Source organism: Teleopsis dalmanni, chromosome 1 (genome assembly GCF_002237135.1).
Source record: "Teleopsis dalmanni isolate 2A chromosome 1, ASM223713v2, whole genome shotgun sequence".
In the NCBI taxonomy this organism is placed as follows: Eukaryota; Metazoa; Arthropoda; class Insecta; order Diptera; family Diopsidae; genus Teleopsis; species Teleopsis dalmanni.
Window position 1 is genome coordinate 87341189 of NC_051846.1, and position 72089 is coordinate 87413277.

Consider the following 72089-nt stretch of genomic DNA (forward strand, 5'->3'; position numbering starts at 1 on the left):
TATGTAATTTGCTTGCATTATGTGCATGTATGCAGATTTGCTCTTTGGAAAATATAACATTTGAGAGATTGCAACAGTGATGTCAATATCTCGCTTAGCACCTATGGTACACAACATTAGGGGTATTCAGGATGTCTGTGCATCGTTGCATGTGCAAAATTATTTGATTTTACAAAAACAATTCCCTTGTAAATAATTCTGCACTTGATTTGCAAGACAATAGGGGTATTCACTCTCTCTTGCAAACTCATTGCAAGGTGCACGAAATGCACAGATTGTACAAGAATGCAAATAACAACAACAAAATACACGCACAAAATTTCGTGCAATTGCGTGCAATCTTCCAATGCTGAAACCTATGTATATTTGCTTGCAACAAACCAGAAATGGCGGAAATCAGCTGTTTTGTCATTTGTTGCTTCTCATTTTTAAATTTGAATTGACTGTTAGTAAAATTTCGAGATATGTTAATCTATGGCTATGCTATATACATGCGTTTCGTTCAATAATTTAAATCGATGTGACCATTAATTAAGTTTTCACAAATATAATATTATATACATATACATTTGTGAATTAATTTATCTATTTATCAATTTCAGCGAAACTCACGAAAATTTGTTCACATTTTGAACTATTGAATAAAGTGTTTGGACGCATGTCTAATTTTGTACGGAAACATTGCCATAGCCACCAACTAGTTCTGCGCTAGGCAACGAAGTTTTTTTTATTGAATCGTCTGCAGACAACACATCATCCAGCTCTGCACCGAAAGTCGTGCGTTCTGCTGTGCAAAGCCCCACTACCCTCCTCGATAAAAAATATAACAAATAACAATAATAAATTAAGAATTAGTTATATTTTTATTATACTAATTATTTTTATATTTTATTATTATTACATATATCTCCAACAACAAATAATGTAGCGACTTTACGAATAGCCGCATTTTCGCCTGATGAACCCAAACGATATAAAACAATAGCAATCCTTAATAGTTTATTAGTGAGACTATTAAGGAAAATACGTTCCAATTTACTCTAAGCATCTGACAAAAACGGCCTTCATCAAATTCTTGAAGAATGGTAGATCTCCATTGAATAGATTTTGGTACGGGTTGGTGATTTCTGTGATGGTTTACTAAAGTAAACAAAAGGTCTTCATTTAATTGCTCCATCACTTTCCAGTAATTTGCATCATCTAACAAATAGAAACTATATAGTAGTGAAAACTACATTAACAACATGTTAATACCTTCAATCAGAATATTAAAAGCACTATTTTCAATAAAAAAATCTATATATTTTTCTATTTCACTTGTTCGCGGCATTGTTATACTTTTATTTTTCTTTGCTCAATTTGATACGGCTGCAAAAACAGCTGATTCATTTTGATGATGCAATTCTGCAATAGAGGTGTTCTCGCAGTCTTGCAGTTTTTGTATAGCATTCTTGCATTTCGTGCTCCTTGCAATGAGTTTACAAGAGAGAGTGAATACCCCTAATATTCAAGACCATATTTTCAACACCAATTACCTCTTGCATATTTGATTTTCAAGACTCTATTGTGAATGATACTACTTTTTTTATTATTCGCTGGGCAATACTTTAGCGAAACGGTCGTTTTTTTTTATTTTGTCATTTTTTAATTTTATGATTTTATGCAATTGTTTGATTTTGTATTTATTTTACGTCCAACATGTCGGGGCTGCTGACCAAAAATATTCGGAGATGTAGCAACAAAAAGTGGACCAACAATGAGGTAAATCTCATTCTAGATTTCCTTGAGGAAACTGAAGGTTAAGACAAAGTTACAGGAAAACAAGTGAGAGGTGTAACTCAACAGGCGCAGGTCTTGAAGAAATTGATACCTGTACAACTGTTAAAGTTGTAAATATAAAGCAGAGTACATATAAAAATGTCAGAATTACAATCGAGGAAACGTTTGGCGAAGTACGAGCTAGATGTGAAATATAGAAATCATGTTCTGGAAATCTAATTTTTTTGTGTTATTACATTATCAATTACTATATGTATATATATGATAAATATTATTATTATTAAGTATTCTCTCCTTTTTTTATTTTCTTGATAATTTATTACAAATATTTATTTTTAACCATTAAATATTAATGAAAATACTTCTTGCCGTTTCATTTTATCATTTCTGCTAAATGATGCTGATATTTCCGGCACAATCTCATTTTCAGTTGTGGTATTTTTGGAGCAATACTTATAGCTGTTTATGTTATGGAGATGCATCTTTAGTTATTTAAGACTTTCAAATTTTTTCCTTAAAATATGCCAAAGCAGTGCTCAACACATATTCGGTATGTGCTTTGTCGCAAATTGAAAGCAATTCCTAAGTATCTACTCATCTGATGCGCATTATATCTGTTTGGAGTTAATACATATTCTGATACATATTCATCATGAGTATCAATTTCTGAAATTCGTATGAATATATATGTACTGCTTTATTAAACATATAAATGCACGAATCTAAACTACCCATTAATTCCGCAACAGCAAAATCCATCTCAGTATTCAATATATTCTACTTTTCACTTTTTTTGGCATTGTTAAATACGTAAACAAAAATCAGCTGTTTTAAATATTTTCAAGACTAATATGCACAAAGTGTGTTCACGATTATTTGAGTTTGCAACGATGCACATTCAACGATGCACAGACATCCTGAATACCCCTATTATGTTTTTTGCCACACTTTTAAGCAATTCTTTTTGTAATTTAAATATCTTTTAAACAATTTTTCTGTAAATTTTAAAAAATAATCGATATGTGGAATTGATAACTTTTTGGAAATTTCATTATAATAGTTATATTAAAATGAATAAAATTTATACTAATACTATGTTCAGACAACCAAACTTCCTTAATTTCCTTAAAATGAAATTAATTTAATTTTATAAGTATTCACACTGCCCCAAAGTAAGGAAATCATATAATCATATGATATTTTGAAAGTTGATTATTATAACTATAAAGGATCAATTCTTTTATTAGCTTTAGTGGATTTCAGGTATGTGAATTATTATTTTTCACTCTATTTTAAATTAATAAAAGTTACAGTTCTGTCTCGGTATTCAAATTTAAAAATTCACACCACTTTCAAAACATATCCCAGTTTTATTAAAGTCAACTGTCATTGATATTTATTTTAAAAAAAATGTCACTTTTTCGTTATCTCAACTTTAGTGCCTATTATGAATTGTCTATCGCTGAGACAGTAGAAAAATTTCTACTGCTGATAGACAAAATCAAATTTTGGTATTATGAATTGCAAACCGATGCAAGTTTTTCTATCAGCGGTAGACAAATTTCTCTACTGCATTTGAGCAGTAGTAGTTTGTCGATCGTATAAAATAAATGCTGTTAAAACGCTTTATATAGTCAATTTAACATATAAATTTAATACAACTTAAATATTACTAATTTAATAGTTAGTAATAATTCATTATATTTAATATAATATAATATATATTTAATATGTTTGATTTCAAGTGTAGTGTTATATGTATATTGAGAATAATGATTGTTGCATTTTTGTTTTGTTTTGTTATATATTTATGTGTATTTATTCAAATATTTTCAGCATACGCAAGCATTTTTCAAATTTCTTAGATATATTTTTCAACGAATAATGTATTTACATAAAATTGAGATATAATAAAATTAACAAATTTTGTTGTAGGGAAAAATTGAGGAGCAATAAAAAGCAGATAGCAAAACTTGTTGCAAATGTTGGAAAAAATATTGTTGCAAATATGGAAAAAAGAAAGACATTTGCAACAAGACACATTCCAGACCAATGTGGGACAAAATTACGATTGAGCTTAATAGTCTAGGCGCCTAAAAAATATTGAAAACATTTAGTAAAGGGAGGCAAGAGTATTGTGATCAAAAACTTACTGTAATACAAGAAAAATTAAAATTGGCTATGGAAAACACCGACAAAAGATATAAATGTCGGTCCTTTAAGCTTCAACTGCTTAAAAAAGATATGAATATTACTAATTTAATGTAATGTAATATACATATAATGTAAATATAACTACATATTATAAAAATATTAAAATTAATATATATATAAACATATTTATTTTTAGAATATTAAAGTTTAAGTTTAATATATTACTTTAGTTTATTAATGTAATGTAATATTAAATAATAATTTCGTATTAAGAAAATATATTTTTATTTATTTTAAAAAGAATTTGAATTCAATTTTAATGTTTCTTAGTGAACACAATACAAACAAAATAAGTTCAATTAAAGCTGGGCGCTCTAAAACCCTTACATCATTCACAAAAGTGCAAATGTTTGTCTATCAAATTTCATAATACCAAATTTGCCTACCAATCGATTCGGTAGACAAATGTCTATTGTCTATCGGTAGACATTTCATAATAGCCGCCTTTATCTTTTGTTTAAATTTTATCTTACACATAGTTGCATTTGAAATGTCCCTTAATTTCACCTTTGTTTTAATGAAATTAAGGCCACTTTCCTTAATTTTGTTCTAATCTCAAAACTGAATTTTGTATGGACTTCATTTTACTGAAACGAAGATGAAATTAAGATTTTTGCGAAATTAGGTGTATCTGAACATAGTATAATACTTCAATCAACGAGAAACCACTGCAATAAAAAGAGATTTATAATTATTGTATACTTTCACACGTTTTTTACTCAATTTTTAGTTTCAAATTCATTTTTATTAACACTGCTTATTTTTCTTTATAAGTTATTTCGCTCTCAATTTCAACTATTATTATAATTAAAGTATGTGACCAATTTTGTGCAATTTGGCGTACATATGTATTTCTGTCAAAAAATCGCAACTGTTACAAAACTACTCTTTTCATTTCATTATTCATAGTAAATTATTTATTTTTTTCCAGTCTTAATAATGGGCTGTTGATCCGCATATGCCAAAAGAATATTAAAATTTTAATTGATGTTACTGCATTTTAAATAACACTAACAACTGTTTTCAACAATTTGTTCAAAATATATAATTTATAGTTCACAATGAAGTTGCAAGGGTCTCGTAAATTGTTCTTTGTTCGGCAATGTGTTTATTGGGAATATTCTATAGAAAAGAGTCTATTCTAAGAGTATGTTTTTTGGTGAGCATTTTCATTAACCAATTTTATTCCCATGAGATTTGTTGGTTGATTCGCCACATCAGTTCTACTGCCCAGGGAACTTGGAAAGGATAGTGTTTAAGAAGGTGGCGTAATCGGATCGGGCTACTAATATATTTCGCTGCACCAATTTGTTCGGTGTATATGCAATATACGGTTAATTGCATTGTAGAAAATGTTAATTTGTGTCTAAAACAAATATGAAGGTTATAAAATCTGGATTAACATTTTGCACTTTAGTCCTCGTATGGTGTATTAATTTGTGTAATGCCTTGGACGTATCTTCTTTAAAAAGTTATTCGGTAACAACACTTATTAATGCAAAATGGGGACAGGTTCCACTCTACTTAGAAATATCTGAATATTTAGCAGATGATAATGGTGGTTTGTTTTGGGATTTTATTAAAGGAATTACAGACTTAGATACACCTCTAAATGAATACGGTGCGTATTATAACTTATATTAACAAATTCTATTACTAAATTGTTACTTATAGGTACTGATTCGAAGCAATATCTTTCGGCTCTTAATGTTGTGCGATCATTTTTAGGCTCGTTGCAGATGCCTTTACTAAAATTAATTCTATCATTACATAGCCTTACTCCGAGAATAAATGTACACTTACAGATTAGTTCAGAGGCTCAACAAAAAGGAAAGTGTAATACCATTGCTTTTGCGCAAATTGGAACAGAATATGCGTGCAATGTCATTGAACTTCAGCAAAAGTTGCATCTTCAAAGAAAATCCTTAGATACGAAAATAGAAACGTACAGTTTTGATCATTCATTTCCGGGTTCAGAAAATAACACTCGCACTGTTGTTCTTTATGGTGATATTGGATCGCACGAATTTGCAAAATTTCATAAAGTTCTCTCTCAAGAGGCATTTTCCGGTAAATGTCATTATATTGTAAGGCACCATATGACTAATTTACCGAATCGACGAATTCGTTTATCCGGTTATGGTGTAGAATTACATTTAAAATCAACAGAATATAAGAGCCAAGACGATGCACCAAAAAATAATGAAGATGATATAGCTAAATCCGATGACAACGCCATAGATGTAGAAATTCAAGGTTTTGATTTTAAAATTCTAAAAGCACGTTTTCCTTCATTGACACATTCATTGAATCAATTTCGGTATAGTTTATTAGAGGATACGCAAGAAATAGCTCAACTTAAGGCTTGGGAGTTTCAAGATTTAGGTTTGCAAGCAACCGCTGCTATAGCAGAAATCGAAGGAGAGGAAGCATTACAAATTTTACAATTCACTGCAAATAATTTTCCTATGCAAGCGCGTTCGTTATTAAATTATAAAGTTTCAGAAAGTTTGCGTGAAGAAATAAAATGGAACACCGAAATATTCGGTCGCAGTTTGAATATAGTACCTCCAGATGGAGCAATATTTGTTAATGGTCTATATTATGATGCAGATACTATGGATTTAGGTGCCTTTGTTGAAACCCTTCGTACTGAAATTCAGGTTCTGGAAAGTCTTCATCAGAATAATATCCACGGAAGAATTGCATCTGCATTATTAGCACTTGACTTTTCTAATAATGGTAAACATAATTTTGCTATAGATATTCGTGATACAGCAATTATGTGGATAAATGATATAGAAAATGATCCACACTATCGACGATGGCCTGCAAGTGTAATGGATCTTATGCGTCCAACTTTTCCAGGAATGTTACGTAATATACGTAAAAATGTGTTTCATTTAGTTCTTGTGGTCGACCCGCTATCGCCACATGGGCGAAGTCTTATTAAATTGGTCGAAAGTTTTGTAATCCATTCAGCTCCAGTAAGATTGGGATTAGTCTTTGATACTCGTCAGTCCAGTAATGACAATTCAGAAGATTACATTGCTGTTATATGCTCCTTTAACTATATTTCTCAGAAAAAAGATTATCGAGCGTCACTTAGTTTCTTAACAGATATTTATTCTCGTGTTAAAAGCAACGAAAAAGTAACTTTGAAACACATTCGTAGTCAATTAAAAAAATCGTTTCCTAGTCTATCGAACAACAAAATTGATGATATCATTAGCGAGGACTCTGATTACGATTACGGACGTAAATTATCGACTGAATTTGTAGAAAGATTAGGTTTTGAAGATAGTCCACAGGCGTTGCTTAATGGTGTACCAATGCAAGAAAGTTTACTATCTTCTGACAATGATTTTGAAGAGGCAATATTTACGGAAATTATGCAACAAACATCCGTTTTACAAAAAGCAGTATACCGCGGTGATCTTACCGATTCGGAGCCAATAATAGATTATTTAATGAATCAAGCGAATGTTATGCCCCGTCTTAATCAACGTATTCTTAACACTGAAAGTGAAAAATTTGTGGATCTCACTGGTAATGCATACCATAATTTAAACAACGTTCGTGAATTGGCACAATTATCAAATCGAGATATGACAGCGACTCTTTTAAATAATTTAAAATATTTTACCAGTAAACATGCCACCGAAAACATAGGAGCCAGTGAATTACAATTTTTAACTGTTTGGGTGTTTGGTGATTTGGAACAGAAGCTGGGAAGAAATCTGTTAATAAATGCATTGGAATATCTAAAAACCGCAAATAGTATGCGTGTTGCCTTCATTCCAAATATTGAAGATCAAACTTTCAAGCCAAATAACTTAAATTACTTAGTTTGGGCTGCTATGCATTCGCTTCCTTATAATGAGGCTACGGATACTGTATTATCGTGGCTCAAACTCAAAAATGATATTCAAGATATCCCAGCCAGTACAGTTGAATATTTGTCATCCACGGAGCTTCACATAAAAATGCTAAGAGTTTATTCACAACGTGTTTTAGGACTTCGAAAGAATGAGCAACTTATCATAGCAAATGGCAAAAAAATAGGACCTTTTCAACAGAATGATAAATTTAGTGTAGATGATTATGGCTTAATTGATCGTTTTAATGCCTTACAGTATGGAGATAAAATCCGAAAGGTGCTTGTAGAGAGTAATTTAAATGATACCGATGATAAAATAACAAGCGATATGTTATTGAAACTTTATTGTAGTTTAGTACCGCGACAATCCAAAACTCGTTTTCATATACCATATGACGCGAAAGAAGAGTATTCCGTTCTAAAATTGAACCCCAAAATCAAAGATTTACCATACTTTGATGTTAATGCAGTTGTGGATCCCGCATCTCGCAGTGCCCAGAAACTTGCACCAATACTCATATTATTACGGAATACTTTTAACTGTCAAATGAGAGTATTTTTAACACCCGTAAGTCAACATAGCGATATGCCTATAAAAAACTTTTATCGATATGTGATCGAACAAGAACCTCAGTTTGAACCACATGGTAGGATATCTGATGGACCTATTGCTAAGTTTACAGGATTACCTGTTAACTCATTATTAACGCAAAATTTGCAAGTACCTGAAAATTGGCTTGTGGAATCTGTGCGTTCTGTCTATGATTTGGACAACATAAAACTAAATGAAATTGGTGGTCCTGTTCATAGTGAATTTGAGTTGGAATATCTTTTGTTAGAAGGCCACTGCTTTGATGCTATCAGTGGTGCGCCACCACGAGGACTACAAATTGTTCTTGGTACAAAAAATAGTCCAGGCGTGGTTGACACCATCGTCATGGCAAATCTGGGTTATTTTCAATTAAAAGCTAATCCAGGCATTTGGGAACTTCGGCTACGAGACGGTAAATCTGCTGACATATATGATATTACACATGCAGAAGGACTAAATACATTGTATAGCAACCAATCTATTAAAATTGTTATAAGTTCGTTACGTTCCCACGTAATTAAAATTCGTGTTGCTAAAAAAACAGGTAAGCAAAGTATGGATTTGCTTGGTGATGAGGATGATCAATATCAAACAGGAATATGGAATTCTATAGCAAATTCATTCGGAGGTTCAGTTACCAATGTACCTGAAGATGAAACAATCAATATCTTCTCGGTTGCTTCAGGACATTTATATGAACGACTTCTGCGTATTATGATGATTTCTCTACTAAAACACACGAAATCACCCGTTAAATTTTGGTTTTTAAAAAATTACCTATCCCCTCAATTTACTGATTTTTTACCACACATGGCGAAAGAATATGGATTCCATTACGAATTGGTTCAATATAAATGGCCTCGTTGGTTACATCAGCAGACCGAGAAGCAGAGAACTATATGGGGTTATAAGATTTTATTCTTAGACGTATTATTTCCACTTAATGTACGCAAAATTATATTTGTTGATGCCGACGCAATTGTACGAGCAGATATAAAAGAATTATTTGACATGGATTTAGGTGGAGCACCATATGCATACACACCATTTTGTGATTCTCGTAAAGAAATGGAAGGTTTCAGATTCTGGAAACAAGGTTATTGGCGAAGTCATCTAATGGGAAGGAAATACCATATTTCAGCACTTTATGTTGTTGATCTGAAACGCTTTCGGAGGATAGCTGCTGGTGATCGACTACGTGGACAGTACCAAGCCTTGAGTCAAGATCCCAATAGTTTGTCAAATCTGGATCAAGATTTGCCAAATAATATGATCCATCAAGTTGCTATCAAATCACTTTCAAATGACTGGCTTTGGTGTCAAACCTGGTGCAGTGATAGCTCCTTAAAAAATGCAAAAGTAATCGATCTTTGCAATAATCCACAAACAAAAGAAGCTAAACTTACTGCTGCCCAACGCATAGTTCCTGAGTGGAAGACGTACGATACTGAAATTAAAAAGCTTATGGCTCAAGTAGAAGATCACGAGAATATAGCTGAACATGAAAATTATATGCAAGGTGAAAAATCTCGCATTTCAACTTCAGGTGATGGTAGTGAATCAGGTTCCATTAAACATTCTGAATTGTGATGATTAAAAAATATCCAAAAATCAAGTGAGGCGTAGAACAAAAATTGAAACGATATTTAATTTATTTAAACAATTTAATAAAAAATATATATGGAAAGACAAATAACTATAACATTGTAAATATTTTTATCGTTTTAAGAAAAATATTTTTGTAGTGATCCTTTTTCATACATTTTCTTAACGTCCGTTCCACCACCAATAAATTTGCCGTCAATGAAACAACGGGGAACCTAAAAAAAATTGTTTGAATATAAGAATTTAATTTTTATTAAGTAAAATTATGTTTTTTTACTTATATTTATGGTGTCTTTCGTGTTAATAACTTCTCTTTTGAGTGGAAAAAAATTTTCATTATATACATTTTCAAATAGGTTACAAGAAAGTTATAAAACAAAGTTATTAAAAGTGGTTATAAGCCACAGAATATATTTATACAAAGATATTAGGAAAAACAGTATAATATTAGCAAAATAAATTTTATCTGGCACTGCCAAATCCCTACACTTTTTCAGTTAATTTCTGATGTATCTATTATTTAAGAGGTTTTATGCAGAGTCAGAAAAGGTGACGACAAATAGATAGATGCGCAGACGAAGGATTTTTTTTTTATTGATATTAAGTAATAATATTTCCGCGGAAAGGATAAAACTTTTATTGCTCAAATTTTTTTGCACCTCACTTTTATTTTATTTACTCATAATATCATATATGTCACGAAAGGAACAAAGTTCTGATTTTTACCAAAATTCGGTCATTTGTGTGGCCTGTTAGTGGAAACAGTTGTTTATTTCGCCACCGTCTATATCTGTTTTGTTTATTGCCCGTCTTATTTATATGTTTATATATGCAGATACCGTCGTTTTTAATCCTTAATGATAGAGAGAGAGAAACTCAAGTAAAAAAATAAGTAAAGAATAAGTTTTGTGAGAGTCGACAAAAATAATTCCTGTCGACTCCGTCATGAGGAGAAGTAAACATCAGAACATATTTAATGCAACTGTCCAGCGTCGGCAAGAGGTAGACATGACTACCTTGGAAACGGGATCTTAGTCACAAATCAAATATGTGAAATGAAGCCCACAGCAATTACGATATTTATAAATAATTAGAATTGTTTTAGTTGAGCCTTTAGACCTACAATAGATCTTTTAGGTCGGGTGCATTCGTAGTATATTATTTAATAAATAAATAAAGTAAAAAAACAAAAAATAATGTCACAAAGAATTTGGTTGGGATTGTTATAAACAGCGCTTTTCCAAGACTTCACCTAAAAAAACCATACGGCTACTAGTAAGATATACATCGTAAGTCAGGACATAACAAATGTTAGAAATAAACAATATTCGCCTGCAAAACAAGAAAATAATAAAATATTTGCAAATGTATTGCCAAATTTCGAATATAAAAATTGGTGTCATGTTGAAGATAAACGACGTCTTAACCTAATTTATTCTTCATAACACGTAACCATCTGCAGGTTGGTTACGTGGAAAATAGAGTTAAGTATTTCAGAAGTTTTTTGTGTTTCATGAGTGGATATAACATTCGTAAACAAATTCAGACAAAACTATTTTAGGAATATTTTTTCCCAATAAGTACACAATCAATCTAAATATTTATATGTTAACCATCATTTTTTTTTAACATTGACACTCTTTGATTTGTAGTCAAACATATCGGACACCCATTTCAAAAGAGGCGCAACTCGAAATTCGTCAATTTTCAGAAAACGCAAAAAATGTTAAACAGCATAGTGTCATCCCAAAAAAAAGAAATATATGTTTTATAATGTTTTTTTCGACAATTTGCAATAATTAAAACAAAGTGGAATTTTGCGTGTTGGTAGACAGGTAAACTATAAGCAAGTTCCATACATTAACTCAAAATTGAGGAATTTCAAGTTGCGCCTCTTTTGAAGGTCTGCGATATGTATATTGACATGAAATGCATTCTCGATAGCCAAATTTTGTACCGCCCTCGCAATGCTTAATGTCTATTTATTGTTAAACAAAAGTCTAAAATTCAATTTAATGAATATTTCGTAAATTTAAAGTTAATTTTCAATACCTATATTCGACATATCTTAAATAAAATACTGATAAGGTTTTTATTATAATAGATTTTAAAATACAAACTGCTAGAAGGAAAATATCAATTTAAATTTGCATATAACAAAAATCATAACTTCTAATTTGGACACCCGTGAATAAGTTTAGTTTTTTACTACATCAACATATGGGTATTACTTACTGTTCGACTTCCAGTGATTTCCCCAAGTATGTTTTGAATTTCATCAGCATCGTTACGCTCATCTAGTTCAATTACGGTAGGGCTTACAGAGAGCTTTTCGAATTGCTAATGTAAATGATTTTTAATTATACTAATTGTACAACTATGAATTCACAAACCTCTTTAGCCATCGTACAATAAGGACAGTAGGTTTTTGAAAATATTACTACTTTATTGCTTTTAATTGCATGCTGCACTAAATCCGCTTTTGGAGAAGTCATATCTACTACTGGATTTTTTAACAATGTACTTATATTTGAACCCATATACTTATTAAGCTTTAGTTTCTAAATTATAAAATAGCAAACTTGCCACATAAACTTAATATGTCGTATGGACTTATAAGCATTGCCAGCTGTACATTATGCCGCCTATACACAGAGAATTTGAATGAAGAAGTCATAATAAATTCAATATTGCACTCTCTCAAATTATACACCCCGCCAGGAAGACATGCTGGGCTTCATAATATACTTTTATAAAATTATTTAAATAACTTATTATCAAAATTAAGCGGGACTCTTATTACAATGAATCATCTAAGTGGTCACAGACACTATTAAGTAAAAATGCTTTAGACACTAATGCCTTAATTAATTCTGTATTAGAATTATTTGCGTACAAATTAGTACCATTTCTAGATTTTCTAAAAATAAACTTTTTGGAATATTTGCTAATTTTTTTTTCGTATGATTTGAAAACCACGCATCAGAGATCTAATGTTTATATACCAATCGACAGACTTTTCAAAATTCTATAAGTAATATGCATTTTTGTTCAATTTAATAAACTTTTTTTAATATTTTTTTATAAATAACAACGCAGGTTTACATGATCATGTTTCCAATTGATTGCTCATCAATATATTAAAGTTTCTAACAATTGTCGAAATGAAAACCTGAAACGATAATATAAACACTGAAACAACTTCAGCAAAGTTTGTTGACTAAAGTTAGTAATGTAAACCCCGCATAGCTTACGTTTGATAAATCAAAGAAGAATAATATATTATAATATACTTGATAACGCTAATAGTATATTCCCATTTAATTTAATTCGGAAAAAAAATTTGATATATGAGACATGAAACAAAATATAAGTAAACAAAAAATCAACAAGAGGTGAGAATTTCTTAAAATGTTTGTTTTTTATTAATTTTGATTTTAAGGTCAATATAACGGTAGTGACTATTTTTCTTAATAAAAACTATTGTATTTAATAGAGAGGTTTCGAAACGTAGTGAACTAAAACAACAAAAATTCTTTGTTCATATTATTTTAATTAATTGAATATTTGGCTAACCATACAGCCGTTTCCAGTATTGCCAAATCTCGTCATCAGTAGTCTTCTGAAATTATATCTGAGTTTATTATAATATACGAGTATTTCGGCTTAATACACTTCTCGTCATATAAGTTTACTACTCTTGTATGGTTCATGCTTGAGCTTAAGAAAATTATCAAAGTGTAGGCTTTTTCTTTAGTAAGCATATCTCAAAAGAACAAATGCTTATTTTAAAAATAAGATATGAAACAACAACACTGCTGGCTTATTTAGTCCAACCTTTTTGAATTCGCTTAACTAATAAGCAGCTCAAATCGTATGGTTGCCAAGATTAAAAATTAGTCTATTGTGAACGATTTTTGGAAGTACCTACGAAATTTCCAGGTATCTGTCAACGAATGATTTCGCTAATTATTCGTATTTCGTGTCGTCATTGTTCGTAACAAATACGTTACTTTTTCTTTTTATTATTTTAGTGTTAAAAGGCATGAAAATTCATATTTTATTCACAATTAAGTAAAAAATATATACTTGTGTTGTCATATTGTTTTCAGATTTCAATGACTCGTGATAAAGTATTTTTACCTTGAGGTTAATTTTATTTTGAGTATTTAAAAAGTTTTTTTTAAACTTTTTAAAAAAAAGTTTTAAAAAGTTTTTTTTAAACTTTTTAAGTAGTTTTTTTAAAGCATTTGTCCAATAAATTTTGTACGCTTTGGAGCACGAAATTTCTCTCACAAAATCTAAATATTTTGTTCAAAAAAATGAATTTTAATTCACAATGACGTTGCCATTCTTGAAAGGTATTCTTGCTCGAGGTACTTTTGAGCAAAATTCCTCAAAATTTGCAGGTATGTGTTGTAAGGATGGAAATTTTGTACAAATTTTAACCCTACACACAATCACTGAATTATCATTGGCGAATTACCTGAAAGAACAGCAGGCCGATTCCACTAATGGCTATCGCTAAAACAATCACTGAACAATTCCATGTCTTCGCTAAAATTCTTAAATAAGCGATTCGTTTAATTTAGGTGAATTAGCAATTGTGCGATTCTGCCAACAATCTCTTCGCGAAATTTATCCGGCGATGTGGATAATACTGAAATGCATTGAAATAAAAACAAAAATTGTAAACAAATATCAGCTGTTGGAATTATAATTTGAATTTCAAATGTAAAAGCAGATATAAATTAAAATTAAATTAATATAACATTGGCTTGTGGATTAATTAAATAATGGACTATTTAATAAGAATCAGATTTCTTTTTCTGGTGATATGAGAGATTCACGGAGTCATGTACGTTGCAAAAGAAAATGTTTACGAAATTCTACAGACCCCTCCACTATATCTGATGCGCGATTTATTCATCGATCAGATGGAATTTCGAGGGACATACGATCCGTGATGCTGTGCTTCATCCTCCTGCAGCTGGGAAGTACGCCAATTTGAAGGCCCGAGTTAGAGCGTTAAAGTGAGAGCGAGTAGCGGATAATTCAACGGTTGCTGTCAAAGGTTAAACTTGGTGATAGACAGCCAACATAGTTGTTGGCAGAGTTGACAGCGTTAGCAAAAGACAAGGTGAGCGATGAGTCCTCAAATCTCTTTGACTGCAGCGTGTTCCACCACAGATACGCGCTATTCTGCAGGCATCGGACGTGGCACTGGTGGAGCTGGTGAAGTTAACAAACCGTATCTGCGAGATGGGCCATTTTCTGCAGATTCTGAAGTGTCGGCCTCAGGGTGTGTTTGAATGTACGTAGAGATAAGTCGTTGCAAGATCGATCTTTCCGAGGAAGCGCAGGCGAACTCGTTTCCGACCAAAAAGTCATCCAGATTGGTGCTGGTATCACAAAAGATTTGATATTGGGGCTACAGCTTTGGCAGCAGCCGTGTAATTTCGCGGCAAGTAGCCAAAAAACTAGGTACTCCTTCTACGTCCTTCTATCCCACTCTCGGGATAGCGCCCATATGGTTTGACCTAGCGTTAAAGATCCTGCCACATCGGTGATCGGTGGTTTTTCTCATTGTTACTGGCGCTGGCATATCAGTTATACCGAGTCGTTCGGTCGTTCGAAACGAACAGCTAGCAGTGACTCAACGCTCACTCAGCTAGCAGTGACTCAACGCTCACTCAGCTAGCAGTGAGCGTGAACGTCCAAAAATGAACAATCTGATTATTTTGTTGTGTGCAAATGCCTTGGCAGCACTCGTATCAACAGCCAAAGGTAAACATATGTTTACAAGTAAATACTCAAATATTCTTTAATTTTAATATCATTTAAATTTATCATAAAATTTATCTTATCATATCATATAATTTATCATATAACTAAAATTTAAAAGGTGTCGTATATCAAGAAGTAGAATATTCAATTTTATACTTTTTAATTATATATCATTCCTTTAAAAATTATAGTTTTACTAAATTTTATTTATTGATTTATGTTATTATTTTTTAATTTTCACTTAGTACTGGCAGTACTAATAATCAAATTTTCGCTAATCTGAGAATCTCCAAAATAGTAGATTCTGTGCTCATTTTTTTTTGTTTGCAAATTTTTGTTGTAATAATCTGCTAAGCAGCTGATCTGCTGCCTGAATACCCCTACTGTTAATCTTTTTTAATACTAATTCAAAATCAACTATTTTATGTGCACCTCACAGGGCATTTGCACATATTAGGTCCAATTCTTTTCAAAAATTGCATATCAGATTTGTTTCTCACATTCGGAATGAGAGCATTGTGTAAATCTGGTTGAATTGATTCACGTAATACAAATACTATTAACACTGCTACCTTGGTTCTGTTTTAATACATTTTTTAATTTATTCAATTTAAACAACACCAGTAGTTTAGGAATCAAAGAAGCTTTATGTGGATCCAAACACAAATGAATTTTCTGCAAAAAGTCAATATTCTTTTCGGATCCATTATATTTGAAGAGAATGAAGGCAACAATATTATTAAGAACTGCTTTTCTATTAAAGAGTGACTTCTCAAATAAATACAACTTCTTTCTGTATTTTATTGGTTGTACTTTATTTATTTCCAATATTTAGTTATAAATCTAAATAATATTTTCTCTTGACAAGTAATTAAATAGGTTTTGTCTTAAATTAATTGAGTCATCCAACTCTAAAGTATCAACAAAATTCTGGTTGATCTGCCCTTTCTTCCACACTATTGTGTTCGTCATTGTCATGATTACTTACACAAATGTTGTTCAGAACACATACACTGGCAACGATATTCGTAATTGCAACCAAATTACTTTGTTCTGTAAACTTTGATAGTCTGCGAAAGCTACTTTTTAGCAGACCATTTTTAGAAGCATTTTCTACTACCATTCGTGTAGAGGAATGCTTTTCGTTAATTTTTTTTTTGGTTTTCATCTACGTTACCATAGTCTTTAAATGGGGGCAGAAGCAAGTTTAAACACGGATAAGCAGTATTTCCAATAAATAAATAGTTCACTTTGCTTTAATTGTGCACGTCCGTATACATCAGATCTTCTCAAAACTCTAAAGTCGTGCAAGGATGTAGGTTCACTGCAACTAATATTTAAAAATTTTTTGTCTGCATCTACAACAGCTAGCAAAACAATGGAATAGCATTGTTTGCGATTGAAAAAATCTTCACCATGACATGGTGGTCTTTTAATTGGAATATGTGTGCAATCTATTGCTCCTGTTATGCCTGGTATTCCATGTTTTTCTTCGAAGCCTATTATATACTGGTCTGTACTCCAAGCCACTGATATTGCAACACCAACCCAATTGTTTCTGCATTGCTCCACCGTTTTCGTGATGTGAAAATATGACTAGAAAAAAATATGTAATTAAAAAAATAGTTCCTTAATATTTTTACTTTTAAGTTCTACAATTACTTACGTTTCACTCATTTTTTAACAGCAATATAATAACTATATAAAATAACGTGCTTGTTACTAATAATACCAAAAATTAATGAAATTTTACAGTTGGCAGTTGTGAATTAAAAAGAATTGTTTATTATTATTTTTCAAGTACAGTTACAACTGAAAGTTAACTGGAAGATATGTACGTAATTCCATAAATCGTTCACAATAGACGAGTTTTTAGTCTTGGCAACCAAGTGATTTGAGCTGCTTACTAGTTAAGCGGTTTCAAAAAGGTTGGACTAAATCAGCCAGCATTGTTATTGTTTCATATATTATTTTTATAATAAGCAGTTGTTCTTTTGTGATATGCTTACAAATGAAAAGGTCTATTGTTGTTGTTTCATACAATATTTTTAAAAGAAGCAGTTGTTCTTTTGTGATATGCTTACAAAAGAAAACGCCTATTAATATTGATATGGATAAACATATCTTTCTTAGCAGTATGCATTTATTTTTTTATGTTTTTATGTACTTTAAAATTCATAAATTTCACAATCGCCAAACTGACCTACCTTTAACAAATGTTATTTCAAGTGAATACTTTTTTACTTTTGAAAAAGAGTGTGAAAAGTGAAATTTGGTGCAACCAAAAAATATAGATGGAGAATTTTGCAAACATATCCGTAGTAGTTACCAAAAAGTAAACATAACTCAGTTTCTATACCAAAAATTAAAAATATACGTCTAAATATTTGCTGTTAAAATTGCAAAATAGACAGTATTTTAAAAGTTTTTATAAGGGTACATATATATTTTCTGTTAAAATTTTTTAATAAGGGTCTGAATACACCTGACTACAGACAAAAGCTTATGCGTATAATGCATTTATAGGCTAACTTTACAGCCACCTCTATCAACAGGTTTTTCACTACCAATCATACAAAAATATATGCAAACTAAAAAATCGCATCATTCATAACATACATTGATACCGAATGCGCCTACCCCTACCCTACTCTATCAGTAGATTTTTAGTACTAAATTTCAAAAATGAGCCTGCGAAAATCAATATAATTTATCATTCACTTAAGTGCTGCTATATAAAAAAGTAAATTGGTAGCAGCTTCGGTCCTTGTTATTAATTTCGCATGAAAATAGTATTTAATGATATTATTTTAAAATTAATTTAGAAATAATATTTTACACGCTTAAAAAATTTTGAAGAAAATATAACTAATTAAAAAAAACATTCAAAACTGCTTTTTTTTTTCATTTCACAAAAAAAAAATAGCTTACCGAACATAATATATTAAATACTGTAAAATTCATATTAAAAAAGCAATAAAAATTAAGAATTTATTGATTTAAATATTTGTGTTTTAATTTATATATCATATTTTCTTTGCTGTGATATATATTATGTTTACGTGATGTCATATTATTAACCAAATAAGATACGCACAAGTATTTTATATATAGTAACAAATTATTATACTGCAACGCCAAAAGAGGGAGTATTTGTATGATGTTTTCGTGGTAAGATCACATATATTTAATTCGTGTGGCAGAATGTTATAAAAAATAAAGGAAAGTTTCCGTTCTTTGAAAGATATTCTTTGATATGCGTGTTCTTGGAGTTTCAGTTGCTATACACTATCCTACCAAGCATGCGTGCCGCATTTTATTTTAGGTCGTGTGCGAGTTAGGCTAAGTTGCGTTCTAAATAAGGGAAATTCTAAGTTGTGCCGATAATATAGTGATGTGTCGATACGTGTTGATAAATGGCTAAATGTGTGCAGTGCAAAAAATACCAAGAAAAGTCCCATTTGGTTTAGCATCCACTTAGCCTAACTCGCACACGTCCTTAGTTTTTATAGTACGCGTTTCAAAAAAAGTTGATAGTGCTCTTGTTTCCTTTCGTTTTTATATTTTTGTATATATACAATTAAGGTCGTGTGCGAGTTAGACTAAGTTGCGTTCTAAATGAGGGAAATTCTAAGTTGTGCCGATAATGTAGTGATGTGTCGATACGTGTTGATAAATGGCTAAATGTGTGCAGTGCAAAAAATCCCAAAAAATCTCCCATCTGGTTTAGCATCAACTTAGCCTAACTCGCACACGTCCTAAAATAATAATCATCATTGTTGTATTTTAAAATTTAAAAAAAATTTATATTTACAGCTTCCATTTATTAAAGGAATTAATGTTCGTAAATTCTTGTATAAATTCTTATTTATATAACACTTCTACATATATATAGGTCGTGTGCGAGTTAGGCTAAGTTGATGCTAAACCAAATGGGAGATTTTTTGGGATTTTTTGCATTTTGCCATTTATCAACACGTATCGACACATCAATACATTATCGACACAACTTAGAATTTCCCTCATTTAGAACGCAACTTAGCCTAACTCGCACACGACCATAGATATATTAAAATCACACATGACAAAAAAGATAAAAAAGATTTTTATAGTCAGTGATTTTTGGAAGTTTTTGTTGATTTTAACAATTTAAATTTAATAGGCGTATATAAATTTTAAATTAATTACAATAATTTCTTTTGATATGTGTATATATTATAAGTGTTCATACGTGAACATATAGATTAGTAACTATATTAAGCAGAGACATTGTTTTTATTTAGTTACAAAAAACATATTATTTAATATACTATATGTTATTTATATAGTAATATTTCAGTATTATATAAAACAAATTAAAATACTTATTAAAAGATATATTTGCGAATGCTATAATGACACATTCATAATGCAAAAATAATATATACATAATGACGTAAGCAAATATCGTTATATAGGCCGTGTGCGAGTTCGAGTAAAAGGATGGTAAATTAAGGGAAATAGTAAATTATGTCGGCATGGAAACGAATCTTAATATTTACCAGAATTTCGAGTAGGGTAAATTAAATAAAAATTGGGTAAATTAGGTGTTACCATTTTGAAAATTTTGTAAGATGTTTAATAAATAAATAAATAAATTTGAAAACTTTTAACCAAAAATAATATATAAGTGCAATATATAAATAAATAATTAAATATTTACATAAGTGCAGTGCAAAAAATCCTTAGGAAATTTCAATTTACTTGAACGCGCACACGACCATAGTGAACGATATAAATGTGCCCTCACTAATTAAAAAATTAAAATGATCCAATTTATACACATTCAACTTGAGCATTTAAATTAAATGCTTTTCGCGCAATTTTTACATGAATACCATGCATAACAGCCCCAATATTTTCTTGACATGTAACAATGGTTTTTTTACAAAAACAATATGCTTATCACAATGGAGTTGCCATTCTTATGATGTAATCTTTGCTTATCACATAAAAAATATTTTTTCCATTCTTGTCAAGTGTTCATTGATTTTCGTAAGCACTGCGAATGGTGTTGCTGTATTGTGAATGGAACATAAGACTAATAGTAGGTGGCTAGTTTCTTGTATTGGAGTTTTAAGTATTGTGTTGTTTGATTGTGCGATTATAGTTAATTTTGCAAATGGGCAGCTTGTATCAGTGCATCTGATACGTATATTTAAGATTGCTATCTTTACTGTGAAAGAGAAAATTAAGGTAAGATTGATACTGTACGGATTCAGCAGTGCATGTTTTTTGAACATGGCCGCCATCTTATTTTCTGAGTTTTTCCGTAATACAGAATGCTACATTGTACTTAACAATTGATTTATAAATGTAATTACTTAATATAACACGCCATCCAATTAAAAATAATGTATACGCGTTCGAGAGAATGATAATGGAATTTAGTGATAGAAAATCATCGCGAAACCAATATTTCACTTCTCATATCAAATATAAACTATATATTCTCAAAATGTATTCGGTTAATATATGTATTTTAATTTAATGCAGACCTCGCGAGTATCGAACGTGTTTTCTAAGACGGCTACACCGTGCAGACCGCGTTTTCACGATTCACCAACGTAGACGCTACATACATTCGTGTATTTAGTTAGCTAAAAATTATCGTTCCATAAAATTTCTTTCTTTAAAATGCCCGGGGCAGGCACATTTAAACTTTTCATTGGCAATCTTGATGAGAAAACTCAAGCTACTGAGTTACGTCCTTTATTTGAGAAGTACGGTACCGTTGTGGAATGCGATGTCGTTAAAAACTATGGTTTTGTACATATGGAAACAGAGCAGCAGGGCCGCGACGCCATCCAAAACCTGAACGGTTTCGTGTTAAATGATAATCCTATAAAAGTAGAAGCGGCTAAAAGTCGACGTGCACCAAACACTCCAACTACTAAAATCTTCGTTGGAAATTTAACCGATAAAACTCGAGCGCCTGAGGTACGTGAACTATTTCAGAAGTACGGGACTGTTGTCGAATGCGATATAGTACGTAACTATGGTTTTGTGCATTTGGATTGCGTCGGTGATGTACAAGAGGCCATAAAAGAATTGAACGGGCGAATGATTGATGGTCAACCGCTTAAAGTCCAGGTATCAACAAGTCGCGTTCGTCCTAAACCCGGGATGGGCGATCCAGAACAATGCTATCGTTGTGGCCGATCAGGACATTGGTCAAAAGAATGTCCGCGACTTTTTAGCGGTGGCGATCGTGGTTTATCGGTTGGTGGTGGTTATCGAGATCGTATGTACGGGCGTGATCCCTACCCACCGCCTCCACCACCCCCATTTTTGCGTGACAGAATTATGGATGGTTTTAGGGTAAATTAACTTGGATATTTAAAACATTTTAGATATATTGCATTTACCGGCTCAACTGAATTTTATGTATATTAAAAATCGGTTAGCTTTCGGATTTTAAATATACAGCTCTATAATATTTTAAGTAGCGATTTTATCAAAAATATTTTATGCAATTTGTAAAATGCTTTTTATTTAAATTTATGAAAAATCTATATTTTTTTACCGTTCAATTGTTATGCATAATTTCTAGTTCAATTCGTCTTAACGATTTAGTAGATGCAATATATTTTTATAAAAATGTTTTATGAAGATATATAAGTTTAGTATATTTCAGGAATATGACTACTATGATCGCAGATTTGATGATACCCGTGACTTATTTGAGAGACGGTATCAAAGCTCTCGAATGCGGGATTTCCCACCCCCACCATTATCGCGGCGAGAGCCAATGCCCCTTCCTCCACCGTTAAGTGGTAGTCTACGAGGTAGTAGCTTATCACGTGGTTATGATTCTATGTTTAGTCGCCGATCGCCACCTCCAAGAAGCAGTAATGGTCTTAGTCGTTATGGGTATAATAGAACAAGAAGCTTTAATAAGTAGTTATTTAATCAATTTATTTATAGATATGAAGATTTCAGTAGAGATTCATTTGATGAAAGATTAATTTCATCAAGGGGAATGCGTGGTCCTTCACCTCCTGGGCGCCGTTATGCACCGTACTGAGATGAACTGTATGATAGTACAGTGCGTTTATGGTTTAATTTGCAACCAATGGAAGAAGAATTTCGGTACGCACGCTTGCATAAAACAATCGTACCACAGTAATACTTGCATTAGGCTATGTTATATCCAATAATCTCAACTTAATGCATGACATCTTATCATAAAATATACGTTTCACTTATAACCAAGATAATATACATTTATTTTACACAAAATTTTGTCCCCAAACACATTAATTTATTAAAAAAAAGAGTACTTGTATGTTTAATTGTATCTTTTTTCGGTTATTTAGCTTTATTACATATTCATGAAAAATATGTTTCTGTCTTTTTTTTTTTCTTATTTACTATCTTTCTTTCATTTCGCTTAGTATTGAAATTATGTTCACAATATATAATAACAATAAAATAAAGCTACATCAAATAATTGAAGTTTGTTTTTATTAAAAATTAAATAGTCGCAAGTATTCTTAATCAATGCCTAAACAGCACCGTTTTCTACAAATATAGATTGTACTGTCTTAATATTATGATTAAAAAAAATACGACTTATTAAAAATATATTCTTTATAATACATATATTAATAAAAATTTTAGTAAACAGTAAATGATTTAAAGTTTCTACATGTGATTTGCTACTAAGTAGTAAAAATGTAAAAATTCAACAAAGAAATAGCTTTAGTTATTGATATACAAGAAAATGTTCAGTTTTTGTAATTTTTTGAGCAAACATTTTTCCAGCCTCAGTTGGCGCACTAAATGCGATTTTGTCAATAGGAATTTGTTCACTAGGTAAAGTATTCAGTTGAACAGCTTGAATTAGCTTAGAAGCGATGCGCATTCGTCTATGTAATGGTGAGATCCATAGGCGAGAAATTCCACACCTAAATTGTTTAATATAATATTTAGGATATAAGCAGGAATAAAGAAATGTGACTTACTTTGATTCATATTTTTCTTCAGTACAACAATCTATGCCTTTAACGGACATGTATTTGTTGGCGAAAGAAAGCGGCTCAACCAAACATAACCCAACTATTTGGCTTTTACGCACAGCACAGTAGCACTAAAAGTTCCGTAGGTCACAATTTTTATATTAATTACTTAGTCTTAAAAAATACTTACAACAAATATTCCTGGAAATATATACGATGAAAACCCAAGTTCCTTATCCACTATCTTTAATATTTCTGTCAAACGTTCTTTTCGCTTAGTATGCGAGTTATTAGTTAAACGAATTATGCGACCATCGTTTCCCCACTCTGGATAGATTGCAACAATATCTTCATCAATCCATCCCTTATAACGTAGAATATTCAACGAAGAGTGGAATTCGCGATGGAGTTTTTCTTCTTCAGGTTCGTGTACATTATATAAAAGTCCACATTGCTTGCACTGCTGTGGACCAAATTGTTTTTGACCTGCGTCAATTTGATACTGGTCTCTACCTTGACCCATCCAATTACGATAAATTGCACGTGAAGATGTTTGCTTAAGAGGTTGATAACAGCCCGATAAAAACATTGGATAAGATTGTTTTTGCGTTTCCTCCTGAAGTTCTAAAGAGTCAGATTGTAATGCAGGCGGCGATGCCTCTGAATAAACATGGAGGATTCTATTTTCAGTACTGCATATGTTGTTTTCAATTGTAGGTGGCAGATTCGAACCAGCACTACTTTTAGGCATATTTAATTTACTGGTTTCGGTGTGAAATAAAATCTCTGCAGCTTCTGTTTTACGTTTTTCATAATTAGCAATAAAAATATCAAAATTTTCTTCTGTGCATATCTCATGTTCAATTAGATATTCTAAAAATCTATTTTGTTGCGCTATCACCATTGGATCAGAAGTATTATAAGGAATACGTTCTCGAAATTCTTTATGACCTTTGACGATAAATTGATCTAATATATGTGAAGCTTCCTCTTTATGATTTTCTGGATCAGCAATGAATATTCTAAAATTTTCTTCGGTGCATATGTTAAAGCTGATTAAAAAGTTTAATAATAATCGTTGCTGTTCTTCTACAGCTGGATCTGTTGTCTTATATGGTATACGACTATGAAAGCTTTCGCAAAATTCGCTTTTGTCAACTATAGCTAGATCAATCAGATCGTTGTGCGTAGATTTTTTAGTAGCAATTTTATTTATTTTTAATGAATCAGCTTCATATATTGATTGTTCTGTTTCTTCAAGAACTGTGTCATCCAAAGCTTTAAGGATTTTATCTACAGTTGCCTGTTCGTCTGAAAATTTATTAGCTAAAAAATATAAATAAAAAACAGCTATAATTTTCGTCTTAAATAAATGTTATTCAATTATCATAAAATAAACTAAGTATTTACTTATAATTTTGGGTTTTCTTTTTATTTTCATATTTTCCTCAAGTATGCGTAGTTTCCCATTGCAAACTGTAGCCTTTATGTGGTCAGTTATTTGAACTTCCTTTTTAGTATTTGTCGTACGTCCTGTTTTGAAAAACTTCCGCTTTGTCAACTGCGCTGGGGTTTCTATGCAGTCATATTCACTTTCAGATGGTTCGTATTTAGGAAATGTTATTATAGGTATAATTTCTTCATTTACATCCTGGACAATATTTTCAGTATCTAATTCAGATTCATTCACGTCGATCTCTGTATCAGAAAAACCAGTTTCAGTTAAATCAAAGGAATCATTTTTTTGTTTTGATACTATTATATCAAGTGTATTATTATTGGAATCGTCTGCAGAGCTCAGAACACTTAGTGGACGTGCCATTTCGATAGGATTCGCGCTATTTCGAAATATGCTATGCACTTTTTCAATTTGATCTCTTATGATACGTTTGGATGTGATAAGATTTCGTAATTTTTCATTTCGCATATTACTTAAAAGAAGATCAACATTAACATTTGATTTCGTATGAGAATTTAAACTTAGCGATCTGGATGGGCGACGAATCTTATGGTGAACTCCTTTATTAATAGAATGAAATGATCTTCTTTCATTGCGTGCGCGTGCTGTTGTATTACCATGTAATGAATTTTCAACATGTAATATTTTTGAGCTTATCGATTTCGGGTGTAATTTAGAAGAATAAAAAGATTTCGTTGAAATTGAAATTTTCTTACCAACGGAGTCTAATTTAGGTGTCATACTTTTCTGACCAGACACATTAGCTGTAATGTCATCGCTGTATTTTCCATTTTTTGTCGTATCAATGGATTCAGTTTTATTACTTGAGGATGTATTGTCGTAATTGAACACAGTTGAAGATAATGATGCCTCCAGCTCATTATCTTTCACTTGATATAAAATATTTTCCTTTCCACCATGGTCATTGTTAGACAGTTGAACGGGTGTAATTGGGCTAACTGGACTGGTATTGTGATTTAGTCGACTACTGCGCCTTGGCAATGGAATCTTCATATCGTTTTTGTCATTTTCGTTTGTATTGGCAATATCCTCAAAATAACTGGTTGAATTAAAATTGTTTGTAGGTAATATAGTGTAAATTTTATTTTTGATTATTGACATGTTATTCCAGACAGTGCTTTTTGCCTCACTTGGTAATGGCTTTATCTCCGATAAAGAATTATATCCTTCGTCGCCTAAATTTGAAGCACATATGGGAAATATATCTTTCTTGACATTAGAAGAACAAGGTATCGCGTTCCTATTATTATGAATATTCTTTGCAGTTTTTAGTGTTTTCATATCCATTAAAATTTCTTTTTTAACCAGGTGTATTCATAATAACCCACTAAACTTCAACGCGCCAAAATGTAAACACGCAATGACTTTATTTGACATGTCAAAACAGCACGTAAAAAATACGTGCTTAGATTAAATAGAAATAAATTAAAGCTGCCATATTTCTCACAACTTTACGATATCTATCAAAGAAGATAAAGAAAAGAAACTGAGAGTTACTCAAAAAATTGTGTAATAAATTATCTCGATTATTCAAAAACTATTCTTTGTTCGAAGTCAAAAAGCCTAATAGGGCTTAATAATATTCCCCACCTAGTCTTCGTATATTGCTTTAAATATAAAAATCATAACACATTCTGAGTAAATTCGTTGTTTGTTTTTTTTGACAAAGTTTTTGACAATAAAATCTGTTATGAGAAAACGATAAAACGAGAAAACACCCCAAAGTTGTTATAAGGATCAATTTAATAACACAAACAATAGTATATAATTTTTTATATATAAAACAAGGAAATAACGAATATTTAAATAAAATATTAAGTTACCTGAATCAGAAGTATTTTATATATAACACAAGGAAAACACGAAGGATTGTTTTGTAGAGAAATATTAAAAAAACAATATATATCCTTAAACATCCTTAAAAATCTAGACTCAATTCCATATTAATGACTCCAAGGATAACTATTACTTTCCTCCCAACAGATATCATTTGATTGAATAACATAAAATATGGCTTTTTTAAATTCTTTTATATAATTTTAACCCCTTATGAATTTATTATATCTAAATTTTATCATTACTATTTTTTTATTATATTATATTGAAGGTGTTTTGAGCCAGTGCAGTTCAGCACTTTTACTCTTTTATAACTCGAGGTATTTTCAAAACTCCTCTTTACACCTTGACTAGATTATGTTTATCACTTAATCAGACCAAGCAAAAATTGATCTCAGATCTGCATACCTTCCCGTGGAGCCTGTCACCATTTTGAGATTTGATAGCGCTGTATTGGTAAGTCAGTCAGTTTTCGCAAATAGTTTCAGGGCTCTATCCTTTATGTATTTTTTGATGGAATCAATCTTGAGGTCCCTGAGGATCTCATTCGTCCTACTGTACAATAGAACTTTGAAAAATCTTCTTAGAGCCTGGCTTTATGCAATTTCTAGCTGGTGAATAGTAGTGTTTGAAGCTTTGCTTAACGCTACACAACCATATAGGAGTGACGGACGAATTATTTGGTTATATATCAGTTTCCTGTTCTTAGCATTGAGATTTTCATTACTGAATAGCGGTTGGAGGTAATGAACAATTTAACATGTTTAAGCCATGTGAATCGTTTGTCCAACGTGATACCGAGATATTTAACGCTATCCTCCCAGTTTATCACCATATCACCCACTCTCACTCACGACGGATACTGTCTCCACTTACGCGTTATAAACAGAGTCTTAGTTTTTTCATTATTGATTTTTATTTTCCATATATGGAAATACTAAAGAAAGAATATGCTCTTGAAGTGTGATGGTTATGTTGAGAGCACATTTATCTGAGTATAGCATACACGCGTCGTCAGCATATAACGCCAGAGTCAAGGGACCTAACATTGGAATATCAAATGTATAAATGTTGTAGAGAGTGGAGGAAAGTGGCGATCCGTGAGGAACCCCTGCTTTTATAGATCGGACTGACGAGAGAGCTCAGTTGATTTTAGTGCGAAAGGACCTTCCACGTAGGAAACTGCCGATGATGTTAGTTAGTCTGCCTGGAACACCTAGATAAGACATTTTTACTATCAGACCATCATTCCAGACATTGTCAAAAGCTTTAGAAATATCAAAAATGATCATTCCAGTCGACTTTCTTCTATTAAGGGCTGTTTGGATCATTTGGGTCGTTCTAGCCAGTTAAAGCTCCGTGGACAGGTCATTCCTAAAGCCAAATTGTTAGCAGGCTTATGGGGCGCCAGTTCTGCGGGAATTGTGGATTCTTATTCGGTTTGGGGAAGATAATGACTGGCCAGCTTCCAGAACTCAGGAAATTTGCCTAGCTTGAGCATGCAATTAATTATGTTAGTGATAAGCTGGATTGCATTCTCCAGCAGGTTACGTAGGCATCTGTTGTTAATTATATCATGACCAGCTGCCGATCTTATCTTTAATCTTGCTATAATTTGGGTGATTTCTTCGACAGTGTATGGTGCTATCATTTGGCTCCTGATCCAGAATATTATTTGCCTCCTCGAAGATGCGTTGTTCTTTCTCTGAGTCATATTCTAAGTCTTCATTGGGCTGGAATTGAAGTTCAAGGGTGTCCGCGAAGGCCTCGGCTTTTTCTAGATCTGTGTATTATATTTACATCTATTTCCTTTAGTTATACAATTCGTTGAATATTTTTGTCTTAATTAATAAATTTATTGTGACGACTCAGGAATAGGCTGATGTTAGTCCAAGGAAACCACAACGACAATGAACCCGTTTCGTAATTAATGTAATCAATTACAAATGTCGTAATATATTTTTTACGATTTTAGAACAATTGGAAAAGAAATGACAAAATCTATTCAAATAAACATTGAAATTTTGAAAATGCCGAAATGTGTGAAATTCTTATTAAATTTGTTTAAAAATTTTGTACATAATTATAACTAACATTTTTTAAATTTTTGTTATAAAACTATTTATTAAATTTATATTATAGTTTTTTTCTACAAAGTTGTTATTAAATGCTTTATTTACAGAAAGTTATCAAATACATAAAATAAAATTTTAGAATGAGAAGCGTACATCGAGACAATCCAGAGAGCTTTAGCGTCGTACTCGATGACCATAACTACATTGTAGTTGTCACTAAATCTAGAAAGTAAACAAGCATTAATGTTGTTTCTTATTAGAATACAGAATCTGGAATTACCATGCGATACCTCTTTAATTTCGGTCTATAAACCCTGTTATTAATAACTAAAGGCTCTAGGGACAGACGTATCTGTATTATTAACGTGACTTCCTGCCATGTAGGCTTAACATCATGGTGTTCTTTACACATGCATTGCGCCGATGAACGCCCCATTGAAATTACCGTTTAATTCCGCCGGTTACCTATGAAGAAATTTGTGTTAGTCATATCTTCTGTCTTGGTTTGATGCGAAGCCTATCAAAAACCTCTGCTACAATTTGGACTGTAGCACCCGGTGGTGAATACGCAACTCCACGCCGAATGTAAACCAAAACTGAACATTCTTCCCGCGTAAGTTTGGGTATTAGCCATCAGCCACTACGAATACAATCTCAACTGGTCAGTCTAGCTGAAGCTGTGGCCAACTCTTACGCCTCTTACGACATTCATACTTTACCGCAGGAAAATTCTAACCCCTTCACCGCAGGAGGGAGGTTCTTGGGGCATGAAAGTTCAAAATTTACGTTTTCCCCTGCCGTCTAAGCTTAACATCACCTTTGGAAATCCGAGGAATTCCACCGGTACCAGTTGAAGTTATGTGTTTGGGCTTATTTATAAAACCATTAGTCAGATTTAAATAATGTGAAATAACCAATCCAAACTTATTTCTTGCAGACGCTATTCAAATCATAAAATTCATTATATCTCTAAAATGTATCATACCATCCACACTGTGCTTGTACGTTTTTATAGATAATAAAACTTGCACTAAAGATATATATGAGTGTGGAAGGAACCGTGATTTTGAATCCTTAAGTATGGTATAACAACGAAGTCATACCTACCTGTAGCCATGATAATTACCTAACATAAAGATTTTTTTACTTATATGTGGAAGGATATCAACAGTAATGAGATGACAAATGGTAAACTGTTGAATGGTATATATTATCGATTTCCGTCTAGCTGCAGAAAGGACTGCAATGTAAACAAATTGATGTCAGAAGTACGACTGGGTCAACTTATGGAAGGGCGGATATTAACAACCTAAATTTAGTTGAACTGCTGGGAATGATCTTTGATGTTAAAATAACGACCGAAAAAGTCTTCCACTGTTCAATTATTTAATAGATAGTTGTATTTAAACAGTTTAACAGTTTTTTTTATTTATTTCTAACTAATTTTTTTTGTAAATAATACATAATTTACTTATTAAGTAGTTCAACTGTATAGTTATAAATATTTATAATCTCGCCTTCCTGTTTAAATGAATTTAAGACCAATTTTTTAACACGTATATATATTATATATACATATATGTGTGTGTAATTAAAGAAATTGAAAAATATAGATTTTTTAAAATTCCAGTTTTGTCGTGTATATATATCAGTGACGACGCGTGCCCTATCTGGAAGGGTGTGCGGCAGTTCTAAAACTTTTATGAGATGTTTTATTAATAATAACTATATTACATTAGGCAACAATATATTCACAATATAACATTTAATAATTCATTAACAAAAAACATATTAAACAAATGAAATTAATAATTAATGTACAAGTTTAATATTATATCAATATGTGGAATAAATACAACTTTTAACATATATCTTGTAACATCAAGCCAACTTTTTTCAAACAAAAGAGTTTCTATTTAGAACTATACATGTTTATGCAGTGATCAAACACAATCGAACATGGTACTTGCAACGTATAAATGTGCGGCCAGCTACTCCGCACACCAAGCGTTTATTATTCGCTGGAGTAACGGCTAAAAGGGAAGAGACGAAATTTGAAAGAAATGTATGGTGATGTGAGCTGCAAACTGTAGCCGCACATCTAATGTCGGCAAGTCAACATGTTGAATTGTTATTGCACACGCACATTATTTTGTTCATTCTACTTTTGTGCACACTTATGACAGAAATTAATGAATGCAATTGCGTAAAGGGGAAAGACGAAATATAATAGAAATATTTTGCGATGTGAGCTGCAAACTTATGAGCACAACTAACGACTTTAGTAGCTAAGAGAAGCAAATTAAATGAGCTTCGTAAATAATTAGATTTAATTGTTTTTGCTAAAACTTTAATTTTTAAAAATATATATATGAAAATGTAATAAACAATATTAATTCTTGATGTAAAGATATTTAATAAATTTATATATATCATATTTGACAGTTTGCAAATTATGTTAGAGTGTGCGCTGTACACCTTCGCACCTTAGAGCAGTCGTCACTGATATATATGTGCCTAACTGCGCTACTTTAAATAGCAATCCATTTCCATGCTAAGCTGCCATAGTTTGTGCCAAAACATATGTTCTGATAATGACGATACGTAAACTAATCTAGCGCGAGGCATTGGCATATTATTCGAATTCTTTAAAAACCAAAGCTGATCGATTATTCGATTAATCGGATATCGGATGTATTCAAATTGAAAAAAATTGAGTTTTTTGTGACTTCGAAGCGTTCGAATATTTGGATTTCCAATTATTATTCTCTAACAATAGGAATGTACATAAAGAAAGATAATACATTAGCACTAATGCAATACAAATCCAAAAGGCTTAAAAAAATGTATGTGTATACATATATATATACAGTGGGGAAGCTTAAAAACGATTTAAAAGTCGAAAACCTATTTAAGCGATAGAATACTAGCTCTTGGCTTTTTAAAAAAGACTGTTAAGCTAAGACTGTTAAGCTTAGATAACTATTCCCAAGACATCGCACCAGACCTACGAGATATAACTTAAATGTAATTTTTACATCACTCCGTTCCGGATCTGAAGTTTTTAGAAAAATTACGATCTACTCAGATGATTTATTACTTGCCATAAAATTAAAAGCGCTAACTTATTTGCTATCACAGTAGTGACAAGTGCTTGGGTATATGTACGGATAATAAATACCACCAATGAAAATATTTTCATACCAAACATTAAGAGCACTGTTAAGAACTTGAATGATAACAATATAATATCAATTCTAATAATGAAAGCTATGAATATTGAGAACAAACCCCCCACTTGTAAAAACAGTGTTAGAAAAGCTTTATAGAAAATAAGTTGACATGTTTGTTCTTGAAACCGATACTACATATTTCTGTCAATAATTTTTACAAACAAAAATTATGTTTAAAAATTAAAGAGCAACATATGTGAAAAGTTGCAGAATAACATATACTCACAAGAATGAAATAAGCAAGTAAAAATGAAAGGCAAGTAAAAAAATTAATTAACTACGATATTATGACATTATATCATATGACGATATATGGTAACAAATGACAAAAGATGGCAACCAGTTGCAGATTAAAAGAGAATCAACAAAAAGTTAATTATACATAAATTTTTTTGCCAAGAAAAAATTATATTCTTGACCAATTAGGCAGAGCAAAATATTTCCTCGTCGCAATTTCACATCGGGTTTTTAACACAACGCAATGAAAATTCTCGGGACATCATTTCTCTCTATAGTAGAGATTAATTCCGTGTGAAACTCGTATATGGATAGCTGGATTAAACATTTTTCTTAATTTAAACCAACGAATGATGAAAGTAGCATTTTCAGGTTTAACTCCAGAGTAAACATTTCTGTGCATAAATTACTTAGTGTTTCTTGATTGTTCAGAAAAGCAGATGTTAAATAACCTCAGTGATGTGTTTAACATTTGTCGAAAACATAATTCAAAACTTCACCTAGATAACTACTGATTTTTCAACCGGTCACGACATGCCTGAGGCATATATGTGCAAATAAAATCATTTTGACAGAAAATAGTAAATTCCAAACTGTCACAGATTATCCGACTTTGTTAAGCTTTATACGCTTCATAAGCTTCAATTTACAACGGGTTGTAATTTAGCCGCTGTCTTTTCAATTGATCCTTCGACTACTAAAACAGCAGTATTATCAGCAAACGAAACGGTGACATTAATTTAAGACCAGCAAGTTGGACGTATAGAGCAGGTACAGAAGTGGATCAAGAATACTACATTGTGGTACACCAACACTGATATTTCTAAAGCTAGAATAAGCGAGTACAACAAAAGTATTGAATACGGTAATGAATATGTCGTTACGGCATTATGCGATTTAACAAAATATTTAATCGCAATAGCCGTTCTAAGCAAAAATATAATGGTGGAAAAATGAAAATTATGTGTCTATGAAAAAAACACTGATATGAGCACTGAATATAAAAACATAATTTTTAGAAACTTCTGGAACGAAACCACAGAACGTTGAATTAATATGTGTGAAATTTTATTTCAAGTGAACGAGATAATTGGAATAATTTTTTTTTTATTTTTTTCATTTCATTTTTTATTGACTCCTTCTTAACATAAGAAATTAACAATAAATTTTCAAATCTTAAAATAAATATAAAAAGCCGTAGGTTTTCATGGGGTGGGTTATTTATAATCTTTTAAAAATTGATAATAATAGCAATAGCAATAAAATTTATCAATAAATTTATCAATTTAGCAATAATTTAGTTGCCAAAATATATTTTTTAAATAATAATAATAATAAATTCAATCAAAATCAGCAGGTCAGTAGTTGTTTCTTTTTTAAACGTGAAGTTCTAAGTGTTGGAACCAACTGTCTGGCTTGTGGGTTGGGCTGTACGATAAGCTTCGTAAGATATTTGCCTATGTATGCTCGGGCAACATCCTTTACTAGTGGGATGTTTAAATCCTTATGGATATTAGAGTTTTTTACGTACCATGGGGCTCCTGTTATTTTACGTGTGTTGATGTTTTGCACTCTTTGAATCTTTTCAATATTTGTAGAGCAAGCATAAATTAATAAATAAATTAATTCCATAAGTCCATATAGGTTTAATGATACAGTTGTATAGTAAAACTTTGTTTTCAAGACTTAGTTTACTATTTGGGTTCATAAGCCAATAGAGCTGATTAAACTTTAATCGTTTGTGTTTTCTTACTATCTATATGTTTGCTCCAAGTCAACCTTCTATCAAGATGAATGCCAAGATACTTTACGTCGTTTGCTTGCGGAATTGGAGTGTTGTTCAGTGTAACCTGTGGACAAGTCTCTTTTCTTAGTGCAAACGTTATTTGAACACTTTTTGATTCATTTACTTTTATTTTCCATTTGGCCAACCACTTCTCAACAAGACACAGATAAAGTGACAAATTCTGAGAGGCCATTTTGGGGTTTCTATGTACACTAAGGATTGCAGTATCATCTGCAAAAGTTGAAATATTATAGTGAGAAAAGAGAGAAAGATCGGCTGTGTATAGTAAATATAAAAACGGCCCAAAAACACTGCCATTATTTTAACTTCTCTTGAAGTAAAAGAGTTATGTTTCCAACGAAATTTTCTAGAAGTTAAGTATGAAATAAATAACCGATGCATGTTTTCAGGTAGTTTTAATTTAATTTTCGCAAGTAAGCCTTAATGCCAAACCTTGTCGGAATAAATGACAAGGAATAAATGACTTAAATATTACATACAGCCGAAATTTTTTCTTTCAGAGTAGCAACAAAATTCTCGCAACTTACGAAAGCAAACATGTGAAGCAACAACAATGCTCTTAATATCTTCAGAGTTAGGTTTTACTCGCAAAAAATTTTGGGTCTTAAGTTTCAAAAATCATTATATTGTCAATGTTCATTGGAAATATGTTGCAAAATTCCAATCAGAAATAATAACAAATTGAAATATTTTAAAATAATAAGATAAAAATGCTTACCATTGCTCTTACATTATTCATTTTGTTTTCTTCTATTTAAATTAATTAGTTTTTAGTGTTTATAATATTCATATTTCATATTGTACACAACACAACAAAAAACATGTAAACAAAAGCATTTGACATATTTTAAAAGTGATGCCAATTTGTTTCAACCAGACTTAATGTTATTTTTTTGCAACTCTGAAAGAAAAAACTACGGTTATTGTTACAATACAACACCTTCTGTGGCACATAATTTCTGTCCTTTTGAGCTTATATTCGACAAAGTTCCAGCCCTATATAATTTTTTGATCGAATCATACTACAAAAAAATTAAATTTTAACTTCAGACCTTTATGAAACGAGCTCTTTATACTGTAGATAAATATAAGTGTAAGAATTATATGATAGAAATTTTAATAGAATAAGAATAGAATTAGGGAGTTTAGTACATGCAATAATTTAGCTATATGTAAAACTGGAAATATATATAGAATACCGCATAGAGAATTAAATACGATGACAAAAATAATTGCGCAATAACTGACAACACAAAAAAGTGGACCATAGATATAGATAGAATTAATGATTTAATGGTATAATGACATTTTTTATAATATCTTTCCACATTTTAATCGCTATAAGTCAATAACTTCAATTAATTAAATAGTAAGTAAATTTAAAATACATATTAGAATTTAATTTTAATCTATTTAAATCCCATATTATTAATTCATTGTTAAAAGGGGGTATATACCTTCACTTTCCTTCGAATTATCTTTACAAAAAAAAAAGGATAATAAAATTATGAAGTAATAAAAATATATTTTATTCTAAACTATATAATTATCGTAATATAATGACTTTATAATTCTTATCGCAATTATAAACTCATTCTTCTATAAAATATATATATGTTATACACCTACTTATCTAGATGCGTTATTATAAATATCATTCTATACTATGTCATCTTTTGATTACGACGATATGTAGATAAACTAGCACAAGGCATTAATACTGAGGTTGCAGGCCCACTTAGGTATATACATACACAGTACAAAGTTAAATTAAAAACATCAGTTTACATATTTAAGTAAAAATAATATAAGTAAAGAATTAAATAGAGCGTCATGTTATGAACATCAATTAAACTGAGTTTTAATTATTGCGTACAAATGTTTTATTTGTATGTAACTATAATTTAATCCGTTCACTACTTAGTTGTTCTTAGTTTTTTTTTTACTTACATTTGCTACTATCACAGTTCAAATCAAACTCCCCATAACAATATAAAGAATCTTCAACTGCCCTTAAAAATTTCTCAACCCACGCTTATCAGTTATGATAAATAAAATGAAAAGCAGCAGAAATATTTAACAAAATTATTAGCTTAATTAATATTGGTAATTGTCACCAATAATTGTAATTTGTTGAACTCAATGCCGGATGAAAACAAACGTCCTCGAATCCAGACGAACAATACCTCAATCTATGGATAACTGGTGGAACTCAAAATATCTTCTCAGAATAAAAATCACATATTTTTTATTATAAAATATTGAGGTTCTTTCGAAAAGTAGTGAACTACAACAACAAAAAATATTTTTTATATAAAATTTTAATTAATTGAATTCTTGGCTGACAATACAGCTGCTTCGAGTATTGCCAAATACCCATCATCAGTGGTCTTGGAAATAATCAGCGCACCTTAACCAACTGACCCAAAGCCGTACTAGCCTTTATGGTCGCACATTTTTCTGACCTTTTATCAATGTGCTGTGAAAGTTTTAACAAATTTACTTGCTGTGTTTATATTAGAACGAAATCATAAACCAGCTGTAATATGATTGAATTAATTACTTATATTTTTAATTTTAATTGTTAAATTTCAATACTGTTCTGTTTGTAGAGGCACTATTTGTTGCAGGATATATATATTTTTTCTTATGTATAGAAGCTAATCTAGGAACATAATACGCAGAAAGTCATGCTTATGCTACTCCATGACTCGAACGGGCGAGACCAATGTTTTGTGAATATAAGTTGTAATTTAAAATTGTAAAATATTTGAAAAAAGTTGATTTATTTTATGATTTATCTTTAAAATTTAAAATTAAAAATAGTTTGATTTGCAAAATTTACTTATGATACAACCTTAATAATGAATTATTGTGCTTTTTTTTTTGGCAATATCAAAGTCGACATAACACAACAACAAAAAGACGTTCAAATATAAAATCATGAAATTCTAATGCCCGATAAAATCAACAGGGTGAACTAGAATATTTTAGCATAGTATACGAAGGGATCCATCACTGAAAAACGAACCAAAGCAGTTGTTTAAGTACAGGTACTTTGAACCTGGGAGCTCAGCTTTAATGCTTCGCGTTAAACTATCTGAGCGCCATCATCATCAAATGAGTGCTGTCATCATCAAATGAAATCATCACCCTGTTGCATAAACTGTGCAATTGAACATGGAACTTAAATGTTACTTATAGTAGCGCAGCGGACCGGGTCTGAAATACTGCCTAGGGCTAAACTAGGCAAAAACACAACTATTCTTCAAGCACAAATCGGTTTGGTAGCGCACATACCGCTCAGCTGATATATGTTTGGGGTTAATGTTGATTTGCTTTGATAGTTTAATGCGGATTATTGCATTTAAGCAAATATTTCAATTATGGTCTCATTTGATTTCTTTCACTCGGCTTTGTCTCATTCAACTAAAATCATATCGTTTTTACGGATAAGCCCTATTTCCGTTCGTTTAAATTTGACTACTTTCTTAATTTGCTTGGAAGACAATTAAGTCATATTTATAAATTACCATTCGATTACCATTAAATAATTTGGACAGTTTTATTAATATATGTAGAGGTTGTATTTTTGAGATTTTGATCCATTATTTGTAGTTATAAAAAAAATGAACAATCACGCGAACGAGTACATCGAAACAAGGGAGGTTTACGTCCAATATTAAATAGCAACACACCATTTTAAAAGGTCCATAGCAACATTTTCATTCGTTTCTTCTTTTAATTAAAAAAATAAAAATTTATGTATATTTTTAAAAATAAATAATTTTTGGTACTTTATTAATGTTATATATAAAAATTAAAATATCTACATATATTAAGATCGAAAACATCTTTTTTGAATATTTATAATAAACAGAAATATTATTTCGAATTGTAGGTTAACATATATTTACGAACTATTAATACTTTTTGAAATATCACAGTCAATATTATCTGCTCAGCTGCATTCATTTTAAATTATCACAGATTCGATCCAATCAATATATTTGCCAACACGTGTGTAAATACCAGGTAGACCTGGTCTGCCACAACCAATACCTGTTGAAACGACTCCTATTAGAATATTTTCTTTAAATATAAGTGGGCCACCGGAATCAGCCTTTCAAATATATATGTCTTTATTAGTCTTTTATTATAAATTTTATATTAATTCATAAATTTAAAAAATACTACCCAACAAGAATCGATGCCACCATTCTCGAAACCAGCACATAATTGAGTGTCATATATATTATTTGTTTTGCCATTTAGCTGATATGATTTTTCACAATCACTGTTGTTCCATATCTGAACGGATGCTTTTCTCAAGGTGTCTGCACGCTCTCCAATAGATTGATTTTCATTAGTCCAACCCCAACCAGATACTGTTGCAACTTCATTTTCATAATTATTTGAACCTGTTTTAGCATTAAGACAAATTGGTTGTATATATGGAGTAAATTTAATTGGCTTTACAATTTCTAGAAGAGCTATGCGGACAAAAATCGTTAGTACTTGATTTTTTGAAACTTAATTATATGTTACCAATGTCGTTTTTAACTTTTGTGCAAATATATTCGGGATGAGTAATTATTTTCTTAAAATCAATTTGTATCGGGGTTGTCGCATCAGTGGCTATAGTAATGCCATTTGTATATTCAGAAATACTGTGTAAGCCAACCACACCATTAATTTGTGATGGCTTAACGAACTTATTCAAACCGTTGCATAGGCAATGGCCCGCTGTTAATACCCAACTTTCATGTATAATAGTTGCACCGCAAAAATGTCCTCCACGTCTTGTAAGACTCACAATAAAAGGTATTTCATTCTTTACTGCTTGTGAGCCTCCAACAATTCGTGAGTTTCTTTTGTTGCAAACAATTGACGAAACTATAATTTGTGAAAAATAAAATAAGTGCAATGTATTTAAAACGAATTATATTTTAAATACTACAATTTACATACTAGTTGTAAATTGGTTTATATTAAAAAATTTGATATAAATTACAATATCATAAGTAATTTTTTCATTTCAACATTTTACTTTCTATCCTATTGTATATATAATATATGATATATATAATAATATAATAATTCTTATATATATAATAATTCTTTGAAACGGCTATTACTATTGGCTAATAATTATTAGCATTAGATCTCTTTGACCCAATGTTCTATTACGAATTGAAAAACAAATTCCGAAGCATTGTAAGACAGTATTCACTCTTCTACCCTCTTTCAGAAAAGTATTTAAGCTTCACTCCAACATGAAGAAAAATATGAAGAACTTGGATAATTTAAACGTGGTATATCAAATCAACTAAATCAACTGTAAAGGTGACGGGTCTATATTTCAGGAAATAAATATAAACAGGAATGGCTGGAACAGAACATAAACTATTAAAAAGGTTTGGAAACTAAAACAGCACTTTTTTTTTTAATTTATCTCCCAAGAGGATGTTGTTGTATAAGCAAACAGCAACAAAATTGTGCTGTAGGCATAATAGTAAAAAAGCACCAATATTGTGCAATATGTAATAATTATATACAGGGTATATGAACATGGTGTTCAGATATGAGGTACCTGATAACTTTATGACATTACAAATGGAATTTGAATATAATTAATATAAAGCAATTATAAATTTACTTAAATTATAATAAAAGAAATTAATATAATTAGTCGTACTTTTCACGTTTTAAGAACGTTCTAAATATAATAGAAATATATATATTTTTCCTAAAAAATATTTATTAATAACAAAACTTATTCCAAATTCTTATTTAAAATTAAAGATATGAACTTTTTTTTTCTTATTCAATGTTTATTTCTTTTTAATGTCATCATTAAATTTGGCTTTTACTCAACAAAGTGGAAAGCATCCATGATTATAATGGTTCATAAATCAGGCAAAGATCCAACTCTTACCTCTTTTCTTCTAAACTTACTATCATGTCTTTCTAAACTCTTTGAAAGAGCACTGCTTTTATAGCTGAAACTATTTCTTGATGGTCAAAACATAATACCCTCCCACCAGTTTCGCTTCAGGGAAAAATATGGAACTATTAAAGAAGTGAATCGTATAACGCATAAATTGATTTGAAACAAACATTTGACAACGTACGGCATAATGGGCTCATATACAAGGTACGCTGTCTATTACCTACAAACATCCACTCAGTTTTAGAATTGTATCTACAGAACAGATGTTTTAAAGTCAAATGTAAATCATTTACTTCTAATAATTTCCCAAGGAAATTCCCTGGCGTTCCACAAGGAAGTGTTCTTGGCCCTATCTTGTATGTACTTTACACATCTGATATCTCAATAAGGTATTTAGTTGTCACCACAACGCAATTTTATGCCGAAACAAAAATGGTGTACTAGCTTCAAAGCAACTTCAATCTCACTTATTTCGGGTAAAGAAATGGTTGTCAAAATGTCGAATTAAAATTAATGAACTAAAATATAGACACGTCACTTTTAACTTAAATCGGAGTAAATCTACAACAATTTTAACATATAGCATTCTTTACCATAAACAGATAATTTAACGTACTTAGATTTTCACCTAGATAGACATTAACTTAGCGCAAACACATTAAAGCCAAGAAACCACAATTGAAGCTCCAAGTCCTTAATTGCATTGCCTTATTAACAAAAGCGCCTCCCTGTACCTAGAGTATAAAGTACTTTTGTATAACAGCATTATAAAACCAATATGGACTTATGGCATTCAGCTATTTGGTGATGCAAGTGCTTCAAACATTAAAATTATTCAAAGAGCTCAGTCAAAAATACATAGAACAATCACTGATGACCCATGGTATATTAGGAATGAAAGCACCAATCGAGATCTACAAATTCTCTTAATTAAAGCTAAATTTAACAATAAAAGAAAATACTACAATAAAAGGCTGAGAGAACATGTTAAGACCTTGGCTAGGAATCTCACACTTCTATCCACTACTTTCCGTCTAAAAAGAGCTGACCGTTCACCCATTAATTAAAATTCAATAGGTATAAGTAAAAATCCTACTCTTTTCTTAGTGATGTGATAAAGTCCAATTGTTTTCTTAATAACCACGTAACATTCATTCCAATGAAATTTAACCCATTACTTTAAGTGGGCTCCGTAATATAGGTTATATAGTTAAAATAAAAATTATAATATTATTTAATTAGTAATAAGATTTTAAAACTTATTGTTAGTCTCATTGTAAGAGAAGATACAATAAATAGTTATATATGTATTTAAAAAAAAATGTCTACTCCAAAATCAATCTAAAAACTTACAAACTGTTTCCACCAAAAAAAAGTTTATTAAAATTGAAATTAGCCCAAAATTCTTCATTCTTATATATATCAAAAAAAAAAAAACACTGCTTCCGTATATTCAAAATGTTCAATTAGCACTAATAAAATCAATTTGAAAAACTACCTCAAAAATGTTTTACTGAAATATTTTATACTCAAATTCTAACGTTCTATGAATGCCTCGTTGAGCTTTTTATCCGTCGTTAACACGTTAACACTGATAACAAAGTTCCAGTTCAGTTATGAATTGAAAATTATATTATAAACATATTAACATATTTAGCTTCGTCATCGTTTCCCTTGCAGTTCAGGGTGACATTTTAAATTCAATGTCGGAAGTTGGCAAAACATTTGTGGATAACTGAAAGCACTTTGCGCGCCATCCGTTTATCATAGCTTTGAGTTGCGCTGAAAGTGCTAGTTAGATATGACTTCATAAAGGCAACTGAATGCCGAAATTGTTTTATGTTGATATAATGTATGAAGTTTAAAACTGACAAAAAGCACTAATAAAAAATTATGTAAACAATGCTAGTAAATGCTGTGGTAGTGCTTTGAACTTGCTTTTAAACGTGATAACTCTGCAATGGATGTATGACATTGACATTGGGAGAATAGGCACATTCACTTTTGGGTCTGGTTCAACGAATTAAAAAACTGAGGTAATAATTTGCCAGTGAAAACAATAAACTGATCATGTACAAATTAAATTGAATCGAAGTCAATGTACTGCCCAGCCTTCGTATTAAAGCCAATTTTTTGACAAATGCACACCTTCCTGTATTTGGACGCGGTGGTGAATAACCCCATTTGCTTGAAGTTTCACGCTACAAGAACCCAATGAAATGGAACTTTTAGGCAAAACAAAAAATGAACTATATAATTTAATAATAAATCGTTTCTAAAAATTGTTTGAATTTTATTAAGTTTGAGAAATGAAAGAGAAAAACAGCTTATTTTTAAATTTAAGAAATACATTTTCTGTCAATATTATTATTATATTTTTGCTATATATATTCAAACAGTTTTTTTGCCTTATAAACAGTTATTTTAATTCACTAATAGTTCTCTCTATATATTCTTATATAATTATACATTAGTGTGGACCTCAGTTATATGGGAAAGCAAACAGCAAAAATCACAAAATTATTTTTTAATTATTTCTTCCTGTTAAAACATATATCCATTGTATATATGTACAATGGAACAAGCAACAAATTTCTCAAAGTTTTAAGTTGAATTTTAATGCTTGAATATAAACTATTGTTTTCAATAGAAAGGTATTTTGAATAGTATTAAATTACAACAATAATATTTTATTAGTTTATTAAATAATTAAATTTATGGCTTAGCATACAGCTCTCTCAGGTATACCCAAATACTCATCATCAGTGGTCTTTTTGGAAATATTTGTCATATTTAATTATTCGGAAATAAATATTTGAGGCTGTCATTAACAAGGGTTGAACTCGTCCCCTGCCAAATTTGAAGCTCAGATTCAGTGTTCATTAGCCGTACTTTTCTTGAAGTTTTGTCAACGTCTTGTGAATGTACATTAACAATTTCACTTGATGTCTTACATTAGAACGGAATCATAAACCGGCTAAAGGAATAATTGAATTTTATGCTATCTAGTAAGGCTTCAAAAATATGAGCCGCTAAAAATGATAATTTTTCATATATTTTGGACGCTTTTTCAAAAAATTTGACAAACTTATACGAAAATACTTTAAAACTAAATTTAAAAATAGAAATGTGTTTTCTAGTATAAAGAGGGTGTGGCGCTAGAGTCTGAAAATGAGTCTACAGTTATTGCACTACGTGCATTTCATAATTAAAAAAAGTTGTGTGTGTGTTCTACGAGGGGATATTCATAAGTTCTATACTACTAAATATTGCTTTAAGTATTATTATTTTCCTTCATTTTTGAAATAAATCATAAACATTAAAATAACTATAGGGACACTAAATTAGGCGCATATAAATTAGGCGCATATTTTTTCGATCCCTGAAGTAGTAAAATATTTACTTTGTTGTGCGGAGTGTAAAACGCTCTTTCTTAACACTCTTTCTTAACATTTTCATACAACCCACATAAAATATGAAAAGGTATTTTTAGTTCAAACTAAGAGGGTTATGTTTGCTTTTCTATATTTAAGAACAGTGAATATCAGTTTAGATTTACACAGCTTGGGTTTTTAGAAATATCTGCATAAAAACTCTTTTAGTCTCTATAAAAATTAATGTAAATCTTCTGTTTCATTTTAATTCCATAGCGAAAAGATGTAAGAGTTCCTTTTAGGTCGATTTTCATTTAGACATAGAATGTCACTTCAGGTTTTGATAATCCGGGATTTTTTTTAGAGTTTAAGCTTTGTTACTTATGGTTTATATTGCCCTAAAGACCATTAACACAAGTACCTTCTTCTACTTTCTGCAACTTGCCAATAACAGATAGAAAACACTTAAATCATGTTCAACTTCCAAATTAACATGGCCCACCTATAATAAAAATAGATCCTGGGAACTCATCGCGGAAACACTGAAAGGCTTATAGGAATCCAAGCAGAGAAACTGCGAATTCCTCATAATCCTCACTGCAGAAGTTGTGAAAGCTCACAGGAAAAAGAAACCATAATACATTTTCTCTGTGAATGCCCGGCTTTTGCGTCCAGAAACTATAGGTTCTTAGGAAGATACTTCTGTGATAGTTTATTAAAAAGTTCATTGGTAATGACGAAAGACCTACTAAATTATCAAAATTCGGCGGAATTAAGTCTCTACTCTTCTATACTAGGGTTCTTGCGAGGAATGTGGTAGCAAAATAGCGAAAAATCACTAATTGAGATACATGGAAGTTATCTTATGACCTGCCACTGCAAGCAACCAACCAACCAAGCTTTGTTGCAATATATTGCGGCTCTCGAATAATCGAGCTCTTTCACGACACCTGTGTTATACCATTTATCCAAGACATATGGTAGACATAGGACATATGATATAGTTTGGTGTGCATTCATTAATATGAATTGTTTTTAAGAAAGATGAAAGCATAATTGATTAGAAACGATAATTAGATTAGACACGATTAAGTTGATTTTTGTCTTTAAGCTGAGCTGAGATGATCTTATTGTGGATGTGCTACTATTGATAATATTACTTCTAGTGAACTGTGTTCCTTAGATAAAATGGTTCATTGTTTACATGACTCGGTATTGGAGTAAGATGTGTACAATATTACACTTTAAGAGAACTCTATTTGCTTCAGATTCAACAAATCACATTTGGTAATAGTTTACATTCGGTGATAAAAACAATTTAGTTTGGTGATAAAAAAGGTTTACTGCTATCAGATGCGTCTCAAGATATTTTATCTGACATTGGTTGACTGATATAGTATATAGTGGTAAACTTATTATATGTTTAGGATATATTAAAAATAAGCCTGTGTATGTTTTTTGAACATTCAACTAGCTGAAGCATAAATGCAAATATTATAATTTTGGAGGTAATATACAGTCCTACTCAAAAGTATTTACACAACAAAAGTTTTAGCACGAATTGCATTAAACAGGTTTTTATTGTTGTTGTTGGAGGTAAGTTGCAAAAAATGTTGTTGTTGCTTAGTTTTATCTATGTAGAACCAAATAAAAAAGAATTGGAAAGAGAACTGTTCTTTTGCACTGATGTTTATTAGTTGTCAAAAGTATTTACACACATTTTTCTCACGTCAAGAGTATTTACACAACGCAAATTAGCATTTATTCTGAGATTTCCTTTAAATGTGGAGCCGTAAGCTTTTGTGACAGACTACACAAGTTTAGAGATTTTAAAATTTCAGAAAATTAGCAGGAAATGGTAAAAACCAAATAATTAACAAGTTTGAAATTCGATCTGAAGTTGGTAACCTAATATAAGTGTGAAACGTAAAAATGGTGTAAAATCTAGTTAAGAATAAGACATAATGGAAAATTTAAAAAATTTAAGTGAACTGGGCGCAACGTGCCATGGAATCAAAGGGCAAGCAAGAAATTATAGGAAGAGTGTAGAAAACCCTACAAAAGTCCTGTCAAAATTGCAGCATCATCGCAGAAGTTGGATTCGCAACATGTATAAATGATATAAATTGCATCACAGGTTAAAGAGTCTAATATCAATACCTATGTGGTGCCATAAGATTGTAAATATTATTCGCACAAATCCTATCAATCTTAATACGATTTGAAAGGTGCACAGTGATGTTTTTGGATGTCTAATCATGGCACCTTACATGGTCCGGTTTATATTTGGTATTTAAACAACACATGTCTTTACGTCAGAAAATAGACACTTTCCAATCACTGGATTACACAACATTAAATGCACCATTTCAGATATATGTACTCGTACTCTCAACCCAATTTTTAAAGGGTAATCAAGCTGTTCTTTTATGGCCTCCAAGAGCCCTGATCTTAACTATCATGAAAACTGTTTGAGACATCATAAACAGCAAACACAATTGATACAAATCAAAACGTAGTGATACCATATTAAAACGGGGATAAATACTTTGACAACTAATAAACATCAGGGCGTTTGCTTCTATTTTTGTCAAAAGAACAGTTATCTTTCCAATTCCTTTTTTATAGATTTAAAATACAAATTTTCAAACTCTTTTATTTAATTTTATGGCAACTGAAGGGCTTATCTGGTAAATCACAATTAATAGAAAGTAAGAATGGTCCGTAAAGAGTTGTGATTTAATTCTTCAAAAGAAAGACAGTATGCATAATAAATTCCATTGATCTGGGACTATTTATATAAAAATTAAATGCTGTTGTTAATAAGTTAAAACTAACTAGAATTGTGTATGTGAATAAGTTTGTTTCTATTAATTTTATTAAAAAGGGATATACATTTCATGGTCGCAATTCAGTATCACTGTTTTAGTATCAAATATCAAACAAAACTGTCTACCAAAGCATTATTTGTTAAGTTTGAAATTTGATTCCGAAGTATATACACAATTGTGAGGGAATTTTAGTAAACTGGATCTGTAATAGATGTACTAAGTTTTAGAAATTAACTAAATGTACGCTTGGCTAAAAATATTGGATGTCGTTAGTGAAATAGTCAAATAATATCCAAAGTTATCCAGTACATGGTTTACAGTATGTAGTCATATCTTATATATATATATATATATATATATATGCATATACTATATGCATAATATTTTACATTTGGTGGATAAATTTTCGACCTACATGTCCATTTTTATAAAACTCAGCTAACATAAGAAATAAAGGTTGCTTAATGTGCAATATGTACAACATACGCGATATATTCGATATCGAATTTTCTTCAGTGATAAGACTTATATCTTGAGCATATATCAATAATATGAATCCATATGATGAATATATCAAGAAACAACATTGTCACATCAGAAGCACTGACAGTGTAGATGCAGAGCATTGCGTTTACACTATTACTTTGTGGTGCACCATTTGATCTGATGATGATGAAGTTGTGACTTTATTCGTCAATTCTGGTTGCTACTGCTACTTGCAGTAGAGGCGTGACATGGAAGATATGAATGTGAAATGTATGTGGTTTTAAAAGTATGGTCCCACGATTCACGCAATATATCTAGATCATGAAGATCATGTTTATACTACCTTAGTGTTATTGAGTCAAAACCGAGTAAAAACGTTTAATACGTTTCACATGATGTACTAATGCATTAAGTTTTTCACCGAATACGAGCGCGGATGGGTTTTAATGCGTTCCAAATTAGCTCTTTCGAAGAGTTGTGATTTGAGATAAATACTTAAATACTAAAACGTTCCAAACACAAAAAAAATACCACACTTACTGTTAACGACATAATCATTTAAAAAGATGCGTTCCAAAAGTAGAGCAGTACGCTTTTCTGCTTCTAAGTACCACATTAATAGCGGTTGTTAGAGATTGTTGACAGACATGTGTTTTATATCCACAGTGTTCGGTCGAGAACGTAGTCTAATGAAGCTTACAATTTTTGTTTGCTTCAAAGCAGTTTGATCCCCCTCTAGAGTAGTGTTTACGTTTTCGAGTGCGCACTGTAAACAATAAGTTAACTCAAACCTTTAACAAAGCACTGTCTTAAGGAAGCTCACTGTCTTACAGATGCTCCATGCGAGAAAATTTGTAATTTTATGAATATTTTTATTATCTAGTTAAATCTATCTCTGACTGTAGAATGAAATTTATTCCTAGTAACGCAGAAATAAATATATTAATACAACATAAAACAACAACAATACTAAATTATATAATATAATTATATAATTACATTTACATTATGGTCCTGTTTTTGGTAATTGTAAAGCTACTTAACTGATTTTTCACATAAGCAGATGCGGCCAAGATAATATTAAATAACTAAAAATGTGTAATTAGGTACTATGAAATTAGTAATAATATGCCTCAATTGCTATTTACTGTGACTATATAACTTATTATGTTGAAGCTGTTTTGAACTAGTGCACTTAAGCACTTAAACTCTTTTTTAACTCGAGATTTCTTCAAAACCCCTCTCTACACCTTGACTAGATTATTGTTTATCACTTCATCAGACTAAGCAATAATTGACCTCAGATCTGCATACCTCCCCGAGGAGCCTGTAACCATTCTGAGATTTAATAACGCGGTGTTGGTGAGTCTGTCAGATTTCGCAAATAATTTCAGAGCTCTTTCCTTTATGTATTTTTTGATGGGATCAATCTTGATGTCCCTGAGGATGTCATTCGTCCTAATGTATATAACTTGTTGTTTGTAACATAAATAATGCTAGGTAGAATTTGCCATATAGCTTTATGTTATATATTACGTACTTTACTCATACGCAGTGGTGTATATATATATATATTTATATATATATATCAGCAATTGTTATTTATGGATACACTTTTTTTAAATACGTCACAAAATAGCCAAGTTGGGAACATCACATCACAATTAATTTTTTTTGAAATTTGAAAACGGCGTACTAACAGCACTGTTACCAAAATATACGATTTGTGCTAAATCATATTTATAATATATCAAGTGTAATTTTTTTGAATATTATTTTTTGAATACAGAATACAGTAGCTCCATCAAAGCATATTTTACCATAATTTAACTTCTCTTGAACAATCGAATATGGAGAAAATTACATTTATCAATAACTTACTAACAATTAGTTTAAGATTTAAATAATAATCGACGAATTCAATTTTTGCTGATGATATTGAGTATAGTTGAGTTTCAGAGATAAAGTTTACATTACTTCCATCTGAAGAAGAGAATTTATTTAAATTTTATTAGATTACTTAATTTTTAGTTAATGTATATAACACATATATTCTATATATAAATTCATAATTTAAAAGTTTATATATAAATTTTCATTCTTAATTCTGTATCACAGAAAGCTTCTTAGAAATAAAACACGAATAAAATGAAATAAAAAATATGGTTACATTCATTCTTACATATATGCATTTTTGATGTTATAGTAAAAAAAATTAATTTTGACTCTAACAAGCTTAAACAAGTTACATACGACGATAAAAAATTTATTTCTTTAAAATTTATAATACCTAATAACCAAATTAAGTGAAAAAATTACAAGAATTTTTTTCTTTTGCATAAGACAGAAACCAAAGGATACGTCCGTATAACAGACATTTTCGAATGACCGTTAAATTTTTATTATTACCAATAATGTTAAACAATGATAATCTACATATTATCGGACAAATAGCAAAAATCACCAAATATGTTGCCAGAACATCATCAAAGTAAATGTCGATCATAGCAGATAATAACATACACATCGATATATATTTTTTATTTTTACAAACAAACTTTCAGAAAACACACACATATATATACATATACTGTCCGAAACATGATATTAATTGCTTAATTAAACAATATTTTATATCTGTACGGAATGACTTTTTATAACAAATATTATGTCAAATAAGAAAAATGAAAACAAAATTAAAAAGAAAATTATGAAATTTTATCCTCGAATAATTGAGGTTAAAGTTTTTTCGTTTTGTCTTAGTTACAAAGATATAGATAAATTCTGTGTCCGAATTACCACGATGCCAGAATCGATCAGTATCCAGATTATAGGTAGCATACTCTATAACTGTAGAAATCTAGAAGTCGATTTTTCAAAAAATTCAACATAAATTTATTAATACATTATATTACATTACATGTGAGATATTTCACAAGATTTGAGACATTTTTCAGTTTAGTTATAAAATAAATCCAAGCAATTTATCTTTTAAAAATACTGACTCTCAAATTATATGTAGATTATATGTTTGTAGCTTAGGACTAAGTTTTTAAAAAACTTTAAAGAATAACAATCCTTTCAAACACTTAATTTGTTTTGACATCAGAAAAAAAAAGATTTAAATATTAACTTTTAATAAATAAATAAATAAATAAAATATTTTAGTTAGTATCGCTGCTTGAGTTACAAATTTGTTTTTTAATTATTACTCGAAAGCCAACTAAAATATAAGGGCTTTCTGAGCAACAATCAAAAGTACATTTGAACCCTTTTAGCCCAAATATTTTATATATTATTTTTATAATATTTTTATATTACTATTAACATATGTCTTTTGTATGCACGAATATATAAACGTCTTATCGGTGTGAGAACTAAAATTAAACTGCTTCAGATGGAAGACAACATTTCGATTATGCCTTAAACCCTGATCAGCAGTGAATGATGGGTTCTTTTTACTTGTGACCGACTAAACTGCTTCTCTTTTACTCATGACCGCGACTTAATTGACCCCACTTGAAATCAACTGATAAGCCACATTAACGAGCAAGCTCAATAACTGCACATAATCCAGTATCAGCATCAGCATCAGCATCAGCTCGGCGATAATCACACAGCAACGACCGTATTTGAAAATAAACAAAGCAAGCAGGTGAATAAGGATGTTAAATATGTATCCTGTTTATATCACTTCGTGTTTAACCGAGTAAAATAAGGAAAATAAGTGTTTTTGTTCATCTTGCTAACCGCGCAGTCCTCAACCCCAAATTTAAATTGGTCACATTTTGCTATTTTGTTAGCTTTTAGAGGGCATGTCGGCAGAATATATACAAAAACAAATATTTTACTGCAGCTACTTTTTTGTCAGCCAATAAAATTATTCTCTCATGCACATTTCAGTGTAATTACGTAAAAATATTGTTTATGTGTGTTTTCATTTTCCCCTAGAACGATTTAGGCGCGTTTCGGATCGACCGACTTCGGTGCATATGCGCAACTTCATGCGAGCGTGAATAATATTACATAAATGCTTTCAAAGTTCAAAATTTCCTGAAACAAAAATTGGTAACTTACCTCTTCACCGATTATGTGTTGAGTTTTCTGCTTCTCCATTAAGAAGGATTTTTTATTTGAATCTTAAAAGTGTATTTAGATTATATACTTGATTGTTTTTTTTCTTTTTGGGTTTGTGCTAAAACAATAATTCAATAACTTCCAATACTGTATTGGATTTATTTTATTTACTGATTTACTGATTAAAAATTATAAGTAATACTTAAAAATTATTATAAAAGCAATAGATGTTATAGTTTAGAAGGCGATTCTCAACATATTAATATTTGCTTTGAAGGAAATAAACTTGATCCAGTATTGCAGATCATATTTAGAAATTAATCAAACTTGTTACTCTATTTGATCGGTAATCATTAATCATTAATTTTTTTTTTGTTAACGATTCTTTAAATATAGACAAAAATCGTATTATATAGTACCTAGTATGTTACATATAACAAATAAGAGGTACTAATACGTAATTTTATTGAAATATTTAAGGTAAAAACGAATCTATTTTGCTACTCGCTGTGCATCAGGCCTGTCACAGTTTTCCTTTCTAATCGTCTAGGTAGTGCAACCGCCTAGAGAAGACTGGACGCTGTAACGTTGACATGTGTTAATCATAAATATGAATATAAAATTCATAATAAATAAAAAGGTACTAATGCAGAACTAATACTGCATGCGAAATTGCAAAGCAAAATAAATAGGCATAATTCAATTCGAATGTAATTGTTATTAAGATAGTTTCAACTTCCTTTCTAAATAATTTGTTCATTTCTCACGAAAAAACGAGAAACGGTCAATCTCTTTACTAATTACTCAGGCTCCCCAATTAAAGATACATAGTTTGCGTAACTATGTTTGCTGTGTAAGTATGAAGGCTTGCACTTAGATTTGCAAAAACTTATTTGGTACTTTAAATGTGAAGTGCTTATAAACTAAATTGTGTATTCGCAAAAAATTGCCGTATCCATGTCAGTATTCTTCGAGTAACAAATACACTGACTTTTGATGTAATGAATAATAAATGCAGACAATTGTAAAGTAAACCAGCAGATGGAAGGATAACAATTTTGCTTCAGTGTTGCCTTTATCTTACTGTTTTATACATATATATATCACTAGCTGTTATTGTTGTTCTTTTTAGATTTGTTGTGCAAGAAACTTTATAGAAAAAGTCATTAGCTGACATTTACCTACGAAAATTGTAAATATTCGTGGAGAGGTTGTGACTGCTTGATTTGGTCTTAAGGAGAAGAATAGAGCGAATTGAGTTGAAAGGATTTTAAGTGTCGCATTCGATATATTTTGGCATTTGTTAAATCAGAGCTCTTGGGAATGCATTTTAGAACAGAACAATTTTCAAAACAAGTGAGCAAATACCTCGAAAAATTCTTTATTTTTCACTTTTATTTTTATTGTATTTTATTGTGTTTTCATTAAATGTTGATGGAAGTTGCACTTGTTTTGCAAATCCGTATGTCAAAGTTCAGACATTTACCAAACTGAGTTTATAAATGAAAATAAACGAAATTGGTAAATTATTTACAACTTCTTAACCTGACAACGACAACGAATTGAAATTTAAGCTGGTGTTTCCATAATTGTTTCTTTTATTTGAACTATACACAAATGACAATATACCTTTTAATGACTCTTAAGATATTAAGAGTTAAGATGAATATATTAAATTCTGTTAAGCAGGTATTACTTATTTTATACATTTTATGTTATATGTTTTTAAGAAGAACTAAGAAAAAACAAATCCGTATTAGTAGTTGCTAATTAGCTCTCAAACAATTTTTTTCATATCAGTTATCTCAGGGCTGTCCCAAGCACTGTTCTCATTCGTCCCGCGATTAATATCTGTACCACCCGCGACATGTTTCCAATCTACCACAATTAGGCAACTTTTTTTGTTATATATTAATAACCTATATTTTAATAACATCACATTATTTTTTTTATGGTTTCCCAAATAAATATATTACAATATTTTAAATAATTTATTAAACTTCACATTACTTTATTTAATTGACAAAGACTTTAGTATATATTTCTTTGTATTAATGGTTCAAGAAGTGGTTGCAGTGCCATAAGTCAACACATTAAAAATAAAATATTTTGGCTGATATTGATAGAATTGTGAAGAATAAACTAATGAAAAATTAATGAAACTAAATTCAATATTATCGCCGTATTTTTATTATTCGCCGGAAAAATTTGATCGTGTGTATTTCTTTCTGTGGCCCTCCAACCTATTCAGCTATTTGTATTGGTCCGCGATCTTATGTGGTGTGGACAGCCTTGAGTTATCTTATTTATTACATTTATATATAAATTATTAATCATCTTTTTCAATTAAATTTATATATAATAAAAAATTCCTTTGCAAAATGATTTGAAATTAATTAAAACTAATGAGGCATGGAGTTGCATTAACAAAATTTAACGACAATCATTTGAATGACTTTTTTAAAATTTAATATATATTATTTAATAATATATTATATTTAATACAACCAATATTATTTAAATATATAAATTTTGCAAATATATTCTAGAGTAACTTTTTTCTCCAAAAACTTTATTGTCCATTCAATCCCATTTAACTTTCATCTTTAATATTATTTTAACTCACACTTTTTGTTTTTAAAATTTCGGATTCCTATTTAACATTGCTGACGTGAAATGCATTTTCCATGTAAACGCTATTCAAACTGCTTAATTGAAAATTAAATATTCAAAAAAATCAACCAATCTATGCAAAGAATTGAAAAATGGAAAAATTAAAATTGGAAGTGGCAAGTGGCAAGTGGCAAGTGGAAGTGGCAAGTGGTAAATGGTAAACAAAAAGTAGGAAGTGATAAGTGGCAAACAGCAATGTCAAAGTGGCAAGTGGTTGACTTGCCACGCACAACACACACTTGATTCTATAAATATAATATGAACACATAAATATGCATACACATAAAAGTACCGAATGTGTGTGTGTGTCATGTAGTTTGTGTATTGCATGTTATTAAGTAATCTATCCATAATGGGTTATGGGTATTGTATCCATTCATATATAAACTCATTCCACAAAAGTGACAACCTTAAGACCGGTGAAAAATTGAAAGGAATTGTTTCGTTTCATTGGAATGGTCTTGAGTTAACGTGTAATCCGCATTGAATAAATAATTTTATTTTTCTACATTCGTATGTTAAATATATAAAAAACATTTCCGAAAGTGATACATTATCTTTGATATTTCAATTTAACGGGTTTTCACCATTAAGTTTTCAATTAAATATTTCCACAGTACAATATAATTTAAAATTTTTTTATCCTTTTATTATTATGAATGTATATAGTTAATGATTTCATCGAGACGTTATAATACTCTACAGAAAGCAATAGAAATAGCAATAGTACTTGTATAAAACATATCAATGAAAGTTAACACATATATTTTTCAATATCAATTTAAGTAGTTCATATATACGATTGGCAGAAATTATTTTATTTTATCATGCAATACGTAAATTATTAATTTACATGACTTAGCCAGGGATGGGAACAAGAGTTTCCAAGAACCTTGCATATATGAATGAAAAAACGTGGGGTATAAAGTTTCTTTGAGAACTATTCAATGAGATTATGTTCTCCATTGAGTAATGGAAAAAGAATGGTCACTACATTTACGAAAATGTTAAATTGAAAACACAATTATTAAATGTAGTGCATCAGTTAAATGTCTAGGATTTTATTTGAATTCAAATTTACATGCCTCTGATCATGTCAATCATGTCTTTAGGAAATTATTTATTTGCCTCAGATATTTGAATTTATCTACTGACTATACCCCAGTCATTGTACGTGGCTTATTGGTTAAATAACTGATAATGCCTATAATTACTTATGCCGCGTTGGTTTACTCTAAACTTGACTGCGAGTCCCTTGCTAAATTGAGAACTGTAGTAAACGGCAGTACTAGATACATGTACAGCCTTAAACGATTTGACCATCTAACAGTTTATTGGAATGCTATTATGGGTTGTGACATTGAGCAGTATTTAAATATTCGAATCAGCTTATTTCTGTTTAAATTGAAAACTGCTAAATATCCGGAGTACCTTTATAATTGCTTGCAGCCTATGCGTTCCAACAGATCTCTTTTTTTTATAATTTCAAGATTTAATTTTGTTGCTATCACCAGAATTTTTTTATTCATTTATTCCGATTATGGAACGCTCTGCCAAGCACAACCCGAAATGCATGTAATTTTAGAGTTTTTAAAAAGTTATTGTTAACTAAATTAATTTAAATATATTATTTTTAATTTAAATTCAATTATTATGTTAAACCTCTTTGAGCTAGTGTACTTGTGCACTTTTACTCTTTCTTAACTTGAGGTATTTTCAAAACCTTTCTCTACACCTTGACTAGATTATTGTTTATCACTTCATCAGACTAAGCGATAATTGACCTCAGATCTGCATACCTCCCCGAGGAGCCTGTAATCATTCTGAGATTTGATAACGCGGTGTTGGTGAGTCTGTCAGATTTCGCAAATAATTTCAGAGCTCTTTCCTTTATGTATTTTATTATATTTTCTAATTTTTGTACTTTCTAAATAAATTATACTTGAATTAATATATTGTTAGCTTTTCAGTTAGTTTTTAAGATAGTGCAAAAAACAGCATGTACTTAATGCACTTTATATAAATAAATAAATAAATAAAATAAAATAAATAAGGACATAAATCAGAAGAAAAATATTTGAGAAGTAAATACAGTATTGATAGATGCAAGTGCCAAATATGTAGCGCCAATTTATTTTAGTTTTTTTGTAGTATTAAAAATGTAATTGTTGTGTGTTATTTATTGGAAATATCACCACATGCTTTCTCCCCATATTCGAAGTAACGGCAATACGTTTACGAACAAATTCGATTTGGAGAAACGGTATTATGACATGATGAATTCCAATAAACAATAGAATGTTAGCTCTTAGATTAAAAGAGTAAGTACTTTAAGATCATTAACAAAGAAAGTTTTAACAAATACATTTCTTGAAAATTATTAGAAACTTCTACTAAGGTATTTAATTTAGAGAAAAACAATTTTATTCGGTTCATTAAAGTCAAAAACCAATACTGACAAATGCTTTGAAAATTTCTTCCAAAAAACTCAATTTATTGGAAACATGCTTTATTGTTTTTTTAAAACATTCAATGCACAATCTTTTCGCGAAATTTCTTTGCATTTGTTCAAAAAACAGCCGAGATAACGGTGTTTTTATTGTCAAGGGTAGCTAAACAAGCGATCAAAAGTCTACAAGCACTTAGTATAAAACGACGTTTTACTGTAAATTCCAGATTTTTTATGCAATTTAGTAACTAGTTGGGTAACCGCAACCCTTAAGAACTTCCACTAGACAGTTTTTCTTCGAAGCTACAAGTTTACTGGTGTCCTGAGTTGTTATGCCGCCCCATTATTTTAGTATTATGTATTTCAAATGCTGTTTGGTCGAAATTGAATGTTTACGAGTTATTCTTTCCAAAAGTCCCCACAAATGTTAGATTTAAATCCGATGACTGTGGAGGCGTATTTAGCAGTTTTGGGGCGTTATATAGCAACCAAAGACGTACAATTTCTACTGATTGCTTATGATCATTGTCCAGTTGAAAATAAAATCCATCTGTTACTCCCAATTTGTCAGGACTTGATCATATATTTCCCTTCAAAATCTTTAAATAAATATGTTTATCCATTGTTTTTTCCACAAACTTAAGATTACTTCTATTATTAGCTGTTATACAACCCCAGAGCATCACTGCAGATTATGTTTATTGTATGCTTCACCTCGCTTACGCCATACCAATTTACGTCGTGGTATGTTAAAAATTCGGAAATTGGATTTATCGGAGAAAGCACATTGTTCCACAACTCCTCTGGCATATTAACATATTTATTTGCAAAAGCAATGCGCTTCTTTCGTTTAATTAGAAATATGTAAGGCCTCCTTTGTGCTACTCTACCATGAAAACCCCCCCATTTCAAAATTCTGCATACGGCAACCACGGAAATATTTTTTGCAAAGCTTTCCTGTAAATTACGTACAATTTCCAATGCCGCCAAAGGTGGATTTTTCGTTTCCGAATTTAATATTGAGTGGCTTTCACATTGTGTAAGTTTCGGTGAGTGACCTTAACGCGGCTTTGACGTAATAATTCCGGCAGTTTTCCAATTTTTGATCACGGTATGGACCGAACAATACGACCAAACGTCAAATTTCCCGGTTCGACTTACCTTCCTCCCAAAATTTTATGATGATATATCTTTCACTTTGAAGCACAACACAATTTTTTGCAGTTTTACGATTAATTATCACAATCACAATAAAACGCAATCCAAATTTTCACTAATTAATATTTAACTCGCCTTAGAACTGCAGAAATATCAAGCACCGTTATCTCGGCTATTTTTTGAACAAATGCAAATTTCGCGAAGAGATTGTGTATTGAATGTTTTAAAAAAAAACAATAAAGCTATTATTGCTTCCAATAAATTGAGTTTTTTGGAAAAAATTTTCAAAGTTTTTTTTACTGCCTGCTTGTAGACTTATGACTCCGACTGTATATAAAATCATTTGAAATCTATATATATAATTTCTAGATTAGCTGACACAATATTTTATATAAATCGGGGATTTCACGCTGTTTTGTAAACTCATTGTAAGATACACGAAATGCACAGATAGTGCAAGATTGCAATGTGTACTGTTTTGACATCTGTTGCTTCTCATGTGGATGCGGTATGCTGCAAAAACAGCTGTTTTATTATGATGTTGCAATTTTGCACTCTTGCAGTTTTAGTATAGCAATCATGCATTTCATGCATCTTACAATGACTTTGCAAGACAAAGTGAATACCTTTAATAATGTTGGTATTATCTATATATTCCATTAGGATAGGTATGACGAAGAGAACAACAAATGCTTTTTTACATCGTAAATAATTTATTTATACAAAATATGGGAATTACGTAGAAGGTGACATACTGAACGTCACAATTAATAAAATATGATGCGCATTAGGATTTAACATTAGCATTTACGACTGTTACTTCAAATCGACATCAGGTACACAAATATGGATAAATATAATAACCTGTAATGCATGTCTTTTCTTTACAGCTTCATATAAGCCCTATATTTTTAAAACTGATAGAGAAAATCGGTCTTTATAATTACACACGTTTCGGAGACGCTTTCATTTGCAATATTTTTCCCATAAATGACATTAATGAAACTAATATTAATACTCAAGATAAGCAGGATGATCGAATGTTTTCCTTTAAATACATTGATATTGTAATTGACTATTTATTAATTATTATTAGAAGAGAGAATAGTATACGGCTACCTATATGACCAATCGTGATAACCTTGAAGAAGGTGTCCTAAATATAGCCTCACAACAAATGAGCTGTTGAGAACCCTAATGATGGTAATTTAAGGCCTTATTCGATACAATAAAAGCTAAATTCGTTGCTTTGCATTAATGTGAATTCAAATATATATAAGTTTTGGCCAAAGAAAGTTAGTACACTCTTCAGCAAGTTTATCAGTTGATTTATTACCGTCGAATCTCTAGTGATCAGATATCTAGCCGAATATTACTTTGTTCGTAGTAGCTAACTCATATATAAGATTTTGAACTATTCTTATAATGAATTTATTTCCATTTTAGGAGAAATAAATTAAAGCTGATCAGCCAATAAGCTTTTGCTTTACTTTGGTTCCTAACCAATAGTTTTTAATTGTCTTAACCTATGATTGTAAAATGAAGAGTAGAAATAGGTTGAATCTTAATATCCTCATAAGTGCAAAGGTGATAGCATCCTCTCCTTATTGCAGAAGGCACTCGGCATGCAGAAGGCGCCTTCTGTGCAACTTAGGGGGCTCGAAGAGAATATTTAACTTGTAAAGATATAATGCCAACGTCGTCCAGATTGGACATACAACCTCGAACTTCCAGAAGACAGTTTACAGAAGCAACCAATATGTGCATTCCGGAGTATCTATATATTTACCTGTAGATAGGTTAAATAAATTTGTGTTAAAATAGTCTTAAGCGAGGACCTTCTGCAGTCGTGGCCCCATGGGAAGGTTTTAATCACATTACAGTTCTTTCGCTAGCTCGGTTCTATTGTAATCGGTTTGGCTCTGTTGAAATACTGTCTGGTTTCACCTTGCAAATATCTAAAATTTCTGTTTGGCTCTATTGAAACAATATCTGGGTTCACCTTGTTTTGAACAGGCTGCCGAGATTTTGTTTGTAGTATTCCTGAGTAGCACAGCGAATTCAGTTGTATATGTTTTTGTGATTTACAATAAAGTTCTGCACGTGATGCAATTACATTGAAAGCAGAATTATCGTTAAAGTTTAAAGTTTGTCTACAGTCTTTACACATAGTTTTTCTAGGATTGAGGTTAAGAGCATGTTGATGTTGAACAGGATGTGCCTATGGTCTGATGTCAAAATCTCATCAGTACATGACGTCGAAATGCTGTTATAAATAAAATTTATCGTTATTGTTAAATCTAATAACCTCTTTTTTAATAAAATTAGTCGCATATCCCTTATTACCGATGATTAAATTATACCTACCAGAAAACCAAATGAATGTACTCACCTTGTTTGTTTACATAGGTATTTTCTCACACTGTGAGGAAAGCATTTGTGTGATAGCATTAAGTTACGGGTGACTTTTGTGACAGTAATTTGCCAACTCATCAACTGATTCAGGATATGATTTACTGTTTCTACCAGGTCAGCAGCAGGAAGCAATACGCTCATTTTGTATGACTTTATTCTCATCTTCGCAACATAGTCACAGTTTTTGAAGTGTTCTTCTGATTGGAACAGGTACATATTCCAGCGGTCGCTCAACTGACTTAGTAAAGTAGAAAAAATGTTATATATATTTTCATTATGGTGTGAGCTAGCGCTATCTTCCCAAAACAGATTTTGTAGCTGTTGTTAATTCTATTAATCTTTCAATGAGTTCCTAGATAGATGCCAGGTACTAATTTACAAGTGTTTTAAGTGTGTTTATGTCAATACGCTTTATATTGCAGTTGTGTGCTTTTTCGAAATAATATTGATAAAATTTTTACGATCCTACAATATCGTCGCCAGATGTATTCCTACCGACCCGAATAGAATAAAAAACATGTGGTTTAATAATGTAAACAGTAAGAAGTTTATAAAGTTCGACAAAAATTCTAAGCATAGAAGAGTTCATGGAAGTTCAAATGGCATAAAAACAGTGTTCCCACCTAGACGACTTACTTTCTTATATGTAGTAAATTTTATAATCATTTTTGGTAGAATACGACAACAATATTTGATAATCTTTATCATCTTGGAAATAAAAGAGATTAACCAGTGATGTTAAAAACAAATTGCAAGATTGCAAGTCCATAACTAAAGAATGGTTTCAAGAAACGGAAATGAGAATGTGTAAGTCCTTAAAATTAAAACTGAGTTGATTTTCATTTTTATATAATTTAGTGATTTTATTACGCACTCTTGTGATATTGAAAAAAAGTTATTCATACTAAGATTGAAGCATTTAATTTGACGACACTCTTTTTTCTTTTTCAATCTATATTTAAAAACAATACAAGTACCTATGCACTGCCAATAAAACAGCAACTTTAATTATGGTTGCATTTAATATGCTTATGGCTGCTTTTTAATAACTTTTTTTTTGAAGGATATTGTAGTGATATTAAATATTTTTTTAACAAATTACAAATAAGATGTGAACCAGTTAATAAAGTTTAAAATTAACTCTAAAAGCTTCAACGATTTTAGTTCTTCGGAAGATTTATGATTTCTTGCACGTTGGCAAAGAGTATCGTATTAGACAAAACGTTGAGCTATATGAGATATTCTACGACATTGACATAGTTAGGCGCATAAAAATTCTGCGCTGGCTTGGAAATGTCGTGCGAGTGGAAAAAAGTGTCTCTTCGAATGAAAGAACATGTGACTAACGATTTGGGGGCGCTAGGTACTACCAACTGGCGACAACAGGCTACTGATCGAGCTGCCTGGCAAAGGCTACTCGACGCGGAAAATGATAAGCAAGGTGAAATGTTCCACCATCATATCTGTTCTATGGAAATAATATCAAATTTTATAAACACGAAAAATAGAATAGCATAAAAATACAAACAACATATTTGTATTTTCATGTTTCGCACACAAAGAAATGCAATTGTTAAATGTCTGCATTATATTTCACTTTACTTTTATTCCGGCACGAAGAATCCGAAACATTGGCTTCCTTAAGGTGGAGTTATTTTCTTACAGCATAATTTAGCCTATAGTTGTGCCGAAAGCAGTCTGCTGACGCATCCTATCTTACGGAAAACAATTCATTCGAAAACAATGCATACGACGTAAGAATCAATTGAATTTTGGTTTAGGATGTCATAATGGGATTGAGAAATTATCAATTAGGTACAAGAAGTTTACGCTCTCCGCATATTCTGTATTCAAAAAATATAATTGTAATATAGTAATACATGTAGGTATATGTTTCGAATGCTTTCTAATATTCAAACTTGCTTTTAAAAGACGTGTTGTAAAAATTTAAAAATTTAGTTTTTAGAATAACTTTGCTTTTTCACATATTCATACCCAGAGGTATATAAGATATGACTTAAAAACTCTTTTAAACGGAAGCTAGTTTCCGCGAAAATAAATTGGTAACATATGTTCAGCCTTGTTTGATATTTGGGGCGGGGGACCTTCTCGAATCTTGTACACTCGCTAGTTATGGTGAGAAATCATGGACTGAAGTCGATGCTAATTCTGAATTTTCAATATTTGATGATGAAATTATCATTCCTCTCCCTATAATGACAAAGGAAAGTAGCTATAAAAAGGTTTAAAATCAACAAATCTTTAGAATGAATACATATCCATGCATTTGAATATAAAGGAGCTTTATTCGAAAAGGATGATCTCACAGACTGCACCAATTATAATGGGCTTACTCTCTTGAACATCGCACATGGTATTCTGTTAAACAAACAGACAAATCATAAACTAAATACTTGCAACTCATCAGTATGGCTTCAGACCTGGTATATCTAACAGTGATTTATAGTCATAAAAGAGACTCGAAGAAAACAAATTAACACATATCTTTATCATATCATTCCTTTTATCTAAATTGGGAATCCCAGTAAAATTTATACCGTTGAACAGAAATGAGAAAAACTTCTTTTGGCCCTTTTATATCAAACGAGGTCTTAGACATGAAGACTTCTTGTCATGTGACCCCTAACAGAAATGTTGGAGAACATTAATCGGGCATTGCATTGTATATAATTTAAAGTGCAATAAAAAGAACTACTTCAAATAATATACCGTTTGCGAACGAGTCTTTGTACGAATGCTTGCGTAAAGTTACAAAATAGCGAACGCCTTTTGCGCGTAGACCGATTTAAAAGAAAACGAATATATTTCTAACTTGTGAAAATGAATTTTTAATCCACTGATAAATACAGTTTGACAAATATATTGTTTTTTGTACAAATTACTGTAAATCAGCAATTACACTTTATGGCAGCACAATCTAAATTAAACATCCATATACGTGACTTAATGTGGCTCAATAATATTCAGTACTAGCTAGTTTTTAATGACTTTCATTGATTACTATTGGTTAATCAGATTGCTTAATTTGTGAACATTCAACGCCCTTTTTTTCTTTAGTTATGATTGCATTTCGGTAAAACTGACCATAGTTCATTGTCCTATATTGAAATCGCCAGGGGTTGATCAAGTATCTTTTCCTTATTACAGCGATCAAACAAGAAAATACTTTAGGGGTTGATTTTATTTGTAGTGTTTCTAACTGTTTTAAACGTAACAAAATGGTGTTGATAAGTATGACCCTTACAGAAGCGTACAACTTTAAATGTAAAAATATAGTGAACCTAACCAAAAATATCACTAAAGCTAAATAAGATGTTTGTAAAAAAATTTTAAGAAATACTGCACAAGTAAAATTTATTTGTTTATTATTATTTATCACCAATAATATTATGAATTAATTTCACAATACTCGAAACAGCTGTATGGTCAGCCAAAAATTCAATTAATTAAAATAATATAAAATGAATTTTCGTTGTTGTAGTTCACTACTGTTCGAAAAAACCTCTTTATCAATTAATGTTGTAATAATTTTAAAAACCATAACATAATTATCGTACAAAAAACGTATTTTCAAAAGTTTTGATATGATATTTATTGTTCGAATACAACAACCGTAATTTTTTCTTTCAGAGTGGCAAAAAAAATTCTCGATACTTACGAAAGAAAACATATGAAGCAACAACAATACTCTTAAAATCTTCAGACTTAGGTCTTACTCCCAAAAATTTTTACGTCTTAAGTTTTAGTGCAGCCAAATTCAAAAATCAATCTGTTGTGAATATGCACTGGAAAATCATATGTAAATCATAAATCATAAAAATCATAAATAAATAAATCATAAATAAATAAATACATTAATTTAAGTATGTAAGATAAAAAACCAACCATTACCCTTCAATATTCAATTGGATTTCTTTTATACAAATTAATTAATTTTTAATGTTACAATATTTATATTTCATATTGTACACAACAAAAACATAGTTTTCTATGTTTTTGGTACACAACACAACAACAGACATATATCAAAAATAAGCATTTAACATATTTTAAAAGTGCAGCCAATTGTTTCAATTTAACTTAATGCTGTTTTTTACAACTTTGAAAGAAAACATTACAGCTAATATTAAATTATTCGACGGCCTAAATAGCAGTTTGAAAATTAAATAGGGCAATAGACCACATAACAGCAATTTGATTAATATAAAATACACTGAAATTTAAATTAAAGAAATCGCTTGTAATTAATTTTAAGTACAAAACATTTTTGTAATTCAATACTTTGAAATTGAAATGAATATAATAAGTAGCATATAGGTATTTTAAAATCTGGGGAAACCAAACAATAAAGTAAAACCAATTAAATTTTACCGGAATATTTAATGAGATATATAAAAGTATATATAGTGTAGTATGCTTTACTAAAATATATAATATTTAAATATTTTAATATAGAATTTTGTAACATGATTTTTATTTTTATTTTTAATTTTACAAATAAAATTCATAATAAAAATATTTTAACTAAAGTTAGGCAAGGTCATAAAATCTTCAATTTTAGGTAAAAGGGCAATTCTCGCAAGATCTTTCAGCTCACCAGACTCAAAAATCTTGCAAAAGATCGTTTGAAAGATCTTTCCTATTCTGATAGCGGTTTTTTGCAAGACTGATAGCATATCCAGATATAATAGAATTAAATGATTAAGCTTTGCAAAAAAGCATGCAAATAAAATATGGAGTTCTGAAAATGAGTTATTTTCTCCGATGAGAGTTATATTTGCATATTTGGAATCAAAGGTAGAAAACTTGTGTGGAGAAATCATGTACATGTACAGAAATCATGTACATCCTATGATAAACAAAACTTAATTTCAACGGTGAAACATGGTGGTAGAGGCGTAATGATTTGGGGGTGTATGGGTATCTAAATATACTAAAATCAAATTTGAAAGAAAATGACAGAATGTTAGGGCTTGAGGCAACCTTTTTGTGTCAGCAGAACAACGGCTCTAAGCGTACAGCAGCCATCGTATGGAAATTGAACAAAACAGCTTTTTATCACGAATTACAAACAACAAAACTTTTTTTGAAAGCTGAATCTTAGAAACGGTCTTTTGATTGATCTTACAAAGATGTTACAAAAGACTTTTTAACGTTTTTTGCTAGAATTGCCCTGTAAATGTGAAAATTTCTAAAAAAAACAACTTTTAAAATTTTCTTTCAATTTTTAGGGAAGAGTATTTATATCATTTTATATAGTACATTTTATACTTTGATGACAAGAACAACGAATTTTAAGGTACATAGCAAGGGTTGTTGTTCAAAAAACTAAAATAATGTTTTTTTTTTAAATAACGTAAAAACGGTACATAAGAAAAAAAAAATTCATTATAGAACCAATCGCTATTGTCGTTGAAAATTTTTAGCTATAAGCTCGTGTTATCTGACTCGGACTCGATGCATCGGTAATTTAGAACACTGTATTTTTACCATATTTACTACGTCTAAAAACGGTATCTATGTTAAATACTTTTCAGTTTTTGTATTTAAATATAGCTTTTTTGTTTTTGATGGAAAAAATCATTTGTACTATATCTTAATTTTGCATATTATTTGTTTATTTATCTTTTTTTTAGCTTAAAAAAGTAAATTTTCAATACACATAATTTTAAAGAAATAACAAAAACCTTTTTTTTATTGTACTTGAATATTATTTTTTACTGTCAAAAAATTATTTTTCTTCATTATTTTTTGTTTTTTATGGGGGGTGTGCATATGCATACTAAAAAAGAGAGTACTTCCTTTAAGCGTTGCTGCAAATTCTAAAAAAGTAGAATAAAATACAAATTCGAGCATTGGTAAATCAATTTTCAATTAATCTTAAAAATTTATACAAGTGATTTTTGTGAAGTTAAAAAACTTAACTGTATTCGAGTTATAACTGTCTCTCAAATGAAATAAGTGAATGATTTAAATTTGTTTCCGTTCATTTAATTACATCATATATGTATAATATATATATATATATAACTATACGCATACAACATAGTATGCGTATATAATACAATAATACAATGTTGTATGCATTACTTAGATTATGCAAATAAAGTCGTTCTGAGCCCAAAGCAAACAACTTGTTCGTTACGTTTAAAATATCTTTCTTTCTAAATTATTTTGAGGTTTAAGATATTACACTAACATATTACATATTAATGTTTTTCATATGAACTATGTATATCTTCGAGTCACTTTCTGTGTATTATAACAACACGATTATAATTTTTTCCCGGACTATAAGAATCTGAATTGTACGAACACGTTATAGTGCTAGTGTTATAGTAGTGTATTCCAATTTCCACTGCAATTTCGTTATATACATGAATTCTTTCCCTTTCCCTTTTCTTTTATTCTGGAGTTGATTATGGAAAAACCTTTACTCCCTTATATGGACGAGATTATGGTAATTTCGCCTAATTAAAGTTTCTATCCTTTTGTTTTATTCTGGAGTTGGTTATGGGAAAACCTTTACTTCCTTATGTGATAAATGTCCATCCATGCATTTTTTAATTATCGATACTTCCAGTTACCTTACTATCGCTTGTAGTCCGAAAGTTTCATTTATTTATTATCGGGATGCTCTACATGCTTCAGACAGAGGCTATGGGTCCCACCACGATCTGTAAATGAATGTAATTGTCAAAACGTCTAATCGTCTAAATCGTCCGCTCGTCCGTCATAATCGTCCTAAATATTAAAAAATAATTCTTAAAAATAAATGAAATCTTATTAATCATCCTTAATGAATTCTTTGTGCATAGATATGCTAATAGGAATATTAAAACGTACCTAATAGCTTAGTAATGTTTAGTACTATTAGCGTTTTCTTCAACTCAACAAAATTATGATATTTATCCAAGTAAATGTCGAAGATCTGTCGATTAGTTTTGAAGATTTTAAACCAACAGCTGTCAACTGTTTGTCTTAAGCCTCTATGACAAATAGAGGCTAAATAAAGGCGTTAGTGGCCAAGTATATTTCAGATTAAAGAAGCAGTTTGAATATTTACATGATAAAGCTGTGCTTACAATGTCTTTTAACAGTTTCTATAATTATATTTGTTTGTGAGTCGACATATATGTACCGAAAACATATTATAATATTTATTTCACATATGAATTAAAAACTTTTATTTTTTAGTTCTATAAATGTATTTCTTTATGTGAACATTAGTCAAGTCAGGTTTGAGCTTCATAGCTACAAATTAAGAGTGAATATTTTGTTCTGTTAGGTCCTTTAATGATTTTATTTTATTGATTTTATAGATTCTAAAATCAACACTCGTGGGAACACAAGTGGAATCGTTTAAACAAACAAACAAAGTCAAGAAATCGAGCGTGTCCTAACCGCTATACCAGCTGATGTAGGCAGTAGCAGCCGCACTGTACCTACTCCCGGGATTGATTTAGTCTCTACTCTTCTATACTAGGGCTCTTGCAAAGAATGTGGTACCAAAACGGCGAAAAATCGCTAATTGAGGTACATGGAAGTTATCTAGTGGTCTGCCACTGCTACCAACCAACCAACAACCATAGATTATAGATTTTATTTTTATATCCAATTCATGTTCTTTATTCTTTATTGTTGTCTAAATATTTTTAAATATTTTTAAATCAAGTTTTTTGTCTCGCCAAATTTTAAGTGAACATGTCATAAAATTTATTTTAATGTTTTTTATTTTTGTTATTTCTGAAATATGCATAAGATATCTCATATTTTCCAGTGTTTCTGTGTGATAGCATGACAATTTTCTTACCATATATGGCATATGCTATCACTTGTCACTTAGTTATTGTATTAAACTAACAAATATTAAGTGTGCAGTTGAAGTCGATTGATTTAATGGTTGGTGTTGAAGTTGAAAAATCCAGTGTTCGCAATGCAAGCTCGTTCAAATAACTGGAACAGGCGGTTGGCAGTAGAGCCAACCTTAATTTCACTCCTTTCTTGCACTTGTATAGATTTAATATGTCTAAGTAAAAGTTGGAAGAAATTAATTAAAGTCATATTTAAGTAATTTTAAGCAAATAACTTCGATATTGATGTTCATTTAAGCCTTGGAAATCTTTCATTTATTCAATTTCAATAGGTTGTTTTTGCTTACAATGCGAAGGCTTTTGTGGTGCTCTTGTGGTGATTGTTTCTTGAATGAGTCTATTCGAGTCGAGTACAGTTCTCATTAATCTTGTTTGTAATAAGTGGGTTACGCAGTGGATCCTTATAAATTTTCCGTTGATTGTACAATTTAACTAATTTTTTTTTTTTATTAAGTTATCATAATATAAGCTGGTTTTTTAAATTTTCTTTGTGATTTTTTTTTTTCAGCAAAATATGCACGTTATGCTTTTGCTGCGTGGACACCATCTTTAAACTACAAAATACAGTATTTTATTTTAAAAAACGCTTGTACCGAGGAGTTTTAATTTCACAATGAATGAAATTTAAGGAAAGAACACAATTATGTATTGTACAATATATTTAAACCGAAACTATTTAACTAAACACAATTAAAAGTTCAAGAAAATTAATTTTCAACTTAAATTGTACATTTATTTACCTGTGGTGTCCAATTGATTTTAGAAATCTAAACAATTTAAATTTTAAATATCTAAATTTAAAAGTAATTCGGTTTTATTTGTTGTAAAGTATAGTTTCGATTGACTATTTAACTTTATATCCCATATAGTTTTTTGGCGGTTGTAGTAATATGTTGAGGAGGTTTTAGTTACTCGATGAGAAGAATGCAGAGATGAATTTTGTAAACTTTAAAATTTTAAATGCGCACAATCCCGATTTTTCGTTAAATATTGCAAGCAATATAATTTGACATTTAAAATGACATTTTAGTAAACTTAACATTCGTATTTTTTTTGTGTGTTAAAAGTTTGAGTTCCGTTCTATAACTAGAAGCATTTGAAGTGAATTTTTAAAATTTAACAAACTAAAATTAAAGAATACATAAATCTTTTCCCGTTTTTTAGTGCTTACGAAGGGGTGAAACGAATTCTAAAAATCATCCCCCTTTAAATAAAAAGTGCAAACCTGAAATAAAAATTAAATTCAATAGGAGTAAAAAAAACAAAGCAGAAACACAGAAACAGAAAACTGAAAAAACGGGTTGCTGTTGTGCAATATCCTTCATGCTTCGCTACTAAGCTGCAAAACACAGATGCAGAATCACACACTCTGGCTACGTACAATGAAATAAGACGAGCGTGCACACATGTCCTTCCACAATACTGTCAAAATCGTTGCCTTATACCTCTTCAGTTTTTAAATCACCGTGTCTGCATAGCACCCCTTCACTGCAATCAACTGCTGAACTTCATTGATTCAATTCACAAGTCATTTTGATCTCATTTGTCGATCGCGCCGATATAATGATTGCATCTTGAAAATAATGTATGAGTTTGCATAACAAAAGGCATTCATTTTTTAAAGGTGTGCGACGTTATATCCTGTTTACATTATTATTAGGTTATTAATAGTTCCATAAGCAAAGCAAAGGAATTTCATATTGCGCACAAAAAATATGTACACTGAAAATAAATATCCTATGCAAGAAATAAATAAATAAAAAAAAATATTTGTGTTATATTTAAATATACTATAACCGATTGATATATATCACTATAGAATATTACACATGAACATGAGATTGGGTTTCGTAAAAATTGAATTTCTTGAAATGATTATTCATCATCATCATCATTAGTGGCGCAACGATCCTAGTTGAATCTTGGCCTCCCTTTCAAAATTCCTCCACGTATCTCTGTCATTTGCTATCATTATGCAGTTTCTTCTTTCAAGCTGTTGCGCTATTTGATCCACATTGTCTAGCCAGCGTTAACTCGGATGCTCTCTTTTTCTTCTTCCTGCTGATGCATATTGAAATATTTTTTTGTTGGATTATCTATGCTCATTCTTTGAATATATCCAGCCCATTGTAATTGCTTTAGTTTTACTCGTGCTTGCTCTCTTGCTTATTGCTGGTTTTCCTAGCTCTTTTTGACATTCATCATTAAGTCTTAGCCGATAGGTGCCGTCTTTTTCTCTAATTAGACCAAGTATGCGATGTATAATCTTGCGTTCGAAGATATCTGGCTTATTTTCAACAGATTTTTTTCATAGTTTAAGTCTCTGCACCATTCATTAAGATTGCAGAAATGATTATTAGTTTGTCTTAAAACTACGTTATTTTAAACATGCATCGCTTCAATCAAACGTACAATCGAAGATACTTAAGACGCCGCTACAAAATAAGAAAGGATGTAATCGCACGAAAACACTGATTTTTATTTATAGTAGAATAAAATGTGAAACTCATCCTAAAAAAAAAATTTACTAATTATAAGTACATAATATTTATATAAGAGCACTAAACTATGAACGCTAAAATTCCATCAACTCTGTAAGAAAATACGTATATCAACATATACTCGTAATAGCAGTTCTACGTATGGCATAAACGGAGGCAAACCTAATATAATCTTTTAGTTCACTAAATAATAATTAATTAAAGGTTTTACTGGAATCAACTCATGCGTTTGAAAACTATAGGGTAAGAGGAACACTATAGTTGGCGAAGTCTAAAGAACAAATAAATAAGGGTAAAAAAGGGAATTTTAGGGCAGATATAATAAATATTTTTACTCTTCCTTCAATTATATCACTTTTTTTGGTTCAATAAAAAAATAGAAAAATCTCTTCAAAATCCATGTAGTTTTGAAAATTGATTATTTCAGATAAATTTATGTTATTGCTAAAAAGCTTAGATTCACTGATCGTCTTGTACATGGATCGCCTGTTATGGTATTTGAGAAGAAGGTGAAAGAAGAGATGAAAAAAGTAAGCAGCTGAAATGTTTTTGAATAAAAATCAATAAAAAAAATTAATTTTCAGGGGTAAGTGATGCTGTGAAAAGGGTAGACCAACCTTTTTTGAAAATATGAATTCTAAAAAAATATTTCCGCAGTGGAAAGTTCGTAACCCTTATGTTACAAAAACGAATGCATCGTCAGAGGCACCCAACAGTTGTTGTGAATCAAATTCTTCACATTTTTTAAAATGCAATTGTGGAAGGCAAGTGATTAGAAATATAATTCGGTTATAAAAACTCAGATCGCAATTGTATTAAAAAATTTCTTAACGAAAAAATTTGTGCACATATTTTATATGTGGAATTTGTAAAAATTAACAATCTGTACAAAATTAATAAAATACAAAATTCAAAATAAATACAAGACCTCATTTTATTTATAAAATTTTCTCTTCAATTTTGAATAACGGAAATCCAAATGCAATAAAATCAGAATTCAGTGCTTTAAATATAAGAAGCTGTCGTAGAAATTTTTAAAAGTAACTACTCTGAGAGTACAGTACTTAACATAAAAATACATACTTAACATAAAACATAGTACTTAACATAAAATATATAATAAACTGTTGCCAAATATTATAAAAGTAGACATGTAATTTTTGTTAGCATAATATTGATGATATTTTGTATATATACCACAATGATATTTTAAAATTATATAATAATATTATATAATTAATATATTTTATTGCAACGTAAACATAAACACAAAGTTATGATATCCTGTCGTGATTTTATTATATCAGACACTTTGTTTTTATATTTCTTTATGTTACAATTATTTGTTGTAATTGTTAAGTATATTAATTTTTGATTTTTTAATTTTTTAATTTTTTTTAAAAGAAAATAAAAGTAATAATTGCTAAATATATAACTTTTGTACAAAATACCTTGGCATGAATATTATTTAAATAGTTTTGTTTCGGTAAAAACTTTTAATAACACTAGTTTACAGCCAAAAATGTCCAAAGACGAGACTTATATTTCCTATAGGGAAATTTTCGGTAGAATTCGAAAATCACAACGAATTTTTTCCTGTGTACCGTTTTCGAGTTATTTGCAAAAACCGTAATTTTGACTTTTCTCAAAACATCACCCTGCATATATGCCCCCATAATTTTTTTTTCTGAAGTTACCTCAGTAGTGTATTATTGTATTAGTTGGAAAAAGCGTAAATAAAACATTTTTAAT

General features: G+C 30.5%; 5 protein-coding genes across 5 annotated transcripts; 2 read left to right on the forward strand and 3 right to left on the reverse strand.

Moving 5' to 3' along the window:
* Positions 1–5167: 5167 nt before the first annotated feature.
* LOC119669427 (UDP-glucose:glycoprotein glucosyltransferase) lies at positions 5168–10078 on the forward strand. Its single transcript, XM_038079317.1, has 2 exons — positions 5168–5614; positions 5668–10078. Exons 1-2 carry the CDS (start codon positions 5371–5373, stop codon positions 10053–10055), a joined length of 4632 nt encoding a protein of 1543 aa, XP_037935245.1. The 5' UTR covers positions 5168–5370; the 3' UTR covers positions 10056–10078.
* On the reverse strand, positions 9999–12669 carry LOC119669428 (glutaredoxin-C4-like). The gene is made up of 3 exons (XM_038079319.1): positions 12464–12669; positions 12306–12410; positions 9999–10285 (listed from the first exon to the last, which is right to left on the reverse strand). Exons 1-3 carry the CDS (start codon positions 12608–12610, stop codon positions 10190–10192), a joined length of 348 nt encoding a protein of 115 aa, XP_037935247.1. The 5' UTR covers positions 12611–12669; the 3' UTR covers positions 9999–10189.
* An 8246-nt stretch (positions 12670–20915) lies between these two features.
* Positions 20916–23038, forward strand: LOC119669431 (RNA-binding protein lark). Its single transcript, XM_038079322.1, has 4 exons — positions 20916–21092; positions 21393–22217; positions 22534–22769; positions 22824–23038. The coding sequence occupies exons 2-4, from the start codon at positions 21534–21536 to the stop codon at positions 22921–22923; spliced, it is 1020 nt and encodes a 339-aa protein (XP_037935250.1). The 5' UTR covers positions 20916–21092; positions 21393–21533; the 3' UTR covers positions 22924–23038.
* A 144-nt stretch (positions 23039–23182) lies between these two features.
* Positions 23183–26740, reverse strand: LOC119669430 (N-acetyltransferase eco-like). Its single transcript, XM_038079321.1, has 4 exons — positions 25268–26740; positions 24048–25183; positions 23864–23988; positions 23183–23806 (listed from the first exon to the last, which is right to left on the reverse strand). Exons 1-4 carry the CDS (start codon positions 26622–26624, stop codon positions 23605–23607), a joined length of 2820 nt encoding a protein of 939 aa, XP_037935249.1. The 5' UTR covers positions 26625–26740; the 3' UTR covers positions 23183–23604.
* Positions 26741–38501: 11761 nt separating this feature from the next.
* Positions 38502–39437, reverse strand: LOC119686483 (transmembrane protease serine 9-like; the record flags this gene model as incomplete). The annotated part of the gene is made up of 3 exons (XM_038101073.1): positions 38502–38648; positions 38723–39018; positions 39074–39437. Coding segments are annotated over 3 exons (807 nt in total), but the record flags the coding sequence as incomplete, so codon positions are not given.
* Positions 39438–72089: the final 32652 nt, after the last annotated feature.

Coding starts and splice junctions, on each gene's coding strand:
- LOC119669427 (XM_038079317.1), top strand. CDS start 5,371: ATGAAGGTTATAAAATCTGGATTAACATTTTGCACTTTAGTCCTCGTA. Junction 5,615..5,667: donor TACACCTCTAAATGAATACG/GTGCGTATTATA, acceptor TGTTACTTATAG/GTACTGATTCGAAGCAATAT.
- LOC119669428 (XM_038079319.1), bottom strand. CDS start 12,610: ATGGGTTCAAATATAAGTACATTGTTAAAAAATCCAGTAGTAGATATG. Junction 12,411..12,463: donor ATTGTACGATGGCTAAAGAG/GTTTGTGAATTC, acceptor CATTTACATTAG/CAATTCGAAAAGCTCTCTGT. Junction 10,286..12,305: donor AAATCACTGGAAGTCGAACA/GTAAGTAATACC, acceptor AATTTTTTTTAG/GTTCCCCGTTGTTTCATTGA.
- LOC119669431 (XM_038079322.1), top strand. CDS start 21,534: ATGCCCGGGGCAGGCACATTTAAACTTTTCATTGGCAATCTTGATGAG. Junction 22,218..22,533: donor GAATTATGGATGGTTTTAGG/GTAAATTAACTT, acceptor AGTATATTTCAG/GAATATGACTACTATGATCG. Junction 22,770..22,823: donor AATGGTCTTAGTCGTTATGG/GTATAATAGAAC, acceptor ATTTATTTATAG/ATATGAAGATTTCAGTAGAG.
- LOC119669430 (XM_038079321.1), bottom strand. CDS start 26,624: ATGGATATGAAAACACTAAAAACTGCAAAGAATATTCATAATAATAGG. Junction 25,184..25,267: donor AAGAAAACCCAAAATTATAA/GTAAATACTTAG, acceptor TATATTTTTTAG/CTAATAAATTTTCAGACGAA. Junction 23,989..24,047: donor TATTTCCAGGAATATTTGTT/GTAAGTATTTTT, acceptor CGGAACTTTTAG/TGCTACTGTGCTGTGCGTAA.